Genomic DNA, 71,474 nt, shown 5'->3' with positions numbered 1-71,474 from the left:
GACATACATGACGACACAAGAAAATATACCAAACACACAATACAAGGAAATATACCAAACCTTGGAAGACACAGCCTGCCAGACAAAAGACAAAACATATAATATAAACAGACAATAAGATGAAAAGCACTATTAAGTATGCAAAACATAAATTACGATAGAACGGGAAGAGCTCTTCTGGCACTGCAGGATGAACAGCTCCTCCAGGCCAGCACACTGAAGGCCTGCTCAGAGCAGCACAGTGTGGGGCTACTCGGGAGCAGCCCAATAAATAGCCCCTCCGGCACGATGCAGTAAAGGTCTCCTTGTTGCTGTGGTACAAGGGGCTCCTCCTGGGAAGGGCCAAATAAAGCCTTATGCCATGCAGTACAGAGAAACAGAGCTCAGGACAGGGGCAAAGAATCACTCCTTAGAGGCAGTTGTAGGAGGTTCACCTCCAGAGCACCACAAAAAAGAGCTCCTCTGGTCAGGTGAAGAGGAGCAACGGCGCGCTGTGACGAAGGCCTTCTTCAGGACACAATACAAAAAAGGGATTAGGATCAATATGAGACCAGAATGTATGATCCAAACAATACAATCAATACCATCCAATATAACACATACATTGAAAACTACAATGTCAAGAACAATACATCACACAGGTGCACAAATAAAGCACAATGAAGCAGAAGACAATACAACACAGGGTACACAAGACATACATGACTACGCAAGAAAATATACCAAATCTTGGAAGACACAGCCTGCCAGACAAAAGGAAACACATATAATATAAACAGACAATAAGATGAAAAGCACTATTAAGTATGCAAAACATAAATTACGATACACTATGAAGAGCGCTTCTGGCACTGCAGGATGAACGGTTCCTCCAGGCTAGCACACTAAAGGCCTGCTCAGAGAAGCACAGTGTGGGGCTACTCGGGAGCAGCCCAATAAATAGCCCCTCCAGCACGATGCAATATAGGTCTCGTCAAGCGTGATGCAATAAAGGTCTCCCCTGTTGCTGTGGTACGAGGGGCTCCTCTCAGGAAGGGCCAAATAAAGCCTTTTGCCATGCAGTACAGAGAAACAGAGCTCAGGACAGGGGCAAAGAATCACTCCTTAGAGGCTGTTCCCCAGACAGAGTTCCATACTTTCCAGCCTATCCCTAACATAAATAGCAACTGCCAGTCCCCGTCTGCCAGGCCTATCTTTTCTAAAGAGCCTGTAACCTTCCATTCCAACACTCCAGTCATAGGAGCCATCCCACCATGTTTCTCTGTTGCCTATTATATCATACCCCATAGATGTGCATACGTCTCTAATTCCTGTTGTTTGTTCCCCATGCTACGGGCATTTGCAGATGTCATCTGAGCCAAACTCCAAATGAAGCCAGCTCATCGGCTGGAGCAGCTGGAATATCTCTACATTTCTCCGAGCATTTATTATAGGTGCTGGCAACTGACTAGGAGTGTTGGGATGGAATGATGCTCCCCTCCCTCAGCACATCTGGTTTAAAGCCTCCTTGGCCAGTCTGCCAGGCCTCCTGCCAAAACCGCTCTTCCCATTGAGCAGCTCCACCAGCCCCCAGTAGACCTGGCCTACTAAATTGAGTCCCATGTCCTAGATACCCAAACCCCTGACTATGGCACCACCCTTCTAACCATTTATTAACCTGGCCAAACCTCCTAGCCTCTTTAAGGTCCTCCCCTGTATCCTGGAGAATTGACGAAAAGACTATCTGAGCTCCAGAGCCCCTAACCACCTCTCCCAGGGCTCTGTAGTCCTTCTTTATGTTCTCCGGGCTACTGCTATCTATATCACTAGCACCCCCATGGATCATTAAAAGTGTGTAATAGTCAGTGGTACTCCCTAGAGCAGGCAGCCTCTCTGCAACATCCCTGATCCATGCCCCTGGTAGGCAACACACCCCCCTTGAGAGTGGGTCAGGCCAACAGATGGGTGCCTCTTCCTTTCAGAGTCCCCTACTACTATGACCCACTGCTTTTTCCTGGCAGCACCAGTAGAGATCTTCTTTACCAGTGCATCAGCCGGTTGTTCCTAGTGCGAGTGTGTTTCCTCATTAGCCCCCGGCAGGACAGCAGAGCAGTTCCAGTTGGAGACAACAGATTCAGGAGGAAGCCCCTTGCTTTTAAGTGCCCTCTTCCTCCTTTTTTTTGGTTTTTTTTTTTTTTTTTGGGGGGGGTGATTTTTTTTTGTTATTATTTCCCAGCTTCCTCGGTTACCAGCCTCCTTCTTTCCTCCATGAGCTACAGTGGACACTTGAGGCTCCTGCAGAGTTTGGGCCTGGAGCAAGCAGTCCTGCTTCCTCACTGCTTTCCTGACATCTTTTATCCTGTTGACAGCATCCCGCAGCTCAGCCCCTGCTGCAGGAGGGCCTCCACCACAGAGCACCTGTTGCAGGATGGCTCCAAGAGCAAGGCCATGGATCCTTAGAGGCCTTGCGCGAACAAAGCAAGGTGTAGGCCTCAGAGGTAACTGGATACTGGATGTGGGAGGAGAATGTGAAGGAAGCTGTGTAGAACTGCCCCATACTGTTGTGCCTAGGAGGCGTGGGTAACACCACGCAGATACAAGCAAGTGCGCCACAAATAAAGAAGCAGCTTGCTTGTCACCCATATTGGGTTGGCGTGTCTTGCTTCTCCTCGCCACTAACAAGCACCGAGTGCAGCCCTGCCCGTCGTGCACCCTCCCCTCACCAGACCAGTGCAGGCACTCTCTGCACTCCGAGCTCTGCACTGCAGCCTCCCCTCTCACCGGCTCTGTCTGGGTGCCTCCGCTGGCCACCACCGGGGCAGCCAGGGCAGAGCTCCCAGGCTGGGCCCTGCTCATAAGGCAAGTGGTCACCATCCCGCTTGCCTGCCTGTGCGAACTGCCGCACAAACTGCCTCAACCTGCCCTGTTTGCCCGCCCTGTTCGCTGAACTCCTGGTCACTCGCGCTCCCTGGGGCAGGATTTTGAGCAGTCAGGGCTGGTGCCACTCCTGTGAGCCCCTGCTCGCATCAGCTGAGCTGCCGGCTCCTGGGCAAGTGCTGTTGAGGACTTGAGGCTCCCTCAGTGGCTCTTGACGCTCTGAGTTGAGGCTCCTGGATGCTGAGCTTTCTCCCGCTCAGGTGTTGAAGGCATCTTCTCTTCAGCCACTCACCTCAGCAATTCCAGAACAATACATCATACAAGGGCACAACTAAAGCACAGTAAAGCAGAAGACAAGAAAACACAGGGTGTAAAAGACATACAACACAATGCAGGAAAAAATACCAGATGTACAATACAAGGAAGACCTCTAATGCTGCTGGATGAAGGGCTCCTCCCATGCGGTGCAATGAACAGTTAAGTACCACACCATCCAATTCCCTATGGTACCACACCATCCATACAGTACAATACAAAAGAACACAGGGCATACAAAATGAACCACGATACAAAATGTAGACAGATGATACATGATACCTACCATAATACACAGCAAGATATGTACCATACATATGTTATGTACCATACAACCTAATACTGTAAAATCCAAAACCAGACCTCAGAATACATAGCATACAATACAATAAAAGGAAACACAGTCAGAAATATACAGGACAGTAAAAGACAAAACACAAGTAATCACAAACTGCCATGGAGCTGTGTACAGGTCCTGCACAATGGAACAAGGAAGGGTTCCTTCAGCTTGTCATGATGATGGGCTCCTTCAGAACAGTGCAATGAAGGGCTCTTCTGGTGTGGTGCAGTGAACAATATGCAATGAAACCACACCACAGAAGATCATACTGTAACATACAAGACATACAATAAAATAGAATACATACCATACAAAATATAATACTAGACTAGACAATATCATACTAGACTACACCATACAAAAACATACCATAAAATACAGTAGAAAATATTGTACAAAATCAAATGCACTCAAGTATAAGACATACAAAAGGCACTACATACAAAGTGCAATACAACAGAGAAGATATATAAATGATAATGCAAAATGCAAGAAACTGTACAATACAAATAATAGTAGACGTGATCACTGTCATACAATAAAGAGGGTACGCAATATGGACCAAACATTACAATATAAACCACACAATACATACAGTACATAATACGAAATGCCAAATAAAACCCAAAATCTTTTATAATGTCATCAATACAATAAATAACATCTTCAACACTACAAACAGTATACACTACAGTATACATAATAAACCACGCAACACCGACTGAATTACAATGCACACCATACATACAGTAAAAAAACATATACAAGAAAATGCAAGACAAAATACAATACCTACAATACAATGCATACAGTATATACAATAAAAACTAGAACACAGAACATACCACACAACATGCAATACAAACCATACCATATGTTACAACTACAGTATGATACAAAACATCACAATCTAAGAACAAGACAATACAATATGCATTCTCATACAAATACAGCTAAATACATGAAATACAAAACAGGACCATACAAGCAATACTATAAGTACCACGCTGCAAATACAACACATACAACCCATAACAAACAGCACCAGAGAAAATACCAGACCTGCCACAGAATACAAAGTACAAGACTAAACATTCCATATGCACAGTATGCACAAGGCAAAAAATACAAGACAAAATACAGTACAAACACAATAAATACCAAACCATAAAATACAAAAGAAGCACAATCCAATACAAAATGCAAGACACACCAGACGATAAAAGACATCACAGAATACAATCCATAGCCTACAATCCATGCAACACAATGCAACACACAACAGAACAATACAGAAAAGACTGAAGAACACCTACAGTGCACAATACAATAAACAATGCCTAAGAAACTATGGTACAACACAGTACAGACCCTACAAGATACATACCATACAGACCAGGTAACGTGATACACAGAATACATAATACAATAAAACATGCAATTAAAAAAAAACAAAACAAACCCACAATACATAATACCAAACGCAAGAGACAATGCAAAACAAAACACAGTGGAACACACAACAGAATACAATACGTAAAATAACAAAACTATAACACAACACAGTAGAATGCATACAAGAAATAATATGCAGTACAACACCTATAGCACAATAAATCCCATATCATACAAGACAAACTGCAATACAAAGTAGAAACAACACAACAGAATACATACAATAAATACCATACCACACAATAAGAGACAATATATGAATACATATACATATAGTACATAACTATTTGTACACACAAAATTCAAAACTTACAATGCAATACAAGATACAAGACAAGATATACCACAGCACAACCCAAGACTAAAGAAGAAATACCATACAGCCGGTAGCACTCCATCCCACAACTCCTCTTGTGGGACTTATTTCACCACCTCTCCCTAATACCAAGGAATACACAAGAGAACACAGCACACATTGGAGATGCCCTGATACAAAACACTATAACACTACAGTACAGGACAAGATAAATTCAAGCATAACACAAGCCAGACACGACAAGCCCTGAACAATGTCAAAAGTTTACAATACAATTCAGAAATTAATACAAAATACATCACAATGGAAAAATAAGTTTCCATACAAAATACACAGCTAAATAGAATACATACAATGCAAAGCAAAATGAAACACAGTACAAAGAACACAAAATACTCCAAACCATATGATACTATCCAATACAGGACCTGAAATACCATACCATGCAGACAAGAAAACATACCAGCAAGGCAGTCCAATGCAGGCAATACTAGCAATGCAAAAACTCCCAGACATTACATACATCAGATACAAGAAAACAAACAGCATAACATCCACTATAGGAGCTACATACAGTACAATACTTTGAACTAACACAAGATGCAAACTCCAATAAATACCATACCAGGCAATACAGATAACACCATACCACAGACACAGTACAAACTAGACAATAAAGCCCAGACCACGTGTACAGCGCACAGTACAGCACAAAACAGAATACAATACATAAAATAGAATACAGGAAAGACAAAACTTAGAAGACAAAATGAAAGTACAGTACAAACTGGAATACCAAATACAACATGCAATGCAATACAAAACACAACACAAAATACTATACATACAACATACATAGAAAAAATTATCCATACAGTAAAAACATACAGTAAGACACATATGATATACATGAAAATAGAACACATAACTTAGCATACAATACATAAATACAAAACCTTTGCATACAAGCCATAAAAGACAACACATACAATATATACTATAAAAACCACAAACAGAAATATACACAATACAAAAATACAATACATACCATACTACAGGTACATACCAGACCACATAACATACAATAACGAAGTGTTCCTCTGGCAAGGCACAAGGAAGGGCTCCTAATATATGGCATGTTGAACAGCTCCTCCAGGGCAGCACGATGAGGGGCTCCTCTGGTGTGACATGATGAATGCCTTCTCCAGGATGACATGCCAACAGGCTCCTCTGAGTAAAGCAACGAAGGCACCCTCCAAGATGGCCCAGTGAAGGGCTCCTTATCATGTAACACAGGGCTTATCCAGCACAACATGACGAAGGGCTCCCATTATTGCAGTGCAGTAAAAGTCTCCAAGAAGAGGTGGGCAGCATGATGAAGAGCTCATCTGGGGCAGCAGTAATGGACAACTTCAGCGCTGAGCAATGAAGGGCTCCAAGAAGACCTGGGGAGCACAATGAACAGCTTTTTAGGTGCAGCATAGCGACAACTCCTTTGGTGCAGCAAAAGGAAGTGATATTCCAGCGCAGCGCGATGAAGGGCTCCCCTATGCCAATGGGATGATAGGTTCCTGCAGGCAGTATGGTGAACAGCTCCTCGGAGGTGATGCAGTGAAGAGCTCCAAATAAAGCCAGGCAGTGAAGCACTCCAGAAAAAGGGAACACTGAAACACTTGAGTAAGGCTAACCAGGGAATCACCCCAGAAAAACTGGGCAGGGAAGGACTCCTGGGGTGCTAGGCAGTGAAGCTCTCCACCAGGGTCATGTGGTGACACATTCTAACAAAAGCTTGAGGAGGAAGCACTGCTAAAGGCATAAACAGTCAAGTTCTGTAAAAAATCCTGGTGGTGAATGCAGTGCTCCTCCAGTGCCATGTAGTGATACAGCCCTTACAATGGTTCAAAACTCTTGTAGGTAGTCCTAGAAAGCAGCAGTGAAATAGTTACTTTTATTCTCAACTGGGAATTCCCAGGAAACAACTGTACAACATTCCTGTCAATCTTCTAGAGATAATAATTCTTAACAAGTTGTGTAGAAGTTCCTGAATGCATCCACATTCATCACCTCCTGGGGTTCCTGGGAAATTCCTTATTTCTCAATGGTTTTGCTGTACTAAAGAACCTGCTCACTCCCAGAATGGAAACACAACATGCTGGCCTTTAGCCTAGCTACACCTGATAGGGACACCTCTTCCCAGATTTCTGGCTATTGCCCCAGGGATTGATCAACTCAGCTGGCAACCTCTTGTAATGCTTCCTAGAGAGCTTTCAGCCTTCACAGGTGGCACCTGTGCAGGTGCACAACCCACTTCCCTGACTTTGAAGAAATACCCAGCCAACAGAAGGCCCCTTCTGGCCAAGATACAAGGAGGCTCCCAAAACATTCCCCTTAGCCACTTCAAATGACCACCTGGAGAACTCCTATTTTGCCCAGGAACTCTGCTCCTGTGGTCACTCTTATCTTGCCCTTGCTGTTTGCCCATGTCCTGGGTTCAGCAGTAGCAGTCATGTTTTTTTCCTTTGTGTTAACTGGTGCAGTGCTGTGTTTTGACTTCTAGTTTGAGAGCAGCGTTGGTGAAGCCGATGTTTTCGGTTGTTGCTAAGTGATGTTTACCCTGACCAAGGACTCTGTGAGGCTCATGCTCTGCCAGGGAGGAGGGGAAGCTGTGAGGAGGCAGAGACGGGGCGCCTGACCCGGGCTAGCCGGGGAGGTATTCCATACCACAGCACGTCATGCCCGGGGTGGGGGGTAACTGGGAGTGACCCGGAAGGACAGGAGCTTCCGGGTGGAACTCGTTTTCTTGGCCGGTGGTATCGTATTCTCTTCCCTTGTTATTTTCCCTTATCATTGTTTTAGCTGATAGTAGCGGTGGTGATTTGTTGCTGGACTGTTCTTGTCTCAACCCGTAGGAGTTGCACTCTCTCAAGCCTCCTCCCCGTTCCTCCGGGAGCGGGGAAGGGGAGAGCCCCGGTGCGGGGGGGGGGGGGAGACGGACACGGACCTTGATTGTTGTCAGCTCGGCACCACTCACTGGGAGTGAGTGAACAAGTTACCTGACTGGGTTTAAACCACGACAGCCCACTACGCAAGAGATGCACAAGCAGCGCAAATTCCACACCTGTGCCAACTCAGAAGTCTAAACAGAGCTCTCCAGGATGAAGCTAGAAGATGTCAGACAGCACTCCCTGTACACAGGTGGCACCCTCCTTGTAGAGCACAGGCACAACAGTGAGGCAAGATGAGATGAGATTTCTCTCTTGGTGTCTAGAATGCATCCTGATCAGCTATGGGAAGCAGGGCAGGCTTTCTCCATTGGCTGTACCCACGTGCAGGGAGCTTCTACTCCTGCCACCTCCTGCATCCCTTTCCTCCTATTCCCCCACCTATCTTCCAGGCATCCACATGGACACCAATGACACCAAGCACTATTCAGAGGTAAGAGCCCCAGGCCCTGGTAGTATTCTCCTCAGGAAGAGGAAAACAGGAATACATCCTGCTGCTTCACACCATCAGGCTGGTGACACAGGCAAGGCTTTAGATCCTGTGACCACAGGATCCTTCCTTGAGAAACATGGGCTGCTGACCCAGAAACAGGGTGCCCTTGACTCAGCATGCAAGGGAGAACTCTGCTTGCACTGCAGACCAGACTATGCCTGAAGTAGAGAGTGCCACATACACCAACAGAAAAGCAGGAAAGTTTACTGAGCTGAAAAGACTTGAGCCAGCTGTGATCACTAAACAATAGATTCTCTAGTGTTGCCACAGTTTTGGAATTATTTTTATTCTAAGTTCCCCATTTCAAATGATAAATCATAGATACAAAACCAAGTTTTTCCACATTTTAAAAGCTTGATGATCAAACCCTCCCCTTCATTTTAAAAACATCTCTCTCTGCAATTTCATCTTCTGTATTTGCATGAATTACCACATGGAACAAGAGCCAAACCCCCCTCCTTCGGGGTACAGTACCGAGGTAACAGGCTGGAAGAAAAATGGGGTGGCTTCTCTGTTAGTGGTACAAATTCTATGGAAAATAAGTTCAGAACTACTCATGTCCTCCTAAGTAGGCTTTAGAATTTTGTATGTAAGGGACTGTGCTAGAAAACCGGATTCTTTGAAGTTGAAAGAATAGCAAAGGTGAGCCAGCATGATCAATGCATGTTCTACTAGTTGAACAAGATACACTTTATAGATCTATATAAGAATGAGAATGAAGAACCACCCACTATAGGAGATCAGGTTCAAGACCATCAAGGGAACCACAAGTCATGGAACCTGATAAGATGCATCCGTCGGTCCTGAGGGGACTGGCAGATGAAGTGGACAAGACATTATTTTCCAATTACAAATCAGATGCAGGTAACTAGAGAATGAAACACCATGAAGTCTTAACATCCTTGGAAGTGTGCAAGTCCAGGCTGGACGGGGCTTTGAACAACCTGGTCTAGTGGAAGGTTTCCCTGCCCATGGCAGGGGCGTTAGAACTACATGAGCTTTAAGGTCCCTTTCAACCCAAATCATTCTATGATTCTATGTTTCCCCAGGGCAGCACTCTCAGCACCAATCAGGTGCAATATTGCTCTGTGAAGATACACAACAACTGCAAACCTTGCTACTGGACTCCCCAGTGGTAACAAATTATTCTTGCTTGCTTTTTCCCCTTCAAGAGATGCTACCACAAGCACCAGATCTAACACTGTACTTACCAAGGAGGAAGGGGAATCCCTTCACCCTACCAAGTGCATTAACTTTGGGAAGGCAGAGGAAGGAAAAGATTACCCTTCAAGAATGCAATAAACTTTGAGCCACAGGTTGATCTAGTAATATAGATGAAATTTCATGAAATGTGTCAAGTGGAAGGTATTATTGTGTTGAACGTTGCTCACTTTTGAGCAAACAGGAGTGTTTTTCAAATCAAAGGGCATTCTATGATAACCTGCAGCTCTGCTAAATTTCCTTTTTTGTGGCTTGGTGCAAACAGACCTGTCAGACAGATGGGAAGTGTCAGGGACTGGCACTACACACATCTAGGAAAAGGTAGGTGCAACCATCATTTCTGCTGAATCTTGCTAAAATCAAGGCAGTTGCACCTGAGAGAGCTGCATGTGGCTGGTTAAAACCTCCAGAGAAAGAGGCAGAGAGAGGTGCATAGAGAGGCAGGTTTGGGTCCCTGGCCAAGGGGTTTAGGGCATCAGCATCCCAGTGGGAAGACACTGGTGAGAAAAGACACAACAAAAGCTGCAAGAACCACGAAAACAAACACTCCTGCATAAGGCCATCACACTGCTTTCTGAAAAGGAAAGTATGTCTATGGTCCATGAATGTGCACCAGCCCCAGAAGCTTTGTGTGCTTCAACTGTGTCCCCAGTGCATCGTGGATCCTTACAGCAGGATAGTAAGAATAAACTATTAAGAGGGAAGAGGGGTACAGAAAAATTAAATGCCATTGAAAATTTATTCATTTTAAACTCAATTCACATTAACTAATCAGTTAAGTTCCAATTGCCACAAAAATACTAAAAAAAAAAAACAAGTAATCTGAGATTTCATGTGTGTTCAAGCAATCACAACAAAAATGACGACAGAGAGAATGGTGAGAAAGTAGCTATGTCCCCATTTCACATAGCTGGGTACAAACAGACCTATCAGATACAGAGACTCCTGACACAGGGAGGTGTCAGGAACTGGTACTTGGGAGGCACCTAGGAAAAGCGAGGAGGGAGAAAGGCTACGCTTGGCTTTCAGTCAGCTAAAGGAACTGAACATCTGGCTTGGACAAGCAAGGCAGCAGCAGCCACATCACAGCGTGAACACATGGTATCACTGCACTAGTTTGTGAAATCTGGACTAGGTGTCACCTACCAAATTTCAGTTCAGTTCAGCTTTTCACCTTCAGAATACTCCTTCGCAACTTGAGTTTCTTACCCACAGCTGGAAAGTTAGCAAAGAGCTGGTCCCAGGTGTATACATCAGAGAAGCTGACTTGGTAACCAGCCTGCCCCAGTCCCCTCATCTTCATTCCAAGCTCAGCAGAAGGTTCTGCAAGAGACAAGCTGCGTTACTACAGCCCATTCCAGAGATTCACGTCTGGGCTGCCAAACGTCACGCACCAGCAAACTCGGCAAATGGGTACTTGGAGGGAAAATAGTGAGCAACCCAGTGCATTTCAGCCTAGACCCTCAGGACTTTGACACATACAAGGGGGGGAGACCTCTCTGGAAGTGAGCCACCTCCTCCCCCTGCAAGCAGCAGGGAGGGAAAAATGACAGAAACCAGACCGCAAGCAGAAGCACACTTGCGACATGGCTCCGAAACGAAGACTCCACACCAGCTTTTCAGTCAAGCACCACAAAGCTGGGTGGCAACACATTTAAGCCCACTCAGGCAGCTCCTGCTTGGCTTGGGGTAGGGGATGTACATGGCCATGGGTATTTCCCAGGCCAGGACCCTTCTCCTCATGCCCAGCACAGGACAACCGCAGCTCCCCAAGCACGAAGCCTTGCCCTGGTTCTGCCCCACAAACCCCACCCGTGGGTGGAACTCAGTGAATGGGCCAGGCCTTACTTATTCCGCACAAATAATTCACTCTGAAGAAGAGGATTTGAATGTGCTTGCACCTATAAACCTTGCCATCTGCCTCTTATGTCAACGCTAAAACCATACTAACTCTGCCAGTTTCCCACTGCCAAGGTGGGGCTGCAATGATCTCTGTTCAGGTGGAAACAGGCAGCACTCATGGTCCCAGCTTCTGACTCCAGGGCTTAGCCTCTGAACTCAGGAACCTCACACCTCAAACACCCAGTGGTACACCCATCCTCCGCAGGTACGGCCTGACCCAGTTGCAGGACCCTGCACTTGGCTCTGTGGAGCCTCATGAGGTTCTCATGGGCCCATTTCCCAAGCTTGTCTGGGTCCCTCTGGATCATCCAGTTCTAACCCCATGCCACAGGCAGGGACACCTTCCACTAGAGCAGGTTGCTCCAAGCCCTGTCCAACCTGGCCTTGAACACTGCCAGGGATGGGGCAGCCACAGCTTCTCTGGGCATCCTGTGCCAGCGGCTCAGCACCCTCGTAGTAAAGAATTTCTTCTTATTTCCTAATTTCAATCTCCCCTCTGTCAGTTTAAAGCCATTCCCCCTTGTCCTGTCACCACATGCCCTTGTAAAAAGTCCCTCCACAGATTTCTTGCAGCTCCCCTTTAGGTAGTGGAAGGCTAGTGTAAGGTCTCCCCAGAGGCTTCTCTTCTCCCAGCTGAAGAAGCCCAGCTCTCTCAGCCTGTCTTTGCAGGAGAGGTGATTCAACCCTCTGACCATGCTCCTGATTCACTGAAAAAATATTCAGTAACTTGACATACGAGTGTCTGGGTAGTCTCATCTGCACCTCAAACAGAGTAGGGTCCATCAATACACCAGTATCCTGGAGACACAAGGTCAGCCCTTCAGAAGAATAAAAATATATCCTGCTATTAAGGAAATAATACAACAGCTGGAAAATATGCTTTAACAGAGATAGCTTCAACCTACCAGTATAGAGCAGCTACATTCCAGCTTTGACTTTCCCAGTGTATCAATAGTAAGACTTGATCTAATATGCAAAACCAAGAATTACTTTTAAATTTGCTTTTTTTTTTGTGATATGTTATCTGTGAGCCTTCAGTGATAAAAGAGGCTATTTCAACTTTTAAAAGTAAAGGATAGTAGCTCCTGAGAGCAGTTTAAATAGCCGTTCACAAAATAATGCTATGTTAGAGAATGCTCCAGCTTGAGGAAGGTTATGGTCACAGAAACCATCAGACATTGTGAAAAACACCTATTAGATTCTCTCTGTATGCAAAAGCTTTAGTAAGCAGTATGCTGATGGCCAAACAGAAGCAGATGTTCTTCAAATCTGAAACAGTTGCCCATCATGAATGTTTATATTTTTGATACCTGAAACGTTTGAGTGACAGTTCTCACACACAACTGGCAAAGACAATGCAGTATCCTAAAGCAACCCTGCACCAGCTAGCAGCAACGGACATCTAATGTCAACAGAGAACGTTTTGCCACCCAACTGAAAAGCTTGAGTGTATTTGGACGTCTGTCTCCAACCACGATTGAGCAGATGTTCACAGGGGAACAAAGCCACACAAGAATGCTTACCCTGCTGAATTTCAGGACTGTGTCCAAAAACAAGCGCCAAATTCACATGGCTCCAGACATCTGTCCTGAAACATTCTAGAACTTTTTAAACTTACTTTTCTGAAAGCTCAGGAAAGTTGTAAATACACTGAAGGCAGCTTCCAACAAAGTCTTTAGAAATCAGAGTCATAGTTATAGGTATTTCCCACACTGTGGTACAAGTTTAATTGTGCAAAAATACAGTCACCAAGACTTTGGATTTGTTGTGAATTGAACATAATTCCAGTGATGTACAGGCACGGCAAATGATACTGCTGTAACGAGAACAAATACATCAGTTGTTGTGGAGACAACCGAGTGGTTCAATACACTGAGATACTGTTCTCAAGTGCCCCTTTAAACAACCTGTATTTAACTACTGTACATTAAGAGAATCAAAGAAATGACACCTGAGAGGAAAGCTAGGAGCAGAATAATGAAGTTTAAGACTGCACCAACTTAAAAGAACATTAAAAAACTGGTTTACAGATTCCCTAGCAATGGCCAAGTAGGTCTGCAATACTGCAGGCGTGAAGCATAACTCCTCTTCATTCAACACAGTGTGCATATATATATATATATATATTGCATTTCAACAAAATAAAAGGCTTTCCTAATGCAAATGTTTAAGTATAGGTGAAGCATTAACAACCTTTCAAACTAAAAGACACCAATGGTGTTGCAAAAGAAATAGATGAAGGGGAATAAAAAACAAAAACTTCAGAGCTCAGTCCTCTGGCTCTACCACTTAATGAAACAAGAAACCCCAACAAAATAATACATATGGAAATGAAAGGCTTTGCTGAATCCCCTCACCCTCATTAAAATCTTTCTGTAGTGCCTACATCACTGAGGAAAAACCAGTTTTCAAAGCAGTTCCTGTCCTTGCGCATCCATGTTTTAACACAACCAGATCAGACACATAATGTTGTTCTGTGCAGCTATATTTTGGTCTTAACAAATCTACGTGCTTCTTGCAAAAGTGTTTCAACATCTTCATTATCCTTGTCTTCTGAACTTGGCTCCCAGTCAGAGTCTTCATCAGTAGGGTCACACTCCTCTTCCTCATCATCTATAAAGCTGTCATCAAGGTCATATTCATTTGGTTCATCATCACTGGCGCTATCTTTCTCTACAGCTCTTTTTCCTGTAAGGACAAAAATGTCATATATTCATGTACCATAAATACAGAACTAGAGACCTTCCAGAGACCATATAGTTGGTCTCTCTCCTCAAGAGGAGAAAGAATCAACTAAAGAACTCCACCCAACACTAATAATTCTGGGTTTGATTTTCAAGACTGCCATGAAAAGCTGTACCATCTCTCTGACCTCTACTGCAGCACTTACCCATGTGATCACTTAAAGTTTTCCTTACTGACTTTTCTTCCAGCACCTGGAAAACAGTATCAGGCCTTTTGACAACATCTTCTGGTATCAGAAAAAAAACAGAATCTGATGTCTTCTGATCACTTTTCTCAAGGAGTTAGGCACACAGTTTTCCTAGTTGTCTTCCTGTCAGTTCTGTACCTAAACAATTGATCTACCTTGTCATTTATTTTGACCTGAGGCTTTCAGTCTTCATCCACACTTACTTAGGGCTATTTTATGCTTTTACCCTGGCACGGCTTTTAACTCGCCTCCATTTCTTTCCTGAGCTTCAGGTAAGAGAAGGGAATCTGCTATATCACTTGCCTCCATTTCTTTCCTGAGCTTCAGGTAAGAGAAGGGAATCTGCTATATCACTCACCTCCTATGTTCTCAACTTGGATCTCTGCTGGATAGTCTATGCTTCCTTTCTGAACATGGGTTAAGGAAACAACAAAAGCAGAATGCTTTTTCCTGAGCTGGGTGGAACCTGTTTTGCAGTCCAGTCTATTCTATCACACTGTTTTCTAAGCTGCTGTCCATCCAGCTTCTTCACAACTTACATTTTGCACTCAGATTGGCTTCTCTCTTTACAGTATTTCACAATACTCTGTATTGACACAAAAACTCAGAAACCTCTGTTTACAAGAAATGGATACTGTTCACAGCATGTTCCTAACTCTTTAGACACCTTGTCTTGAAACATTCTTTTAACTGCTCAAATACACTGGCACATTTAAACCCATTCCCCAAGGCAGGGTAATTCTCCTATTTGAGAAGTCTTACTTATCTAACTTGGCAGTGTCTATAAAAAGCTGCTGCCATAGCAGCACTGCCTTCTCCTCCTATTTATCAGTAGCTGTGAACCTTTAACAAGTTTATTTCTACTGCTTCCTGATTTTGGTAGAAGTGCATAACCCTTGTTCTACAAGCCTACTCTATCTCCCTTTTTCTTACATGACCACAATTCATAACTGGCCAAAGTCTATTAATATCCCAATAGTGTTATTCTGCACGTAAGCCATACCTCTGAGTAAACCCATTGTCATTCCTCTACTTCCCAGCCCCTAATTTTTGCATTCTTATCTCATCTAGAAATAGATTATCTGTATGAGATCACTGGCAGGTTTTCTGTTGAGCAGTTCTTATCATTCAGATGAAACTATAAACATGTTTGGTTTTTTTTTAACTCAGCTGCAGACCCCAGTCCAAATCATCAATGTTTGTATGAACCATAGGCATTTCTTAGCAACTTCTTGAAACGTCAGGTCAGAGCTCTGGGCACTCAAGCTTTGTGTATCACAGACAAACAAGAACACCAGCATCTTAGATAGTCAGATCACATCCTCTATCAGTTACATTTTTCTATTTCACTATTCCAGAATTACCTTACAGTCTAAGACTTTATAGCAACTCTCACCCAAGGTTATCAAAAGCATTAGTCAATGTTCTCAAAAATACACAACTTTACGGTTGAATTGTCTATAGAGGCACTGAAAGACCCCCTAGAACAATGTCAGCCATGTGACAGAGCCAATAATGTAACTGAGAAATATCCCATGGCTGGCCAATATTCTTGGAAGGACGGACTCTGCACCACCTAGCACAAGATCCTGAAAATGTCAACTGCCAATTTCAGCTGTAATCCACTATTGTTTACCTGACTTCAGGGGAAATCAATCACACTTATGCTTACTCATACCAGCAGTTTCTTACAAGAACCAGCAGACCATGGTTCTGTAGAATGAACTATGTCTTGGAGGGAAGAGACCAAAAAAAATATGCTAAATACAGTAGGAGCAAAATCCCTCTTCTCAAACTAATAGGCACAAATAATAAGCCCAAGACATGCTTAGCAAAGAAAAGCTCTTCACTTTCACAGCACTGTGGATGGCATTTTATAACAGAAGTAGGAATTCTGGCAAAATACTACTTCCATGTTTTTCCTACAAATGTACAAGGCAGCATATTGTGTTTTTCATCCCTGTACATCAACAGATTGCATCAGTGAATGATGCACTTCTTTCAATGTCTTTCCACTCCACTTCTTTCCACAACAATTTAATTCAGCCCCACTGCCCCTAAAGCTGCTCACTGGGTACAACTCTGCCTTTTCCCTAGTACTGTATTTCTAAAGATGACCTTGAAGCTTTCTCTGAAAGCACCTCCTTCATATGGGGAGAAAAAGCCTGCCAACTACCCCTTTCAGAGAGTTACTTTAGCAAGTGCTTAGCAACTTGCTAGAAAACCTACAATTAAATGTGTAGAAGAACCCTGCATAGCTCCAGCAAATCATTCAGCTAATTAGCAGCAGTGCAGTGAGGTCACTCAGTAGTAACAGTTTAATACAGCATAACTGACCTCCTTCTTTTCTTCCTCCAACTATTCCGTCCCAGTAATTAGCCTTCTATGATTTCTAAAACCATAGACCACATTCTCTACAGGCAATGTGTAATCTGTCTGGTAACAATTAGACTAAGAATGTTAAAACCCAACCATGTCAAATGCCAAGTAGACAGTACCTTTCTTTTCTTGGCTGGTGGAGTTTAAATACACTTGCACAGAAATTAACAGTGTACTTAACAGTGCAGTTGTGCCAAACGGCACAGAATAAAGGTTAATGGAGCCCTGACTGTCTGTGACCTTACGTGGCTCAGTGTGACTGCCTCAGACGTGATGCTGCTGAGCACAACCTTTTTGTCCCCAAGAGAGCTCAGAAACCGGTCAACAAGGCATTGGGAGAAAAAAAAATAAAAAAAAAAATCCAACCAGTAAATGTGATCAGCACTTTAATAAATTGATTTCTTTCTTTCCCATGTGTAGAATATCAGTTCTTCCCTGGTTGCCCCTCACTGTGCTTACGATGCTATTAACAATTCTTACTGTGCTGGAATACACATCTCTACAAGGGAAGAGTGATGAGGTTGATGCTGGCACTTTGCATAATGGGATGTGGCAAAGCATACAGGTAACAAACAAGCCTCAGAATGTGCTAGTTCACAGATACAATCATACCAAGCATTCAGTGATGGCAAAAGTGCACACATACATGATAAGGAAATGAGATGGGAAAGAAATTTCTCAGTGGAAAGTGTAAAAGCAACCTCTTGCATCCATCCACAACAGAACTGGAGGCAAAACCACTTTGCCTGGAGAACTAACTACAGCTATTTGCACTTTTATTTAATTTCTCTAGAAAGCAGGCATCTCTAACTTGAGGGTTTCTTTAGGAAACGCCCAGCCACACTTTTGTGACCTCAAGGAAGACAAGTCAGTTCCCACTTCCATTTGAGACGCAGCAGTTCCACTTCCTCATGCATTGTTCAGGCTAGTGAACGTGAAGATGGCATTATCATCAGGCTTTCAGATTGCTATAAAAGCTCACTTCTAAGTTGCTTTAGAAAGATAGGAAGCTGAGATACAAAAGAAGCCTGGAAACAGACCTTAAAGGGTGTTTAAAACTGGAGTTTATGCACCTGCAACATGTAAGTGACACTGTTGGCAGCAGCAAAGCAACCTTAGGTGCACCACTGGTAAATGGGGAGATATCCACAGTATTATAATGTACATTATCGAGACAGACTACAGCTTGCCTGTGCTACTAATAATCCTCACTGACAACAAGAAACTAAGAAGGACATATCTGTAGTCCAGCATGAAAGCTGCCCTCAACTCAAAGCCATTAACCTTCTACACTCTAGTCCTAACAAGCCAGTATATTACTTCACAGTAAGTATAAGAAAAGCACATGCACAGGTATCACCCAAAAGTTATTTAAAATTTAGTGCAATGCAGAAGGAATCTCTCAATGTTTAAAGAGCAATCAATCTTTACAGGGCAAGGAAATACTGGATTCCTTTCATCCTATTACGACACCTGTGTAAGGAAGGAACAATCGATTCAGTCACATGTGTCTCCTTAAAACATTTGTTTTCTTGTTTGCTTCTAGGGAAATACAGGTATGATCATCCAGGAAGCCTGGTACAAATACAATTTCAACACTATTACTTTTAAAAAAGCAAGCTGGGTTTTACTGAAATAACAACTAATTCAGGTAAATATTACCAAGCATCTCCAGCACTATTAAATGCCAGAAAACCACTGCAGATCTGTGGTCTCATGCTGATGTGCCCATTTATAACATTAGAACATACTCACCATTTTTTGAAGTTCTTTGTCGGGTTGCTCTTTCAGTTACTAAAGAAAAGAAAGGTATAAGTCAGGACAGACTACAGCCTAGCACAAGAGCTATTCATAGAGTTTGCTACAACAGAACACTGACCTATTAAAATTAATGCTGCAATGGTTCTGCTCTATCTACAGTATGAAAACTACTCTGCTGCCCAAAAAAAATCCAGATGAACTGTTCTTACAATTATGAACCACGCCATCTGGAGACAAATGTCATTAACATCGGTTCAGGGATTTTTTTAAGCAGAAAATTGACATATCAAAACATTTAAGTATTTTACAGCATTGTTTCCGTAAATGCAATTTTTCCATCATAATACCACAATCCAGATTCTTTAAAGCAAATACCTTGGCATTACATTTCCTTAACTGTTCTGCTCTGAACTACTGTTTACTGCATTGGGATTTCGAGTGGAAAAGATCTCAAAGTCCAAACAATCAAGAAAAAGCCCAAGAAAATGCAAAGTATCCCTTTGAATTTTTTAAGAACAGACAAAATGTAAACAGTACATTCCCGTGTTTTTTCAAAAAGCCTCATTACTGGAACATAAAACAGGAGTAGAATATTTCTTAATAGAAATTCAGATTCATTTTTAATTATATTCCCTCCAAGCCTCAAGAGAACATATCTGCAAAACTTTGTTCTCTCAGTAAGAAAAACACTGGTTAAAAATAAATAAAACTAAAAAATAGATGACAGATATGCTTGTAATGTTTGCTTTAGAGCATCACAAGACTTGAAAAATTGTATGCTACCTGAGGATTTCCTATCAAAAGAAAAGAATAAAAGGTATAAAATCATAAATCTTTATAAAGCATAAAATATTTCTCTGTATATAATTTGCTACAGGGATGGGAGAAAAGTTATAATTTACAGCAGTATCCACCCAAAACGTAGAGAAATACTTCAGTAGCACCTAAATATATTCCCTCTTTTCATTGCAATACTTCAGCTCTGAATGAAGGAAGTCGAATACAGAGATCCAGGAATGTCACACTATACCGTGTTTAATTTTCAATAAAACCTATAACTCATGAAAACAGCCACTTGTCACATGGCACTTTTGTCAATTCCTAAGATACAAATCATCCAAACCATGTCAGCTGTGTCTGAGCCAGCCTAACTCTCTTCACTTGAAAAACATGAGTAACAGAGAGTGCAAGTCTGCAGTGGCCAAGAATCCTCCTTACCACAGGTAACGCAGAGGTATCCCAGCCGCTCCAGCCAATGAGCCGGCTTCAGTTGGAGCTCGGCTCGGATGACTCTATACAAATGCCCATAGCATGGGGAACAAACAAGAGGAATTAGAGATGTGTGCACGTCTATGGGGGTATGATATAACAGGCATCACAGAAACATGGTGGGATGGCTCCTATGACTGGAGTGTTGGAATGGAAGGTTACAGGCTCTTCAGAAAAGATAGGACTGGCAGGTGGGGAGGGGGAGTTGCCCTTTATGTTAGGGATAGGCTGGAGAGTATGGAACTCTGTCTGGGGACAGGTGAACAGTCCACAGAGAGTTTGTGGGTCAGGGTTAAAGGGAATATAGCTATGGGAGACATAACTGTGGGGATCTGTTACAGACCGCCTGAAGGAGAACCTGCGGATGAAGCACTCCATAGAGATAGGAACAGCCTCATGCTCACAGGCCCTTGTTCTCATGGGTGACTTCAACCACCCTGACATCTGTTGGAAGGACTGTACGGCCCGGCACAAGCAATCCAGGAGGTTCCTCGATTGTGTAGAAGACGACTTCCTTCTGCAAGTAACAGAGGAGCCGACAAGGAGAGGTGCCAGGCTTGACCTCATGCTCACCAACACAGAGGGGCTTGTTGGAAATGTGACACTCCAGGGCAGCCTTGGATACAGCGATCACGAGATGGTCAAATTTGAGATCCTCAGGACAGTGAGAAGAGCATGCAGCAAGCTCACTGCCCTGGACTTCAAAAGAGCAGACTTTGGCCTCTTCAGGAACCTGCTTAGGAAGGTTCCATGGGATACAGCCCTAGAGGGCAGGGGGGCCCAAGACTGCTGGTTGATATTCGAGGATCACCTGCTGCAAGCTCAGGAGTGTTGCATCCCAACCAGAAGGAAGTGCAGCAGGAGGGCCAGGAGACCTCCTTGGATGGATAAGGAGCTCCTGAGGAAAATTCAAATGAAAAAAGAGGCTTATAATAAGCAAAGACAGGCGGCATGGGAAGAGTGCAGGGATGTTGTCCAAGAAGCTAGGGACCAGGTTAGGAAAGCTAAGGCCCAGTTAGAATTAAACATAGCTAGAGGTATTGAAGATAACAGGAAGGGATTCTACAGGTACATAGCAAACAAAAAACAGACTAGGGAGAATGTAGGCCCCCTCAGGAAGCTCTCGGAAGAACTGGCTACACAGGATTTGGAGAAGGCTGAGGTTCTGAATGACTTCTTTGCCTCGGTCTTCACTGGCAAAGGCTCTCACCTCACCACCCAAGTCCTGGAAGGCAGACGCAGGGACTGTGAGAATGAAGACCTTGGACCCACTGTAGGAGAGGAACTGGTTCGAGACCATCTTTAAAATCTGAACGTGCACAAGTCCATGGGTTCTGATGAAATTCATCTGCAGGTACTGAGGGAGCTGGCGAATGAAGTTGTGAAGCCGCTGGCCATCATACCTGAAAAATCCTGGCAGTCAGGTGAAGTTCCTGACAACTGGAAAAAGGGAAATATAACCCCCATTTTCAAGAAGGGGAAAATGGATGACCCAGGGAATTACAGACCAGTCAGTCTCACCTCTGTGCCTGGCAAAATCTTGGAGCAGATTCTCCTGGAAGGCATGCTAAGGCACATGAAAATCAACAAGGTGCTTGGTGACAGCCAGCATGGCTTCACTGAGGGGAAATCCTGCCTGACCAATTTGGTGGCCTTCTATGATGGGGCTACAGAACTGATGGACAGGGGTAGAGCAGTTGAGGTCATCTACCTGGACTTGTGTAAAGCGTTCGACACTGTCCCACATGACATCCTTGTCTCTAAATTGGAGACACATCAGTTTGATGGATGGACCACTCAGGGGATAAAGAACTGGCTGGATGGCAGCACACAAAGAGTTGTGGTCAATGGCTCAATGTCCAGCTGGAGACCAGTAACGAGTGGTGTCCCTCAGGGATCGGTGTTGGGACCGGTCTTGTTTAACATCTTTGTCGCTGACATGGACAGTGGGATTGAGTGCGCCCTCAGCAAGTTTGTCAATGTCACCAAGCCGTGTGGTTTGGTTGGTACGCTGGAGGGAAGGAATGCCATCCAGAGGGACCTTGACACACTTGTGAGGTGGGCTGATGCCAACCCCATGAAGTTTAACCATGCCAAGTGCAAGGTCCTACACCTGGGTTGGAGCAATCCCAGGCACAGCTACAGGTTGGGCAGAGAAGAGATTCAGAGCAGCCCTGCAGAGAAGGACTTGGGGGTGTTGGTTGATGAGAAAATGAACATGAGCTGGCTTCAGTGTGAGCTTGCAGCCCAGAAAGCCAACTGTATCCTGGGCTGCATCCAAAGGAGCGTGACCAGCAGGTCGAAGGAGGTGATCCTGCCCCTCTACTCTGCTCGTGAGACCTCACTTGGAGTATTGTGTGCAGTTCTGGTGTCCTCAACAGAAAAAGGACATGTTGGAACAAGTCCAGAGAAGGGCCACGAGGATGATCGGGGGCTAAAGCACCTCCCATAGGAAGACAGGCTGAGGAAGTTGGGGCTGTTCAGGCTGGAGAAGAGAAGGCTGCGTGGAGACCTCATAGCAGCCTTCCAGTATCTGAAGGGGGCCTATAGGGATGCTGGAGAGGTACTCTTCATTAGAGACTGTAGTGACAGGACAAGGGGTAACAGGTTAAGACTTAAACAGGGGAAGTTTAGATTGGATATAAGGAGGAAATTCTTTCCTGTTAGGGCGGTGAGGCACTGGATTGGGGTGCCCAGGGATGTTGTGAATGCTCCATCCCTGGCAGTATTCAAGACCACGTTGGACGAGGCCTTGGGTGATATGATTTAGCGTAAGGTGTCCCTGCCAACGGCAGGGGGGTTGGAACTTGATGATCTTAAGGTCCTTTCCAACCCTAACTATTCTATGATTCTAAGGGCAAGACCTCATACTTGAGAAAAGCAAGGGTGCAGGGTAATACAGAGTAAGCTACAAATGCAGTGTTATTCATCTATTCACAGTAGCTGAAAGCATTTTATTACGAGTATTTTTTGTATTTGTTGCTGGGTTTGGGGGGTTTTCCCCTTGACTTTGAGCTGCATTGAACAAATGTTCTTACCTGGAGGTGCAGTGTGCTTGTATTCTAGCTTGTGCTGAGGATTCTTCCTGCAAAGAAGAAAACCATATAAGCTTGATTCACTACCTTGTTCCACACTTACCAAGACCAAAATTCCTTAGTTTTTTTGGTCCAAAACTCCTTGGTACTTCATGAATCATTTTCATTACTTTTAAAAATAAAATTCTGTGACCAGTGCCTTACTGCAGCATCTCAGCTTACAGACTATAGAGTGAGAAAATACGAATCAGGTTAAAGTCTTCCTCTTGTTACAGCATTAAAAAAAAATAGATGTCTAATCAAAAGCAAGATATGAGATAGTTTCCAAAGTTGTAAAACTAGATGCATTTGTTCAGTGAGATAAAAACTGATAGATGTGACATGCTTGAAACTTGAAATCCATTTCTATAGCTCCAGAAATTTTTGCTCTATTTTACAAAATACCCTTGCTGTGAAGACTGCCTCTAGAACTAGTTGCTTATTTATGTTCTCTTATTTTCCAAAAACAGAGCACAGTCAGTCCTCAGTAGAAAAACCTGGTTTTATCTCAAATAACCTGGGACAAATTCACATGCTTCAACTTGATTTACAATTCTATAGCTACTGCTGTCCCAAAGTACATTATGTGTGCATTACAAGTGATGGCTATCTGAATAAAAAAAAAATGGAAGTACAGCTTTACAGCTTCCCACTAAATACACTGTACTGAAACATGAAGAATTGCCTATTTCAGTGGTTTACTACTGTCACCAAGCATCAGACCATTCAATCCCTACCCAAGGCACAGAGTCTTGATCATTCAGTTATGCTCCCTTCAAATAGTAACCAACAGATAAACATAACAAATGTAACACAAAACCCCTTCAAATTACATGTTGTTTTGTTGATAGAATTATCATTGCTTCATGGGTGCCTCCTTGCTTCTACCCACGAAAGAATGAAACACAGATTAAGAAATGATCAATTAATACAGCACAGAGGTGTTCTTATCTGGAAGGAAGAGTTTGGTTTTGGATAAAGCATCTCTTGTACTCCTGAAAAGGATGTTGGTGATTTCACTACTGTTATAAAGCCAGATTTCTCATCCCAGGATGAGAAATTCATCTCATAGACGCTTTGCAGAAGAGAAACACTTTCTGTGCATTAGCTCAATATAACATGGCTGTTTCTTAAAAGTTACAGTCTTTTTTGTTCCATTTCAGCGAGAACACACTCTTTAGGATCACCACACTTTCCTGGAGACAGGAGAAACTGTTTCTGCTCAGGCACAATCTTTATTCACAGCAACTGTTATTTTCAATATACCCCCACAGAAGTGTCATTGCCTCAAAATATCTCTCTTTGTCCATTTTATCAATTATACAGCAGCCATTAAACTCTGCTAAATAAAAGTGTAAACCCTAGATATTTGGAAACAAATGGAATAAAACAATCTTTTGAGGAAAATCTGTAGTGTTTAACAAAAACAGCAGTCAGCCATAAACTGGATTTTATTGCTGTGACTAAATTATGTTTTCTAACAAATCAAATATGGATTAAGGGGTCCTGTACAAAATCTCAACAAATACTTTACCAAAATTTAAGCTAAAAGTTATGTATCAAGAGCATATAACAATATATTATTGCTTATATAAAAGAAGAACAGTTTAATAGATGTTGGCAACTGAAAAGTGTTGATCTTTAGGCCACTGAATAGTTTCCAGGAGACAAGTTTCCATGTTCACCAGCTCACACAGGCTCTGGTGCTTTAAAGGCCACAGTCTGTCTGCAGTAAATTTCAGAAGGCTACAGTCAAGATTTAACATCAAGAATTACTCTTTATTCTATTGTCATTTTGCAACTCCAGGGGAGAACATTCTTAACCTGTAAAACAAGATAACCCATTTTGTACAGCATTTCTTACCTGTAACAAGCTGTTCCATACGGACATTCAGGCCGGTTATCGTTGTTATCCTGAGCTATGATCTCTGTTTCATAATAGTCATCATCATTAGGGTGACTGAACTGCTGAAAGTGAATGGGATTCTTCCTGCAAAAAAATAAATATTGAGAACTGACTGTTCCATTTAAACACAAGAAGTAAAGATAAGAAAGGTGTTACTGAATCAGCGTCAACTCATTTTTCTGTGGTTACACAAAGACAAGCTCTTAATATCCAACTTTATGCAGAATGTAAGACCTCCTTTCAGGACAACAGGAAAAAAGTTTTTTCTCAGCATATGCTGCAAAAGAGGGTAAATCACAGATTCTCCTATTTGCTATCAGCTTTAAGTTTCAGACCCCCAACACATACACAATCTACTGATGTAGTCTTATAGCATGAATCTTACGCAGTGGCCAACTTGCTGAGTCACGATTCCCTCTGGAGCTATTGAAACGCCGTGGAAAACATTGCTGAAGTCTTAGCTCAAACTGGAAGAGCCAACGCACCGCAGCAGAAAAACTGCTGAATTTGAAGACTCCCCACACCCTTGAGGGATTGCCTGTTAGCTCAGGCTCTATTATTTCTGTTCTGTATGCGAGTTCCTACCTACTTGAATATTTTCAATGACAGAATATTATTCTAGATGGAGCAGTCTGCTGGACATTGCATTGATTATGCTGTCAAGTTTGCCTTGGCTACCATGACATTTCATTTGAAGTATCAAATTACAACGATGTATCATACAACATAACTACTCTGCATGTAGTTGAATCACACCAGTGCTAGCGATGATAGCACATTATCAGCATCCACAACTTCTTGCTCTACCACACTTATGCAGCTGAATCCAAGGTGAGCAAGTATTGAATACCAATATACACACCACTGAAAGAACAATTCTGCTTCTGGGAAACAGCTTTGACTGCAACCCTACCACACAAAGCAGCCATAAACATCACTTAGAGAAACATTTGCTTTATAAAACTTCTGCAAGTGATGTTGAAAAGAACAGAGAATAACACATTAGGACTTCAGGAGAAACCCATGTGACTGATCAAAACATACTACAAAACATTATGTCAAAGTGAACATACTGGTACCAACAGCAAATCTACTTTTCCCCTACGATTTATTTTAAGGATGCTTTTTTTTTTTTCAAGCATAATATTTAAAAGCAAGAAATATGAGCTAATTTAATAAATGATTTTCCAAAAGGCATCCACAAAATACTTCAGTAATTCACCACACTAATTCCCAGCGTATATAACCTTCAGTGTGTGCAAATTATAAAAGTGAACTGCTTGCCTCAAGCAGGAAGAACAACAACTTTGAACTGCAAAGTTCTTACTGCTTTAATTTACACTTGTTACAGATGCATTTAGAAACACAAAGCCAGAAACATTTATGTAGCTAGCTACATACACAACAGCTCCCTCATCCACCACAGGCATTCTTTCCTTTAAATTTAAAATGACCCGTTAGGAACTTTATAGGCAACAGTAAATACTAATTTCAGCATTTCAACTACTGCCATTTTCAACAAAAGCTTTTGTTACAACGTTTGCAAAATGATTACTTAAGCATTGTGAGCAATACTGGTCATTCAGACCTCCTTTTAGGCATCTGAAAAAAATAGGTATTTAGTATTAATACTTTAAAATCTCCATTTGCCTGGCATCTTCCACTCAGGAAACTCAACAAGAAAGCTACAGATGAACTCCTTCATGCGCTACTTAGGAAAGAACCAATCTCTTGGCTCTCTTTACACAGGCGACAGACTTATAGTCCCAGTCTTTTCTGTTAATTCTGCAGACTACTGGGTAAGTAAATACAGTTTCACTAAAAATCAGAGAATCACAGAATGGTTTGGGTTGGAAAGGGCTTTAAGATCATCTAGATCCAACCCCTGTACCATGGGCAGGGACACCTCATGCAAGAGCATGTCGCCCAAAGCTCTGTCCAATCTGGCCTTGAACACTGTCAGGGGATGGAGCATTTACCACTTCTTTGGAGGACCCATTCCAGTGCCTCACCACCCTCACAGTAAAGAACTTTACAGTAAAGTACATAATTGTAAGGTTGCATTTACCAGTCTTCAACAATAATTTCTCAGGAAACATCACTTCTTACACCAAGCACAGATTGGCTGCCTACTTTTTTTCCCCATTTAAAAAATAAATGAGATGAGAACAAGTCATTTTAGAGGCTACTTGCTTTGTTTTCTGAATGCATAGAGCTTACTTAGTATTAGCAATACCAGCAAGAATTTTCAGTAATTTGAAACAAAATTCACCACCTCAAAGGGATACAGAAGCAACTAATGTTCTGTGAAATTGTGGATGCCTCATCTCTGGCAGTGCTCAAGGCCAGGCTGGATTGGCCTTTGAGTAATCTGGCCTAGTGGAAGGTGTTCCTGCCGGTGGCAGGGTGCTTGAACCTAGACAACCCTTAAGAACCCTTCCAACCCAAACCATTCTATGATTGTATTTAATTCATTCCTATAGTAAAATACATGTAGCATCATAGTCACCAAGGAAACCTAATAGCTGTTGATTATCCAACCTATTGTATTTCAGGAGATATCCATTTCTTTTCAAAAAAGAAAAAAAAAAGAAACAAAAGCATCTTGATGTATGCTCCCTATCACAGGGCTTCAGGTTTCTTTGGACCAGTTGATGATGATCCTCAAATTATATGTTACCTATGAAGTACCTTACACATGTCCTGCTTCAGACACTCAGGACTATTAGAAACATCTTATTTTATCTTACCTTTACCTGGATAATTCGTACTCATTCCACTTCTATGTGTTGTGCAACAACATCCAGCAAAATAAACAGCAGCACAGAAGTGCATAGCTTATATTAAAGCAAACATTTTCCCTCCATGCAAAAATCTAAAGCCTCTTCCTCTTATTAAGGGTTTGGCTTGTTTGAGTTTTTTTTATTTTTTCTTTTTTGGGCACAAGGGATTGGAGTGGTAAGAACACATCTATCACTCTGTGTAAGTTGCACTCTGAAGCTAATTAGTTTTACCACAAAACCTCACTGCACAGGAATATGTTATTCATTTAATCAAAACAAAATTATATTCGCACAAAAATCAACCAATTAAAAAACTCTTTCAAGAATAAAGTCTTACAACAGTTGCCTTCTCAAACACACTTACTGCAACTTTGCTTTTACAGCAGCTCTGGATTTGTGCACTTACCCTTGATGATGCAAAAAATTATGCAAATAAAAGTTATGCAAATAAAACTTATCAAGTTCTTCAGAATCAATGTGGCCATCTCAAGCAGAAGTTGCATATTGCCTAGTGAAACATTTAAGACAGTTTTTCATCTGTGCAGCTACCAAAAGATACTTAGAAGCTTTTCCTAAAGCAAGTTTAATTGATTAGTTAAGAATCCCTGGCTCTTCATAATCACATGCAGAGAGCCCTGACATCTTAAGGGCTATTTTCTAGCTAATAAGGAAACTGGTAGTGAAAACGTAATGAATTAGCAGCATTAGTTATAAAGCCACAGAATTCAAACCTGAGGTTATGCCACAACTGCATGTAACATGTTTCCAAGTTCTATATTGTCTATTACACCACAAGACTCAAAAAAAAAGACAGATACAGGTTTTCAGCTGACAGATTTACAAGCTTAAGGTGAAAGGAAAAATACTTATCTTCATAAACAAGGAGCAAAGCATTTAGAAGAATGCGCATACAAACCCAAAGGCTGGTTGAGCACGCCCTGCTTTGACAGCTGTGAGAAAGCTTTCTACACACCCAATCAGCAGACGGGTCTACCACACCCCTTCTATGCAGCCCTTGAAGGGTGGGTTTGGATCTATTTTTAGTTCTAATTTCCTATTCTTCTAACTTTGAAAAACAAGCAGCAGACAAGAAAATGTACAGAAGAGAGTGCTGAAAGAGTAAGTTCCTTGACAACAAACATAGCCAGATACAACACACACAAAACACTTGCCTCCTAACAGCAGTTTCTTTCAATGTGGTAAAGCTTCAGGCTATCTCAGAATCTGACCCTGAAGGTCAATGAAAAGAAGCATCCCTGGAGTGAGAGGTGTGCATGAAGCTTGAGTCTTTCAAAAGCAGCATTTTCAAATTAATAAATTCAGAAACTGAACTATGAGTTACAAAGTTATCTCCTAGATGTTTAAGATGTTAGAGAAATCTAATAAAATTAATAGAACATTTAATCTTTTCAATTTATGCTACTTTACTAAGCATGTACCAAACACGCTGGAGTTCTATCCAAAACACAAGTATATCTTAATATGAGAGTACAAAATAAAAACTACAACACTGAAGAGCATGTAGTTATTGGATCAATAACATTTTATGAATAAGGAACCTCACCTAGAAAAACAAAACTTCAGGGAAATGCTATGGTTACTAACGCAGTACTCATTTAAGATGTTGACTTATTAGATGTTCTTGTTTGAAGACACCTTTCACAAAGTTAAAAGTCATGAAGGAGAAAGAAACCAACTACCTGTTGTACTCAAAAGCAACTCCTCTTCCTTCACAACTCTAAAACTAGTTTTTGCACAAGAAAAACACTATGGAACGGAAAATCGTGCATATGCTATCAGTGTGCTCCTTCAAAGTATCCACTCATGTCACACTTTGGTACGTGCTTTCAAAAATATGGACAACTGAGTGATTTGCTTTACTCTAACACAGCTATCCTATCAACGCAGAAAGACTACTTGGTGGTCTTGCATCCAAAAACAAATATTAAAACAGACTACAAAACACATTTCTTTTGCTGCAAACAAAAAGGTTTAGTCCCCTGACATTTCCTGAAGATCAAAGCTGATGGTTTTGATATTTCCTACTTAGAAATATTCTCTGGCAAAGTAAGATTTTGTTATGTGTTATTTCAGAGCATTCTTTTTTCTTATAAGGCAACACTTTCCAAAGTATTGCTGTCAATGTTTTAGAATAAAAACCCAAGAAGAAATGTGCACATGCCAACTCCTATTCCATATTACCTGTAACTAAAACCTGCTTTCCTAAACATTAGGAATACTTCACCATATCAGAGCGTTAAACCAGCTTAACCCACACAATACAAGGAAAAACTTGTCTGAGCAAAATTAGAGGTAGCTAGAGCAAACTAGAGGCTGCATTTGTACTACTGGATCAGCTTAACTGCCTAATAAAAAACATGTTTGCAACATAATCCTTAAGGGCAAAAATTGAGATATGTGAAAGAAAGGTACATGAAAAGTGGAAGTCTGATGTGTTCATTAACACAACAGCTTTATGCTACTGATATATAGTTACCCACAGCAGTAGGCACACCTCACACACACAGTAAGCCATCTATCTACTTGTGCTTCTTTGTTTTCTAAACCTTATTGTTTTTTTCCTATTGCTCAAGCCCACTGGGGGAAAAGAAAAAAAAAGAAGAAAATAACAGTTAATAATAAGAAGAAATCACAGGACACACACACCACTCCTTCCATCCCCCCTGTTTTCTGGATTACCCTTATCTTTTGTGCTTATAATAAACATGAATTATCTAGAGCTCAAAACCTTCTCCTAAATGCACTTCTCAGGTCACTGGTCATTTGCTAGCACTCAGCACTAGTGGTTTTGAGCTTCTCTGGACTATTTGTATCACACAAAACATTTCTATATTTCACCATAAATTGAGAGGTAATGAGTAGTAGAAGAGAGAGTTAAAAAAAAAAATACTGCTCTTCACTTGAAATATTACCAAAGACACTAAGCAGATAAGGGTTAATATGGAGTTCGTAAGCATTCCTTCTTCTGGTTTTAGGAGGAGGACTGAAAGCTTAAAAAAAAAATACAGATGATGAATAGGTATTTAAAGTATTCAGATCACAAAGCATGCAATAACTTCAATAAATACAAGCATCTTTCAAAAAAGTTTCATCTAATAAAACCAGCCTGTTGCTCATTTCAACCATCTACATCTCTTCTCCCCCTCGTACCTGTACCATACACACATGGGTTTTATTTGTTTTCTTTTTAAAATGGACCTTTTCTTATTATTGTTTCTTATTTCCTACACCACTTCATCTTTTCATTTGCTGAAGTACTTCATCCCTTGTTTGGGTTATATTAACAGTTACCTGCTAATGCAAGACATCCTGGCTCCTCCTTTCATATTTCAAAAATTCTTGTTACACCATTTGCTTCTCATCAGTCCTCTTTTTACCAAAAGTTTTATTTTCAAATCAAAGCTTTTAACAACTTTACTGTTTCCTCTTCCTTAGCTAATACATTACTTCTTAATAACAAGCCAGCTTAAGCTAGTTTAATTTTGCTTTACCTGTAACAGCCTGATCCATACATGCAAGGTGTCCTCTTACGCTTGATTTGTCTGGAGCTTTCTGAAGCATCTGCACTTCTGGTTGAATCAGAAATTTCAGTCTCATAATCCAGATTTGCATCAGGCTCAAGAATCCCTTCCTGGGCATCAAAATTTTGGGAAGTCCTGCCCCAGTGAGCTTGTTGGCTTGGAGAACCAGTAATCGGCTCTTTGTTTTCTGTTTCCTCAATTCTATTGTCTTTACTGGAGATCTGACCTACTTTTTTGGACCGTTTACTATTCAGCTGCCTATCATTTTTTTCCAAAGAACTTCCATGGTTTTTTGATCCAGTCTTGCCATTGCCTTCCATGTTTCTCATGGTATTCTCAAGAGGAAATCCAGATGTATTCTGTGGAACAAGGTTACATTTTGAAGAACCTGAAAATTTACACTCTTCAGAATTAAAAGCTTTAAGGTCAAACTCTGCCTTATCATTTTCAAAATCAGAGAATCACAGAACAGCCCAGGTTGGAAAGGACCTTGAAAGAAAAGTCTGGTCCAGCCTTTAAAATGTTCTGCTCCACTTCCCAAACTCCAGTTACCTGCTAAATAGAGCTGCTGAATGAAAGGCTCGAGTGAAGTACACACACACACTTTAAAGAAAAACTTATCCAAGAGCAACCATCCTCTGCTCCATTTTCCTCACACTGGAGTCAGGCTCCTCTCTCACTTCCTCAGTTTGTGAATAATCCAAGGACTTTAGTTTAAAATATTTATTAGAAATACTGATCCTGAAAAATGAATCAGGATTATATGTGTGAAGATACAGTAGAATCTAGAAAAACACATATTTCAATAAAAGATTCAATTTTAATCCCTTAAGTATCAAGATATATGGAATATATATTTCTCTACATAAAATATCATATGAGAGATATATGGGAACTCATGATTTATCATTGAACTTAATCCTACCACAATACATCTTAAATGCCTCAGCTTGTGACTCTAAATCATAAAAATTTGTCAGTAAATAGCATCAGGCAAAGATTTCAGTTTTGACAAGTGGTGCATTTTAAATTTTGGTGCAATATACATTTATAATAAGAGATGTGTGCTTTAAAAAAAAGTATGAGATGCATAATGAAGAAAGGAACATTGTCCTAACAACTGACGTATTACCTGAAAGCATACGTATACTGAAGGCTGAACTGCTTTAAAACATTACAGAACTATTTTAGGTCTCTGTTTTCTACAGTTTATTATCTTAAGTTCCCCTCCAGTAAATTTATACTTAGTTTACACATGTGTTTGGCAGAGCTTGAAAATCAGTTGGTGGTTTCCTATTTTATTTTGTTCCTTTTATTGCAAGCCGCATAAAATGGTTAACCAGAAGCAGAGACGACTAGATTTGAGATGGAATGTGATTAAGAAAGGGCAAAGTCCACATTAGTATCAACTGACCCTGACAGCAGCATATTAAGTAATTCAACTGGAGACAAAGATGACTCTTACCGAGACTCACAAAATCAGGCTCAAATAACAACTGCAGCTTCATTAACAAAAGGAGGACTAAATTAATTTGACACTCCCATTTGCAACTCGTCTACTACACATTTCAATCCGCTGCCTCTGTTGCATATAATGAGACCAAACACTTCCACATTTATTAGGTACTAATTAAAAGCAGGTTGCAATCAAGGAAAACTGAAGCCATCAGCACTGCTGGCCCTGGTTCTAGCTCGTACGTGACCTCATTGCCACCTGGCGGCTGCTGGCCCTGGGAAGAATTAACACCCTTTTGACTTCCTACCCTTCATCAGATTTTCTCAATCACCTTAAATATAACAGCAGGAGCATGATTTTGATACCAAAACTCCAGTCTTATAGAGCTGTCTCTGATTATTACTTTTGCTTGCACTAACCCGTTGTTTTTTCCTGCAAAGTTCTGAAGGCAATTTCTTAACACTGTGCTTGGGATAAAAATGACTCATTAAATTATTAGGAGAAAATAAGTAAAGCTTTACACTTAAAAATTGCAAAATGATGTAATTCATTATGTAGTCACTGCAGCTGGTATTAATGTAGCTAGTCAACAACAAAGCTCACTGCTCTTTTCAGATAGACACCACTACATTACAGCAAAACCACCCTGGCAGGGTATGCTCTCCATGAGTAGATCATTTCAACTATCCTTAAGCTTAATTAAAAAAAAAAAAACCAAAACCAAAACCCCAATAGTTTTCAGTGTCAAAAACAATGATGCATACTAAATAATAGTATTTTATCAGATCCTAGAACAGATCCAGGCAATTCTAATGCTAGACATTAGGAAAACCTCCCCAGGTTGTTCACGTAAAGGAAACGTCAGTGAAAGCCTCTGTCTGCTCTCACCAGAATATAGTTTGTTTGTCTTCGATAATGATCCTTCTCTTTTCATTACTAGCAGGGTGCTATCACCAAGTCTTTAACTGCCTGTAAACACAGCTGTACTTTGAGAAAACACAGGGGTTGACCAGCTGGGCTGAAGTATCTGTTCGCTCATTGCCACAGCTTATTTTGGATTTCAGGGTTTTTTTTTCCTCCCTTTTTTGGCTCAGATTTTAAGATAGTGGCATAAGCACACTCCGTGCTACCTTTCTTCAAAACATAGCAGTTGCTGAGCCACATACCCTGATTTTCTGATCATAAAACTTCACCAACTACAATGGCTCTACTATGGACAAAGTCCAATGTTGCATTACAACAGTGTCATACCATCACCTGTCCCTGAAGAGTTTTCAGAAAGAAGAAACCACACACCAAGCCACTCCTAGAAACAGTACATTGGCCCATGTCTTCCAGCCTCTTGCTATAAAGCTGAAAGTCTGGTATTTCTATTGGAACATTTGGGGCCTAAGTCCCAGATCCTGAGAAGGAAGTGTTAGAAACCCAAGACTCTGAAGGCTTCCATAATCCTTGCCATAGACCTGGCCAATGGACTGGCATTTCAAAACAACCACTAAAGAACAAATCACAAGCAGAACAGATACTTCTGTTTGTAGACCCAACCTTCAACATGACGCTGCCAACTACACTCTCAATAATTACCTGAGATGAAGGAACAGGGATGGAAAGACAGCTTCTTTTCTTTTGATCTTCCTCTTCACCTTCAAAATCCTCCATAGTTTCTTCAGAAGCTGATCTTTTTTTCTGCTGCACATTTACTTCTGATTCTAATGACTTCATATTACTTTCTCCCCATCCTTGCCCTTTTTTCATTCTATTACCTTAAAAGAAAAATAAAAGGGTAATTTTAGAATGCAATTTTACAAGAAAATCCTTATCATGTTAGAAATCTAAAGCTACAGCAAAGAAGAACACTGAACAAAAGCATGAGAAATAGCAGCAGCTGTGCATATGCTGTTTCAACAATATATATTTCACTTCCCACTTGTAGGAGTAAAAAAAAAAAAATATATATTTTAGAATAAAACAGATGCTTGAGGGGAAAATTTGGAAGAAAACAAACACGTGGCAAAGGACGTTCTGGACTGAATTTGGAGGAAAATAATAAATACATGGCAAAGATTGGTCTGGACTGACTGTATCAGTAACACTGACAATTTCATTTACACATGGGACATTCATCAAGTAAACCACATGTCCAAGAATAACTTTTACCACAGATATATCATGCAAGTATCACTTCAGACTATCAGTTTATACAAGGAAACATCAATTAGGACATGGCAAAATCAGTGTATGCCCACTTGCCTAGTCAACCACATCATAGCTAATTATTTCATCAGCCAGTAACCAACAGAAAGGCAGCAAATGTTGTGCCTCTCTTTGGACAGCTTCACACCTCAGAAAACTGTAAGATCTCTGTACTGAAGTACTATTTTCTGGATACACAGCTGGGAGACAGCTAAGGCCATTGTCCTGCTTGTCTTACAGCTCCACCTGCTGCAAAATGCATTCAGAAGGAAGATATTTGATGCCATTTTGCAAGACTTCAAAAACTCTTCCCCTTAAAAAATACTGACATACCAAAGTCATGTGTATGAAAGAAGGAATTTTTCCAAATTTTAACACCCAATTTTAAAACCATAGATTAGCGTTACCTTTCCAGTAGAAGACAGACAAAAAAAACCCAAATAAATGAAAGAGCAGCCTTTTAGTTTTGTTCTCAACTTTTCTACCTTCCCATCCAATACAACCCTAAAAACATGCAAACCTTTTCACAATTTTAAGGGAGTACTTTAGATATACAGAAGAGATTAGTTGTTTTATTACAGCAGCCCACTCTAAGCTAGAATCATGATTTCACATAATGATTTTTTTAAACAGCTCTGACAGCGGTTGTGTCTCTAGCTTCTTCAAGACCAGGCCTTTGACAGCACACAGCTGTTGCCCTTTCCCTCTGTCATGGTTTAAGCCCAGCCAGTAATTCAGTACCACACAGCAGTTTGTTCACTCCCTCCCCTTCCTCCCTCCGCTCCCAGAGGGATGGGGAGGAGAATCAAAAGAATATAACTCCCACAGGCTGAGATAAGAACAGTCCAGTAACTAAGGTACAACACAAAACTACTGCTGCTACCACCAATAATAATAATGATAAGGGAAATAAGAAAGGAAGAGAATACAACCGCTCACCACCTGCCAACCAATACCCAGCCCAACCCCAGCAGCGATCTAGCCCTTGAGGGCAACTACCCCCAATTTATACAGTGGGCATGACGTGCTGTGGTATGGAATACCTCTTTGGCTAGTTTGGGTCAGGTGTCCTGTCTCTGCTTCCTCCCAGCTTCCCCTCCTCCCCAGCAGACCACGAGGCTCAGAAAGTCCTTGGTCAGAGTAAACATGACTTAGCAATAACTAAAAACATTGGTGTTATCAGCACTGTTCCCAGGCTGAAAGTCAAAAACACAGCACTGCACTAGCTACTAAGGAGAAAAATGACTGCTACTGCTGAACCCAGGACACCCTCACAGCTCCAAATCTCCTACATGACCAAAACCTTCAGTCTTTAATACAAACCTTAAATGCACGTATATAACAAACATGATAGTACTTGCTAAAAACAAACAAACAAAAAAAACACAAACAAACCTCAAAAAAACCAACCCAAACATAAAGAAAACAATCAGATTAGTGAAGGACTCAGCCAGTGGAAGTCCTCTTGTGCACGCAGTTTTTACATCTGAGGCAGTAAGTCAGCATGGAGCAGTATAGGTTTGAAAAGGGAAAGAAAGGTGAAAGAAAAAATAAAAGATAGTTTCTCAGAATTAGCTTCTGAAGAAAGGAACAGGCAGGGCGTGCACTGTCATATGACAGACGTTTTTAAAGCCACCATTGTCCGGGTCAATCCACCCAGACACCTGCATTTACTGTAGGAGATAAGAAGCAATTGGTCAGACACTGTATGAAATATTTCTGCAGGCCTGCTTGGGCATCAAGAGCCAAATTTCTCCATTACGCCAGCTTAGCAGAAATAGAAGATGGGGAGAGAGGCATTAAGGAATAGCCGTGGGACATGGAGGAGCAGACAGGTGCAAACCAACCACAGTTCATACACTTACACTGGCTACGAGAGGAAAGTCAGCATCTAAACCACCTCGCACCTCACCACAGGACTGCAAGCAGGGTGGGGCACAGAGAATGACAGAAACACTGGGGTAGAATTGTTAATGTACATATTCATTTTCCTTCTCTCATTTCTTTAGTCCTCCAGTTCCATCAGTAAAAGTCATCAGAGCAATAAATGCCTTGTGGCAAGTTTGTGACAGGATGTCTAATGGCAGCCTTAGAAGTTTTAACAAGCTCCCAGGACCAAAGCCAGACACGCTAGAAAATTTTCTTGGGACTGTGCCAGCGTGGCATCCCTGTGTCTCCCACTGATAGTGACTGAACACAGTATTTTGCTGCTGTTACTGCTGATACACAGCAGCAGGATGTTATCATATGTTCAGCAATTCCCTTTTGTGGAAAGGACAAGAGGGAATGCAATTCTATTTTGGCCTCATATTGGTATGAAACAATATAGAATATAGTTACTATATAGAAACCGTGATGAACTGCTCCTCCTAGAAGGAACTTTGGACTAAATGATCAAGTTTGACACAGTCATAGTTAAAAAACTAACACAGACAATCATCAAAAAAAAAACAACCAACCAAACAGAACTACCTTTAAGACCTGTGAAACTGGAAGAAACTAAATTTAGAAGGGCACACATCAGTGACCTAGATGTGGAAATGTGGAGAAGGCTTGGAATTAAAGGTACAGAAACTACGTAGAATTTGTATAGCTTATAGGAAAGGGTGTCCAAAGACAGTGTATTCCTGGCATTAAAAAGAAAATAAAAAAGGAACATCAACTGATCACAAAAAACTCTGTCATGTCTGTAGGACTGATGACAAAGGAGGTAACAGAAGTCAGGCTCTGTCAGCTGCCAGGCATGGAGCATGGAAAGAGAAGTAACACATTACTTTCTACCACCACCATTATAATTGAAGAAAATTATATCAAAGCACACAAGTGTATACTGGCATGCAAATGTACCACACTGCAAACCTACCTCCTTTCGGTACAGGCTCAGAAATTCTCTCAACCAGGAGATCTTCTTCCAGCATCCAAGATGGAAGCACTCTCTTTCTCCGGGTAGATTTTGACTGTTCACTTGAATTATCATCAAAAAGAGGAACCTGAAACAACATTTACAGTTCAGTACCTTTTTCCAGTTACAGAAGAGGGGGAAAAAACTAAATCACAAGTTTGTACACAATTATGTCCTTCAAACACATCCTGGCTAACTACCTGCTTTTTGGATGGTGCCCATTGCCTGATTTTTTACATTTTTTTTTTCTGCTCCTCTCAGAAAAATGAGATCTGTAGGAACATTAATGCAGGAAAAAAAAAAACCTCCTCAGACCTTTGGAATAAATATCTACAAGGCTATGAACTGAAAATTTCAAAGAAGAGCTTTACCAGCATCTATTTTGGTCTAGAGCTTCCATATGTAAAGATAAGAGAAAGAGCAGGTTTAACAAACAAATGCCTGTTTGTCAAAACAGGCAACCCACCCCCCAAGACCCAAACAACCAAAACCCCAATCAACCAACCAGGAAAAAAAACCAGAAAAGTCTTGCTAGCATTCTTTCAATTCCTTTCTCCAGAAAAGAACCACACTCCAACTCATCTGTATAAACAATGTAAATACACCAAAATCACGTTCAGGACATACTTATTTACTCTAAGTGATTCCATCTGTTTGAATCTCTACTTACTACTAAAAGGTGCCCATCTCAAAAATCTCAGCTACAGTAACTGCTGACATTTCATTTCTTGTATGTAGATACTGTTACTATCTACTATACAATAATGCTGATCAGTGTATTCCTTTTAGCACTATGTTGGTAAACACACAAGAGAAGAACCAAGGAGAATCCTACTGCCTCCATATACTATTTATCAGACTGTCTGAAAGCCATTTGACTTGGCAGTGTTTAAAAGAGGAAGAAGATTCGTGCTTTGAAAACTGTTTTGCTGGACAGCAAGCTGGCTGCCAGGGAAAAGCTGGAGGGCTCTTTATCTGTGGGTTTGGATGGATCTTGACAACACAACTCCATCACAACTGCACAATTCAAGTGAAATAGGCCGCTAGTCCACTACAAACAGGTATTATTTGTCACCAGCACAAACTATCACCACAGCCCAACTACAGCCACTCCAGATGCACATTTCAGAGGCTTTTAGGCCGATTGGAAGAACAGGCATTCATTCCTCTAGGCCTCTGCAGGTACCCACACAGACCACAGCCCAGAACTGGACTTTGTTCTGTAGTACTGAACTCAGCTACAGTATTGTTAGGACAAAATATTGCTGTAGCAATAGCAATTTTTGCATATTTGAGAGAACAAATTATTGCAGCATAATTACCATAAACATAAATACACAATACAAACATATTCATATACTTGTGTGGCACACAATCCTAATTAATAAAACAACAGATGTTTTCAATATACAACTTTGTCGTGATTTACTTCTCAGAGAAAAAAAAGAAATGGGTTTAGAAAACACAACACTTTTCAACACATGCCTACAAATGTTAAAACTTAATTTAAAAAATTAAGCACTCACCGAATGTCCGGAAGTAACAGCATTTTTTGTCATTTTTGCAGCTCCCTGTACCTCGGAGTTGGAAAAAGCTGGTTCTATTAACAATGGACTACAAGATGTCTCAACTGGGGGAACACTCGGTGTTTCTTATGCATCAGCCTCCTGTTTTTTTTCTGAGAAAGCAAAATGATTCTCAGTTATTCAAACAAATGTAAACGTGTACTTTTTACTCAAAAACAGAAGTTGGTCTGAACAGTGACCATTAATACACTTCTTAACTGAATGTAACATACTCTTACATCAATCTGCAGAGGAAACAAACATTCCTTTCTACCTTCCACTAGAAATATTCTGAACAAAAAATGTTCCAATCCCTGCTGACCACCTCTGTAGTGGTTTGGGGTTTAAGTATATAATTTATACTAGTTACTGCCATGACAAAACTTTGAGAAAGCTGAAATCACAGCTTAGAATTTGTTTTTTCTGTAGATCTTTGAAAGTTCCCAGAATTGGATTCTACAATAAAAGTGAGATAACAACATTGAGACCCAGTTTTCAGGATCAGCCGCACAATAAATCCAGAACTTCTTGTCTAGCCCTCACTAAGGGTTACAATTCTGCAGCTGTGAGGTGCCATCACACACTCAAGTGCTGGTTTTAAAAGCCTCAGTTCAGAGCCACCTCACCTGAAAGCGCACCAAAACTGCAACTGTTTTCCCTTCAACCCTTTACCCTTCCACTCGACAATTCACATTACAGTCACCTACTATGGGCAGGGACACGTTCCACTAGACCAGGCTGCCCCAAGCCCCATCCAACCTGGCCTTGAACATTTCCAGGGCAGCCACAGCTTCTCTGGGCACCCTGTGCCCGTGTCTCACCACCCTCACAGCGCAGAATTCTTTCTTAATATCTCGTCTGTATGTTTAATTACTGCTGTACGCACCGCACAGCGCCACTCGGGAGCCCCTTCCACAGCTTCCTGCGTTACAGGCAAGGCACACACTGATCGGCCGCGCTGTTCGCTGCCTCCTGAAGAGGAACACAAGCGACCAAGCAGCGCCCCCACACAACAGGCCCCTCCGGTTGTGTGGTGACGGAAGAGGTGACGGTGCTGCACGGGCTCCAGCCCTGCCGTGTGCCCCTCCGAATACGGTGGATCGAGACACAAAACCACCCTGACCTCGGCCGGGAGCAGCCCGCGGCAGGGCCAGGAGACGCGCCCTACGCCACACGGCAGGCCGAGGCGGGGGGAAGGCCGCAGCCCGGCCGCTGGGAGCGGAGGCCGCGAAGCGATGCACCGGTAGCGCGGTGCGTTCAGCGGCGGGACCGGCCTCACCTCGGGGGTACCGGGACGGGACGGGACGCGGCACGGCCGAGGCCGCCACCGCCACACTCCTGAGGGTCCCGGCGCGCCGGCGGGTGACGCAGGGACGCTCCGTCACATGACCTGCGGCGGCGGAGGCGGGAAGCGGAAGGACTCGCCTCAGAACACGAACAGCGGCACCCCGAGACACGCGGGCACCCCGCGGCGGCGGGCAGGCTCAGCGCCATGCCGGCGGAACCGGGCCCGGGCCCCGCGGGTCACCGCGGCAACCCGCCGTGACGGGGGGGGTGCCCTCCGCGCCCCGGAGATGGACGGGGAACGCGCTGCCGCCGACGGACCCGCGCTCCTCCCCTCCGGCCGAGGAGGGGGAGGCCCGGCTGACTTCGTGGCTCTCCTCCCAGCGGAGGTCAGCTCCCGGATTTTCAGCGACCTCGACATTGAGAGCTTGTGTCACGCGTCCGCGACATGCAAGGGCTGGCACCGCGTCATCGAGAGCAACGACCGCCTATGGAGACACCATTGCCTGAGCGTGCGGGCTGTGTGCCAGCGGGAGATCGACTGCGACCGAGGAAACGGATATTCCTGGAAGGTAACGCCAGCGACGTCGTGTCGGCAGCGTCGAGGCTTCTGGGATTGGCAATAAAAGCGTGTCACGTTACTTCAGCAGAGCTCGTCTGTCGCAGGGTAATGGGAGAACCGCTGTCATCACAGCGTGGCTCGGTAGTGCATCCCAACAGCTGGACATCTGGTAAAATGCACACAGGGATGAGTCCAGGCTGACCTGCTTCCTGCCCACGACCACATCTGGCCAGCTGAGATTGCTCCGTTTAGTCCTCGCCACCCCACACAGCCTCAGCATGCTGTGGATGCCCCATCCCTGGCAGTGGTCAGAGCCAGGTTGGACAGGGCTTTGAGCGACCTGGTCTAGTGGAAGGAGTCCCTGCCCGTGGCAGGGGGGTTGGAACTGGATGAGCTTTAAGGTGCCTTCCAACCCAAACCATTCTATGGTTCTGTGACTCATTACATCAAAGTCTGCACAGCCCTAGCATGGAAGAAAGCCCGCATTTCTGTAGGCAGGGCTGGGGGATAGAAGACAACATACCCCCACTTGGCAGTATGTGCTCTCTGGTTGCATTTGATGGGAATAGTTCTGGTGAGGAATGACTTCCCAGAGTTGTATCTTGGGTAGCTCTGCTTCAGTACACCTTAAGCAACATGCATCCAGGAGGAAAAAAAAAAAAAAAAAAATTAGGGTAGAGACAAGGAAACAAGGAGAAGCTGCTAGAAGCTGTTTTGAAACTCCCCACACACACTCCCAGTTACAGCTGCTCTGAGAAGTTCAGAGCTGATCACACTGGAAGATCTATCGCAGCCTGCAAGCTGAAGTAGATCAGGAAGGGAAAGGTTTCACAGTTACTACTCTGGACCAGCTAGACTGCGATTCCCCACCTTGTTTTAGCTGGTGTGTTTGAGAGCAGGGGGACCATGGGGGGGTGAAAAGAGAGATGCAGCAGCAAAAAAAGGAAAACCCAAACCCAAAACAACCTAGTTCTGTACTCTCACATGTAGAGGTGTTTCAGTATGAGGCAAAGCCATGAACAGGTAGTGGTTGCCTTTTGAATGCACAGATCTTGCTACTCTTGCACAGGAATTTCCAGAACTACCTGTACTGATTCTGTGTCTTACCTGGTGGGGATTTGAAGTAGAAGGAACAAACACACAAGATCAGCATCTTCTTGTACTAAAAGGTTGAAGACAGTTTTCTTGCAACAAAAGGCTGCAGTAAAGGCTGAAGAGAAGAAACCAGCCAGCCTGCATTAAGAGCCCAAATGAGTTAGAGGTCACAAGTAACCTCAATAGGAAGAGAAAGTGAAAGGCATCTCTTTTAAGGAGTAAGGAAGAAGACGAATTCCTGGTTTAGGGTTTTCATCTTGACCTTCAAAGAATTAAGGCAAGAAGTGGTTCTCCACCCAACTTAGAACAGAAAAGTTGGAAATAGATGAAGGTCTGCTTCTTGGAAGCAGCATACCTTCCTGGGCTTAGTCTAGATATCCAAAGACATGTTTCAAATCCTTTTTCTAGCATTACTCTTCCAATGCAAAAACTTACTTGCATTGAAATGCAGCTGAAATCAGTTCATTTCCAAGACTTGCGCTGTGTGTTTTTCCATCAGATCACGTTACTGAGAAACTACTGGAAAAGCAAAGTGAAGCAAGAATGGCTGAGTGGGAAATACAGCAACATTCCTTCACGGAACAGCTTGCCAGAGAAAAGCATGTATCCCATGGACGTTGACACATGGGGAGAAATCCTGGAAGCAGAACTTGAGAGATGAAAAACCAGTGCTTGTTCTAGCAACTTAAGAACCTTCTATCAACAACTCACAGACTGCCAAACTGTAAATATTTTGCTGCTCAAAATCAGTTGTTTGCAAACATATGATGAAGGCTTCTAAAAAAAAAAAAGTTATGCATATTTTTTATTTGCACTTTATCTGATTATTTTTCTGTAGAATTCTAAGTAAGACTAAATATTCAGTTGTTATTTTATATATGTAAATGCAATGTTCTGCTGTATTGTCAAAAAGATGTTGATTGCACTTTTTATTTCAGTTTGCACTTTTTATGTTGGAAGAGATGACTTTTACCAAAAAGATGTGTGTTTGACTTGAAGCATATTGTACCAGCAGCACAACATGAGAGCCCACGAAGGCAGGCTGGGGAAGGGGCAAATCCAGACATTGGAAAGAAAAGGACAAGGCAGCCACCTCAGGATCAGCTGAACATCCCCGCTGTACAGAGCCCTTCTCTGAACCTGTATCCACTGAAGTGCGGAAGTGTCAGTGTTCAGCAGTGCTGCATTTCCACTGTGAGATTTCTGGATTAGAACTGATAGGTCCAGGCACCAGGCAGGACTGAAGCAGCCACGTAATTTACAGCCTCTCTGCACTTCAGTCATTTGCATGAGGAGGAGTAGAGCAGAATTTACTACTTTAAATAAAACAAGTCAGATAACCATGAGAGAGAACACAACATCATATATTTTTGTAGTTAGGCTAAAAGACATTCAGAAACTTAGTTTTTCCTGCATCTCCCATCACATGAGCCCTGCTTTACCAGCACTGATTTTTAGTACAGACTTTAAAAAATGCTGCTAGTAAAAGAGGAGATGCCTGTCACATTGCACAACATGGAAGTCACCACAAAACCAACTTACTACAATTCCATTTAAATATCACCTTTCCCTACTTACTTTGCACTAAAGAGTAAATTAAGAAGGAAAACGCTTTGAAGGTCCCTATTGCTGGAGTTATTCCTACAAAATTCAGTCACCAATCTGGGACTAATTCTCTGTAGGAAGATAGAATCATAGAATAGTTAGGGTTGGAAAGGACCTTAAGATCACCAAGTTCCAACACCCTGCCGTGGGCAGGGACACCTCACACTAAACCATCTCACCCAAGGCCTCATCCAACCTGGCCTTGAGCACTGCCAGGGATGGAGCATTCACAACTTCCCTGGGCAACCCATTCCAGTGCCTCACCACCCTCACAGTTAAGAACTTCTTCCTTATATCCAATCTAAACTTCCCATGTTTAAGTTTGAACCTGTTACCCCTTGTCCTGTCACTACAGTCCCTAATGAAGAGTCCCTCCCCAGCATCCTTACAGGCCCTCTTCAGATACTGGAAGGCTGCTATGAGGTCTCCACGCAGCCTTCTCTTCTCCAGGTTGAACAGCCCCAACTTTCTCAGCCTATCTTCGTATGGGAGGTGCTCCAGTCCCCTGATCATCCTCGTGGCCTCCTCTGGACTTGTTCCAACAATTCCATGTCCTTTTTATGTTGAGGACACAAGATTTCTACCATAGTTATGAAACTTAGTTAATGTGAAGTGATTTCAAATCAACTATTGTGGACTTTGGCAGAGGACTGTCTGGCAATGTAAGGAGAGAAATGTCTTGTCATGAGTATGAAATTCAATGGCACTAGATCAGGCCCCTGTCGGATACCGAGTTTATTCAAAATTAGGTCCAGCCCTGACTTTTAACAGGGCCAAAAAACGCTAGATGGAGCAGTAGAGCAGTTCTGGTCTGAAAAACAAACCGTGGTCATCTGGGCTACCATCCAATATCGGGTGTTTTTGTTCAATGATGCTGGTGGTTAAACAAAACCATTAGTTTAAACTTGCTTACAACTTATCCATTTTTATTTGCTCACCATTATTTAACTGTTGCAGAATATCGGTGAAAATATTTAGTATTTTTTACTCCCCTTTATTGCAAGTGTGTGGGCTCACAGGCTGTTTGTTGTAGGCACCCATCTCTCCAGGCTAAGGAAGAAACAGAACAGCCAGATGAAACTGGCAGTTCTAAAATGCTTCCAAGAAGAGTACGTTATCTGTGTTCCCTTTTCTAGTTTGTAACATTCAACAGATTTCATCAAAACTGATCCACTTCTCTTAGCCTCCTACATTTTCCCCATTAGAACAGACTTTCAGTTCATAAGCACCAGGACCTTTTCTAAATCATGAGTAACATATCTAATTAAGAGAGCTTTCTCAGCCACAATATTATGTGACAATAATATGATGCAACGACTGCATAATGTTTCTTACACATCTTCTGCAATTCATTCTTTATAGGTGTTAGTCCCAGTACCAGGATCCCATTGCTTTAGGTTGTATAAAGATGCATGGTATCTCCCTTTACTGCCAAAAGAGTTGACGCTGTTCTTGTGGGACAACTACTACATTAGCCAAAATGGAAACAGCATCCAAAATTCACTGAAGCTTCTGATACCACCCTGCTGCCAAACATGGCTGAAGGGTAACACAGAATAAAGAACATAGCCAAATATAGTGGGTGCAGCACAGCTCTCAATGAATTGCAAACACTGCTTCCTTTATTATTAGTAATTCTGCTCGTAGGTTATATCTAGTTAGCTCAAATAAAACACCCAACACCACACATAAGCACAAGTTTTTCCACTAAAGGTGCTGCCTTACCACCTGCTTACAGTATCTTTTTATCCTGACTTTAAGAGAGATAGAAGTGAAAACAACAGTGCATATAAATTAATAAAGAAGAAAATAATTGAAGCAGTGCATTCTCATCACCTCAGGAGTGCCCAATGTCTTATTTATAAGACAAGAAAAGAGCACAATCATGGATCTAGTTCTTCACCCTTCTCACCCAGCTTCCTGTTACCTCCAGTCTCTAGCTTCCAGACATCTATCCCCTCTTCCTGCTCCTTTCCTGCCCCTCAGCTGTCAGTTCTCATGTATATGTCAGTATATTATCATGTATATACCAGTTCTCATGTATCATGTCCCATGATACAATTTTTAAATAGAATAATTATTCTGGTATAAATCCTAACACAGCTACACTTCGCTGTAGCTTTTCCCCCTTCTCATACGAGCACAGTAATTATCAGTATCTGTCATGCCTCTACCTCTGTCCAGATCAGGTGGCTGTACCTCTTTAAACACACAAGGAATTAAACACTCAGCTATGCAATTAGACAAGGCCTGGATCTCTAAACAAGGAGTAGCAGTGGTGTAAGTTTCTCATTAAAAAAACCTATTACTGAAAGAAAAAGACCCAAGTATTTAAGGACAAGTTATCACTAAAACAAAGTTTGTTTCCCTTCTCCCCATGCTGATCCCCTCCTTTAGGGGATTTCATTCCCCTTGGAAATTTCATTACCTCAGTTCTGGTCTTTTGTTCTAGCCCTCTCTGTCTCTGCACCACCTACTCAGCCTCTCAGCTCTCCTGCAGGCTGGATGTGCTCTGTTCCCCTCAAAGACACCCCAACAGCATCCATCACTCCAAACAGTGGCACTTCCTACACCATGTAGTTTAGGTTCATCTTTTTCCTCTCCTACCTCTGAATCAAAACCGCAGAAATTACAGCAACAGGAAGATTGTATTGGTCCTAGATTATCACTAATGCATAGGTATCCTTCCCCAGAGAGCAGCCAAGGCCACACAAACCCTCAAAGCTCACCTGCTACTCCAGGACATGCCACAGCTACCCTCACACCTAGGTGGCTGGTGAAACCCTTTTTGTGCTTCAGTTCCCAGCTCTCTTACCCACAAGTTTTTGAGGAAGTGGCGAGTTCCGCTTTAACAAACCCCACTGACCTTCCCACTGCACTCATACACCACTTCTACTCTCCTACTCAGAAGGTGGCAGCTGCAGAAAGGTGCCCAAGACATCCATCACCCAGGCATCCCATTAGTCACACAGCCTTCCTGCCGTTCACCTTCTGCCATCCAGCTTTCCAAAGACAGAGAGGCATCTCGAGAGAGCACATGAAGCTTATGTGGTGCAGAGCAATTAGGATGTCCTCCACTCACACACCGCACATGGCTTAAACATGAGCTTAAAACAGCCTGGCTTCTGGTATGAAAAAAAAGCTCCCCTGCTGTATAAAATGTCCCAAGCTGCTGCACACAGCTGGACATCAAAATGCCCAGCATTGAAGCTCAACCCGAGTATGTTACTTCTGTATTTCCAAACCCGAATGTGGTGTTAGAGCCTTCCTTGCAACTACTCAGTTTTGCAGTGCTCCATTTCTGAAGGGAGGAGCTGACAGTGTGGCTTTATTGCACCTTGGTGCAGGATGTAGCTTTGGGCCATTGCCATTAACAGTCACACTAAATGAAAAAGAAAGCATGAAGTGTTTAATCACCACAGGCTTTTCTCCATTAGACCACTCAAAGCTAATCTTGTCAAAAGAAGTGTTTCTGCTGATAGGCTGGTACTAGTGTCCGTGGTCTTTATCCTTGTCATCTCTAAAAGGTACCAAGTGGCAGAGTTATCCCAACTGAAGACACAATAGTTGGGCTCAGAACTAGGATTGGCTCCTTCAGCCCACCAAAACTGACAGAAGGGCCATAAAAGCATACAGATGGAAGGATTTTGGTAGTCGTGGTGTTATTATTTTCTCTCCAAATGAACTTGGGTAGAAGCCTATCAGATTCGCAGGAGTTGCTGAAGCAACTTCATGGTTGTTTTTCAGCATATTGCTTGTTTGGAAATGCCTGTCCCTAAAACCCTGTAAGAAATCACCTGCTGCATTTAACACCACATCAGCAGCTGGTTCTGATCAGCACAGCAATGCTAGAAACTGGGGGTTAGTGGTGTTTTGGTTTGGGTGTTTTTTTTTCAGGGCTCTGCTAAGGGCTAGACCCATTGCAGCTATTCTGGTAAACCAAAAAAACCCGAGCTACAACTGTGGCTAGAAGGGGGAGAAGGAAAGAGGTGATGGACAGCAAACTCGGAGGTCCTGGGAGACCCACCAAGATAAAACCCTAGAGGACAATTCTATGTAGCAGCAGTTACCTGCAGCCCCTCAGAACTGTCCTGTACAACACTGCCACCCCTGTCCAGCAGCCCTGGATTTACAAAGCTGTGGGGGTTGGAATAAAACCAGCCTACTACAGTGTGCAAATTAGGTACAACATGAGCTTATTTTGTTCCATATTTAAACATATTGTTAGAATGGCACGTGCTGGTTTTAATACGTGGCCCTTAAAAATCTTAACAGGCAAAGGAGCCACTGCTTGCAGATGTGGAAGCATCAACTGCAGAGGTTGCTTTGTGGCTGAGATGCCAGACACTTGAAGCTCTACACAAAGACTTCTCCAGATGCCACAGGACACCATCAGCCATCAGATGAAGTATTAGCCCTAGCACTAAATATTGCTTTTAAATGTCTGAGTGATCTCAGAACACCAAGCAGAAAACACCACAAGATGCTACCAGCCACCTATTGGAGGATTCAGCTTGAAGGCTGAATTGCAGGTATAGCTGGGAACAGGGGGAAAAACCTCAAACAAATCGGCCACCTCAGGCCTTTAATCCTAACAGAGGAAAAAAATATGTTGAGAAAAGCAAAATATTTTTCTGTATCAGCAGTATCTTACAGCTAATAAATGAAATATGACAGTATCCTGGGAGAACTTTATTCATCTGTTCAACTGAGAGACTGTTTTCAATAGCTATTTTTCTGTCACAATGCTAAAGAACAAGAGTGCTGTACAAATTTAGCTAGGCGTTCCTAACACCTAGGTTTCACAAGATATAGTATATACAGCCATTTGACAGTACAGCCAACAACAGAAGCTTGCCTCAAGCTTCATCACACGTGGCTGACCAAACCAACTTTTCTAATGACACCTTTATTTTTGAACTAGTCTTTAGACAATTTTGTCTTAATTATACTGCTCTTTAAAGCCATTCTAACATGCAACTTTTATCAACACACATACTTAGAGACAATAATGTTGGGGGCTCCTCTAATACTTAAATAAGGATACTGTAACAGCACTTAATATCCATAATGTAACCAAACATCTATACAAAGCACGTAGGTATGAGATGAGAGGAAGTTTTTGCTGTTCTAAAGGGGTGACCAGAGACCACTTGGCATGCTGTAGCACATCTAAAATGCCACTAGGCATTTATGTTTATGTACGTGAGTTCCACTCTATGATGCCTAAGAAGCAGAGCTACATGCTTGCTTTTTATGTTAGAAAGCTTAGGTTAAAATAGCTTTAAGGAAAAAGAGATGTTGTGGAGGGAAGATGTAACATGGAACGGGGGCAGCGGTGGAAGCCTTCAAGTAAAAATATTAAGTTAAAAAAGGAAAAAAAAAGAAAAAACAAACCACAAAAGAAACCAACCTTATTTTACAACTTATGTACTAGAATGATGAAATAATTCCTTTTATTAATCAGAAAACTTCATAGGAGGGTTAAAAACTGATCCAAACAAACCTTCCTATTATTAAAAAATATTGCATGCATGCATATTGACTCTGTTACTGTACTTTCACCATCACATACGAGCGAGACACAGCAATTTAAGCCTTCAAAAGCAGGACACTTGCATACACACGTAGCAGAAGCAATGAAGGATAAAAAGGAAAGTTTCTTGGGTTTTTTTTTTATATACTTTGTGTTCAAGAAAGGATTCTCAGTCTTTTCCTTATGATGTGGAAGCAGGTAGATGAGGAGAGTGATTATACACCGATTTTTATAACTGATACTCTTATCAGACTGCAATAGGTTCTAGTATGTTTCATAAGGAGAAAGGGGCTAATGGCAATACATTAAGAACTTTCTCAGTGTCCTTTTAATCTCTGGGTTTGAGGATTTGGGAAAATTGGGGTATCTAGTTTTAGATTTCTTAATTTAGGGTTGTTTTTTTCTCATTAAACTAGTCAACCCCCAGTCCCTCCTCCTCTCCCTTGATCACTCTGGTTTATGAATATCCAAGATGTTGGTGAAAGACATACTGAAGGCAAATTTTCAAACTTACTAACATATTTTCCCCTCCCTTTCAACTGTATGAAACAGAAATCCATCAGTTTCATGACCATTTGCCTTCAATTCCTTTTCTCCCTCCTTCTCAGGCCTTTCTCAGGGATGGAAAAAGAGGGAAATGTGTTACCATCATAAGAAAAAGAAAAAGCAGCTTATGCAGGGAAGACAAAAAGTTTTACTACACCCCAGTACACTTACACTGGAAGTCCAATGAAGTACGAAAAGCAGCATTTTCCTCAGCTCTCACACATGGTTTTACTCTCCCTTCAACCAAACTGAAGGGGGGGAAAAATTAAGCAATCTACAAGAACCAGATACAAAGTGTGGAAAGCCACAGTTTTGGTTTAAATGTGAAGCAGGAAGTTCTTTGTGCTCATCCGGGGGGGGGGGGGGGGAAGCTTATTTTGAGGCCAAATGAGAAACTCTGTTTCAAGAAATCTCATGAGCAACAGCAAAAGAAAAACCTTGTTTTCAGTGGGAGATTTCTGAAGGGTGTATTTTGCTTGCTTGGCTTGTAGATCCCCACCCCACCATCTCAAGAGGAAAAGCAGTTCCTAAAATACCTTCAGAAAGTGATGAAATAACCACATTCAAATTGTTCTTCATGCATCAGATTCAGACTTCAGTTGTATCATCATCCCACGCAATAAAAACAACTCATAGCACACATGGCAGCCCCCTGCCCCATTCATCTTTCAGATGGGCCTGGACTGTCTCATTCTCTTACTGAAGCTGCTTCCACTCCCCTCTTTCAGGCTACAATCCAGCACTGTAGGAGCCTGGTGGGAGCATTATAAAGGCTCCCTCGGGCAGCTGAGCCACGTGTGGTAGGCAGGCAAAGTCAGCTGGAAAGGCACCATCGCTTCACCGGTCAGAACGCTGACCCAGCCTCAACCATTTTTAAGTCATCTCTGAGTTCCTTAGTGCCACACAAGTAACACGGAAAGATATGAGAGATGTACTCAGGAGCCCCACTCCTGGGTAGCAGAGAAAGGGTTAGAAAGCAGTAGAAAGACCCTTTGCTGTCAAGCTTGGTCACAAGAAGCAGTACTGAGATATCCATCCTGTGTTCTGATGTTAAAGGGCAAACATCTGGCACTTCCTACACTGAAAACTGCTCATTTTACAGGCTAAATAATCTAACTATGCAATTACTTAATGGTATTATCTGAAAACAATCATTCAAACCAGAGGCTGTACATACAGCCTTGCATTTTATTTTATCCTAGCTTCTGAAAAGAACCTCTGGCATGTCGTGGTGCATCATTAACACCTATATTCCACTTTATTTATTTTAGGACAAACTTAACACTACTTAGAAAAATGTTCAAGTAGGTAGGCTATGGAACTTGGCACTATTTATTGCATAGCACATGCAGTTTTCTCAGGATGCCAAAGCTATCAAACCCCAAAACTCCTCCAAGAAAGGTGGCTGGCAAGAAGAAAAGAGATGAAAAGACTAGAGCACACATTCCCCTGCTAGCAGGCAGAAAACTCAAAGAGGAGACAGAAACTTGAAGCCTGCCTTCTACTGCACACAGAAGTTCACACTGAGCATGGTAAGGTCTCGATACATCAATGAGAAGACCACAGTTCACAGGCACTTTCAAATCGCAGACTAAAGGCACCCACAGAAATACTGACTGCCAGCAAATGGCAGAGAACTGTGGACTACTCATTTTGCTTTTTAAAGTTCCTCCTATAGTCGCCTACAGTTTTAAAATGTACAAACTGAAAAACAACAAAAAAACCAACAGCTCACCCCCAATCTACTAAAACGTTTCTGTGTCTCACCAAAAAGGTTATTTAAGGGAAGCTTTCAGGCTTCTTAGTTTTGGTGTTATCCAAGCCTGAACAAACAGAAGCACTTTATAAACAGTAAAAATACATTTAACCAGAGCCCTGTGGAGCAAGTTGTTAAAACGTGAAATAACTTCTGAAGTATTTGAGAACAAATTAGAAGCAAACACACAAACAAGGAAATTATTGGTGTTTAACATTTGGAGCAAGGTGAACTCAAAGACAGAAGCAGTATTACTGCACTGAAGAATGATCTGCAATACTACAAGAACAAATACAAATGAAAACTTCATCTAAAAGGGAAACTTGACAGTACACACTCGGTCATACCTCAGAGGCCTTGACAGTTTTTCTTCTCTTTCTGAAGACACTTTGATTAAAGATTCCTCAATAAACTGCTCTATTACGAAAACCACATTTTCAGTAGATCTTCAGCACTGTTAACTACTCCCAAATAAAAAGCAAAACCAGTACATTACAAAGAACAGCACCAAGATAATTACATTTAGCAACAAAATAATACTAACATTACCATTCAGAAGAAAGCTACAGAGTAGGGAAAGCAAGCAGCTCCTGGAAACCACTGCTAAAGATGCATTAAGACAGAACTACTTCCATATGCAGTGCTTGTTTAATTATAAGAAGTAACACCTGTGGCTGAAAGCTTGTTGGGTGGTTGCAGTCCTCATGGATGTTATCTTTTTCAGTGTATGGAGTTGGCTTTTCCCTTGGTTTTGTCCATGTTTTCTTTTAAACCATGGAAGAAGGAGCTATGTGTCCGCATGAGTGTTTTCACGGGTGCAATGGTTAACATACATTCCTAAAAACCTGACTGTAGTAAGTACACAGTCAGAGTTCTAGTAGAGGGAAAACTGCTCAGTGTGAGATGTGGCAAGTCAAACACAAGCCCAAGAGGACCTTGATAGAAGATTATATCATACAGGTCTTCCAGTAATTGAAGATTATAAATACAGTCCTTATCCACAATGGTTTATTTTCTTGCCCTTTAGTCTACAAAAAAGAACTAATCCCTGTTATGAGTAAAAAAGGACCTGATGTTGATATATCAATTGCCGAGCGCACAGAAGTGTGATTTAAATAGTTAGAGGGTGAAAACAGATGGAGGAAGCATGAAGGTCTGCTCTTCTGTTTTTTCTCTTTCAATTAGTAATGCCTTGTGGTAGGCCTGCTCCCTCTTCTCTTGTGCTAGTACTCAGGATAGATGTCTCTTCACTTCTATGCCTTCTGAGTAAGTAGGTTGGCCTCATGATCTATGCTAGACTTGTAGCTGCTTTTAAATACTGAACTGGACAGCATCTATTTAGTATCTCTAGAAATTGTAGTGATGTACTTTTCTTTTCATATACAGACATCTATTACAATAGTCGGTCATCACCTTAGCTCCAGTAGCTCTCTCCTTAGCAACTTTCTTGACTCAGTTCAAGGACTGTGACAACTGTCATCATCTCACTTAGAACTCCTAAGGTCAGACTGCTGGTGGTATTCAGGTACCTACTTTGCTTTTTAAAAGCACTGCCATGAGTTAGGAAACCAAATCTCTTTGAAAACTAGCCCCATAATAACTCTGTCCCATGATTCATCCCTTGTGCAGAGCTTATCAGAGAGAAAAGATCTGTGAAGTGTATTGATTTTCTTGTCAGGCCCTGTCTGAAAATGGACTAGGGCACATTCTCCCTAGAATACAAAGCTAATTCTTGATGTCAAGAAATGCATAAGAACCTGGCTAAAAGGAAGAACAGTTTGGAGCCACTCCCAGTATGAGTCTTGGGCAAATGAAAGCATTTATAGCAGGAAATGTAGGTAGAGTGGCATCAGACATACACTTCCAATTCTTCTGTTTCCACCAAGAAGCAGGGACTCCCACAAACCCTTGTGTGTGATCTGTCTTCAAAAGAACTACCTATCAGGTTAGAGACCCTATTGCTATAGTCTGGTACACACATCAGAGCTCTTCCACAAAGACACTGACTAGGATCACCTACCAGAGAAAATATAGTTCATATGTGGGCAGACGGACCCTTGACTGGGCACAGGGAAAAATGACAAGGTCGGAGACTGGTAAAACTTTTTAGTTTTATTAAAAATTAGGAGTTGCAGTCCTTCTTTGCTAACCTGGGCAAGTTGTCATTGTTTGGTTGTGTGACGTTTTATCTGTTTTCCTGTGCCATACAGTATTGGGGTTAGTGAGCTCAGAAAGCAAAAATAAGCAGCAACCACAAAGCAATTATCAAGAAAGCAGGCTGAGCTAACAGTGTAGTTGTTTTCCTTAGAATGACAGACCAGGCTTCAGTAGCCCTGTCAGCTTGTGTGAGATATAGGAAGTGCCTGCCAGAAGCTGATTTCCCCTGGATGTCTTAAATAGACATGACGATGTGGTGGCCTTGTCAGCCTGCTGCCCCTCAAAGGCTGTGTGTCCTTTGTGACAAGCACTACTAAGGCAAAAGACCTTCATGCTCATTAGCTCAGATACAAGTATAATTAAGCAGACTTGAAGAGAAGCTTTAGATCTAGATTTATTTTTAAGACTAAAGAGATCTGAATAAGAATTCTTAAGGACAAAATACCTGCTTAGATCAAGGAGCAGAGTTTTAAAACTTTTGAAGTTTACTTGCACTCAGAAGCACCAGGCTGCATCAGGAACAGCCTACGTGCAGAATATGACATTAACTTTAATTTCAACTCCTGCATAAAATTAGACTTAGAAGCTTCATACAGCCAGAAGGATTGATCAGGTAAACTGATCTTGTCAAATAACATTTATTTTAGTTACAGCAAGCATAAGGTTTCTCTTATACTACTAAGGCACAGAAACAAGGACTGAGTATGTTGCTGGAGGTTAAAAAAGAAAAACCTGAACAAACCCACTTCAATCAGTAGTTCGAGTAGGTAACTCATGGATCCTTTCTTTTCTCCTTTCTATTTAATTCAAATACAGGTCAAATCAGCAGTACCTGACATCCTACTAAATGCTTTGGGGATCTAAATGAAGGGAAACAATGGTCCTAGAGCAGATTCTTGTGGAGAAATTTAGCAAAGGTCAAAATCAGGTGAGATAAAGAACTCAAACTGAGATTGCTTCATATTTGAAATACTGTGGAAAGAAACTTTTCCTCATGCAGCCATCATCATATCAAGTTGTACTTGCTTTCTACAAGGTGTTTCTATAATTGTCTTCATTCTTCCTTTCCTTAATACTGATGGATTATAAAGGAGTGGAGCAGGTTTCCAAGTGAGTTGATTTCCTTCTCTAAATCTATGGCATCATTTGCATAGGTGAACAAGCAGTAAAAAGATCTAGCAAAGAAGGAAGTGTAAAGTTTGTCTTGGGAAGACTTTGAAATATCTCAAGATACTGAAATGCAACAAAGGCTGGGTGGTGACAAGTTCAGCTTCTCACAGTGACGTGACTCTGTCCCCTGTTAATCGTGAAATCCTCACTACCAGCTGTGGCAGCACAAAAAGGTATAAGGTACCACCTTCCCAAGGAGGACTGATTACTCTAAGCAGCACACACTACTATGGCATGTTCTATGCTACAATTCAGTAAAATATTACCTTAACACAAGTGGAAAAATGACACTTTGTTAGTGCCCACTATAGCATTGTAGTATCTTACCCTACTGCCCACCCTCACCCCAGCCCACAAGCCGTAGGATGCCTTTTGGGATGATATTGCTTTCTTTCAGTGAAATTTCTGTTTTAAGTTATTAATTTCAGTTGTCTGTCTTCTTGGCAGCTCATCTTCATTTTCCAGTCCTAGAAACTGTCTGAATTGCTTTGATCCACTCTGTACGCTCTGTGGATGAGGCTGCTTGCAAGTAATAGTGGATATCATTTGCTGTGATAATTTCAAAGAGGATATTGTCAACATCATGCTTCTTGGCTACGGGAAAGAGAAATAGGGAAGTCAGAAGATACGAAAGAGTACCTTGTGTTTACAAAGTTTCCTCCTTTACACACCGTAAGGGGATTTCCTTTCTTTCTAAGCTGAGCCTGATCAGGCCTTCACAAACCGATTGCAAGATTGGGTCCATGAGATAGGTCTCTCTTGGAAAATAACCCATGAATTCTGCATGTTTCACCTTCAAGAGTCTCTGGTTAATTGCTCTCCAACCATGGAAAGGTCTGCAGTCCTGCAGGCAGGTCATATTCCCCATTTTCTCCATATTCCCCCTGTTCTTTAAGGTCCCTTCCAACTCTAACGAGTCTATGATTTATGAAACCCTTCCATGCCTTGCCAGCTACAAATCAAGACATTCAAGTTCACATCACATCCAGAATCTCTGGTTCTTTTCATGTCTGCTACCACAGGCCACATGGGTGCTGAGATGCCAACGAACTTCCTTGCTGGGTATGAGTTTGCCACTCCTGAGGGGAGCAGAATGCATGGAAGGAATGTTTCTTGTTCCTTGCAGCGATGCTTAGCCATTGCTGTTCCCACAGCTTCTAGTTTTGGGAGGGAACAGAATGCAAACAATAACAATTTGTGGCATAACCATTTCTAACTTAAATGTTCCATCCCAAATTCATCAGCTAAAAAAAGCAAACTCAGCTTACTCTGTCTAAGGCCAGTTATCCCAGTGTAGGGATGGTGTCATCCTTTTGACAGGTCTTCTCTGAACAACTTACAAAACACAAGATTGCCTCTTGCTACCTTTACCATAATACCATTCTCCAGTAATTAAGACAGCAATAGAGAGACTAGTTACTAGAAGAATTACTGGACCATGGCACACAGATTGGTTTTGAGTAAAAACCACTTGTGATTTCAGGCAGATTGAAAGAATGTGCCAAAAATGTATTATACAGCTAATTCAATATGGTTCCTTACAGTCAGGCATATCTTCCACTGCTGTCACCACACAGCCTCTCAAGTGAATGGCTCCCAGTGGTTCTTCTCCCTGGTGAGGACATGAAATCAGAATGAAATTCAACACTTCTGAGACTGTTCATATGTTAATATGTGGCTACAACACCAGAATGGAAACAAAAATATTTGGTGACATGGTATGTCATGTGGGAAACCAGGGGATCTTCAGTCTATGCATGACATGGAGCATGGGGGGGTGTTGTAGAGGGAAATAGGAAATCTCTTCAGGGATTTGGAATTCAGGATCTGCAGAGTATTTAGCATGTCCTGAACAAACGTATGAGAAGAATATGAGCCTTGTGCCAACTGCATTTCTTTTTTTTTCAATGTCACAGTACACAGAAAAAGACCTAGTTCATTTTAATCAAATGAGAGCACACATTAATTCTAATTAATCACAGAGAAGAGCTGAGAGCACAGTTCAGTGTTACCTGTTTCCAGATCTGGGTGGCACTTGCCTCCCTGATGTGGCAGCCCCAGAAACCATCCTCCACCCTGCTTTTCCAGAGGATGGTTAGGCCATGTGAGCACAAACAGCTCCACAGTACTGCTTGGTCTTTCCTATCACACATTCCCATGCAAATACTCCATTCAGATATTTCTATAAGGTACTGGCTTTAAAACAAACAAAGAAATAAACCAAATGTCTCTTACTCCAGCTGGGTCATAGTAGTGAAGATATGCAGGGTCCTCTCTTAAAACAAACTTTCTCACTTTCCAGTTCTTCCTCCGATGTCCCTAGGAAAGTTCAAAACCAGAAATATCGTGAACTACTTTATCTGCAAGCACTTACAGTCAGCTTACCCATCCAAGAGAGAACAGGCAAATACAAAAGGAAAAAAGCTGAATATTTTGGACAGGAAGTATTCACTGCATCCCACTTTTTTGCACGACTGGCCTCTCACACCAGTTTCACTTTTTATGTGTCATATGAAGCAGAACAGCTTTAACACAGGAGATGCCCCTAAACACGTTTCATAGCCTGGTAGTCATGCCATTCACATGAAGTGTCTGAAAACTGGGTCTGAATGCATGCCAGAAAGCATGGCTGCAAAATGTCTTGCAGGAAGGTACTATGAACTATTGGCAAGGAAGGTCCTTCTTTCCCTGCAAGACAAAACCAACCAACAGCAAAAAAGGCTTATCTGGCTTAAGAACCCTGGGGAGGTTTCCTGGCTGAGAAGCTCAAGCAGAAATAACTCCACCTTCCAACATGGGTGCAGATGCCTCACTGCAGTTTCCAAGATTGAAATGATGGGTGGGGCAAATCAGGATCTGCTGAAAGCATTCTCTTCTCAGCAGAAGTGTTAATGCTTCTGAGCAATGACCCACGGGTCACTGAGGGTGACCAATTCCAGACCAACACTAGTGGAAGACTGTCATGAATCACTTCCTCTGAGCATTTCAAAACAAGTTTCTCAACTAGCTACACTGCACGGAAGTTCTTACTAACTAGGCAGTTGTGAATGTGACAGGGTAAAAGCAGAAAGATGTGTATCTAATTGCTTCTATTTCTTTCGAGTAATCTGATTCAGCAATAGAAATACAAATGAGGACCACCAAAAACTTCTTAGGCTTCCAATGAATGTTTGAACAGTGAAGGTTCAGACTTGATACTAGGAAACATTTCTTTACAGAGAACATGGTCAAACACTGGAACAGATTTCCTAAAGAGGTTGTCAATGCCCCGAGCCTGTCAGTGTTTGGGCAATGCCCTTAATAACATGCTTTAACCTTCAGTTCATTAGGGACTGTAGTGACGGTACAAGGGGTAATGGGTTCAAACTTACACAGGGGAAGTTTAGATTGGATATAAGGAAGAAGTTCTTTACTGTGAGGGTGGTGAGGCACTGGAATGGGCTGCCCAGGGAGGTTGTGAATGCCCCATCCCTGATGGTGTTCAAGGCCAGGTTGGACAGAGCCTTGGGTGACATGGTTTAGTGTGAGGTGTCCCTGCCCATGGCAGGGGGGTTGGAACTGGATGATCTTAAGGTCCTATCCAACTATTCTATGATTCTATGGTCAATCCTGAGGTGGTCAGCCAGTTGGGCTAGATGATCATTGTAGGTCCTTTTCAACTAACTACTCTCTTCATTTAAGAATCCTGGTCTTGCCTTCTATTCCCCAATATCTGCTTGCAATGGCCCTGGAAAGTACGTGTCTTATCATCACAGTCACCATATTGCTTAAAGTTCTGCTGGAAAGGAAAGGTATAGAGTTACCTGTCACCTTACAGATGGGACAGAATTAAACACTAGTAACGGAAAGGACTTTTTTGCTCAGGTACACTAAAAAAGCCTGTGAAAACTAGCAACTGAATCCAGTTGTGTATCCAGAGGGACACTGGATTGGCAGCCTTTCTACCCAAGCTCCCCAGTGACTTGTCACATCTCCTGCTTTAGCACCCTTTCCTAATTAAAGCTATAACCTGCCTTATTTTGTAGTAAGAGCAATAAACCTTGCAAAGTTGGGCAGAAGCCCTGCTGCCATGCTACAGCAAGCATTCTTTGTGCTAAGGCAAGACGGACAGAGATGAAACCTAACCTATCAAATATGGAGATGGCATAGGCTAGTTTCTCCCTTCTCTAAAGCTTTTCGTTGTAAAAGTGTAATCCTGTATCCAATGAACATCATCCCAGTGACAAAATGGAACACATTCAATACTGACCTGTTTCAGCAAACATCCTTGTTTGACTACTATGCCTCTGAATTCTTCTTTCAGGACCACATCATCATCACTAGAATTTCCATCACAGAAAAACCCGCTGTCTGGCTGCACGACCACAAGAGAAAATTCAGAAGTTACACAGCTGCCACATGTCTATGTACATGTACAAAGATGGCTTCTCTTTGGCTTCCCTCCTCCTTAATGCAGGATGGTAATGATGTAAATGTAGGTAATCATTCATATGGCTTAGAGTAAACATCTGTGCTGCCAACTTGTATGATAACAAGTCAGACGTTGACCTGCTGTGGTCTCCTCACACCATATTGGGAGCACACATGGGCTACTAAAAGTGTCCCAGGTAGCCAGGAACTGTGATGGCCACAAGGCTGCTTTCATCAACTGTGTCTCTGCTTCCATTGCTGCCCAGGTAAAGTGTCCCTGCCACAGACACATTCTAGGAAGACAAATTAAGTAATGGAAGAGTCATTTTACTCAAGTCAAGTGATTCTATGTGGTGAATATAAAGAAAATTGTCATATTCAAGCATTTTCATGTGACAGAAGGCATACTTTTTGTTAGTGTAAGTTCATAAGCCAAACATCTTTAAAACAGTATTTGACTGTGATATTGTGGGTTCTTCAAATCAATCCACAGAACTCGAAGCAATACATCAAAAAGGCTGGGTAAACTACCCAGGACAGGTGTTACTGGGGGATATTAAAATCTTCTTTGCTCACAGGCAAGCTGTGTATGCGTGTGTGACATGCACTGAGTCAGATTTGATGGCTCTGAACAAAAGAAAGAAAAGGATTTGTAGCTTGTGTCATTCCAAGAAGCCCCATGATAATGAATTACTTGCTTGCCTCCCGCTGAATCATCAGAGGAACTGATGGTTAAATCCTGGTCACTGGTGAAATTACCAGGAACAAAGCCTAAGTTATAAAGAACCCAGCTTAAACTCAGCACTCAGTTCACACTTAGAAGGGTACGAGAAAAAAAATGTCCTGCTTACAAATATTAAAGTGAGCCAGTTCATTCTGAATATCATATAGAGAAAGGCAATTAACATAGATCTCTCTGTTTCTGTCCAATCTTTCCTCTAGGACTTAAGAAACCCAACAAGAGGCCTGAGAAAAGCAGAGCATTAGTAATTCTGAGACAATTAAAAAACAGAATGCATCACTCACAAAGTAATAGTAGGCATCGCTGAGATCTAAGAAAGGGGTGTCTGACAGTCCCTCAGCAGCAGCCTTGGATGTATCCTCTGCAGGCTGTAGGTAGCCTTCACTCAAGAGGGAAGAGGCAAGCATGAGACCTTCTTTGCGATTTCGGATGGAGTTACTAGACACCAGCCAGTCAATCACAGTAGTGCCTGGTTACAGAGGAGCAAACACCATCAGCCACAAACCATTTGATGGAAAGCAAGACAGAAATGACAATGTGGCACTGCTTGTTGATGAATATTTCAGGAAGGAATAATTCTTCTGGAGTTAAGCGTTTCATGCAACTTTCTGCAAAGATCTATATCAATCTTTCTGGCACTGGTTAAATTTCTTTCTCTTCTCTTGCTTACCATGGCCACAACTGAACCCTTTTTCAAGCTTCATCCTTAGAACACCTCCAGTGTTGGTCAGAAAAACATCTGCCAGGCTTTCTTCTTAAACTTCTCTGTGCTCTACAGAGCTTAGAGCTGTTTCATCTATCTATAGCCTCTCAACCTGTGCTCCCTTTGTTGTATGAAAAAGCAGGACAAGAGTTCCTTACCGGTAAAGCAGTGATTGTACACTTTTTTGTCTTTTTCCAGCTTCAACTCTTTTATTCCCTTTTCAGGATCTTTCATTGAGAGGTACAAAGCACTGTGCATAAAAAGAACCACAGAAACTTAGCAAATAAAAAGCTTTAGCCAGTTTGTGCAAGAATATCATTGTCATTCACAGGATCTTCATGTTTTGCTGGCATATTACTCTCCGCAGGGTTACAGCACAGCTTAGTTTAATCTCCTGAAAAATTCATGTTGCAAAGCCTGGAGGCTTCTGTCACAGCTAGAGGAGCAGAGGGGCAAGTGCTCAAGTGGTTCTCCACACCCCCTTGATTCCAGAATGGAACAAATTATGTAGCGTGAACAGCAGTGAATACCCACTCCTGAGGCATCTTCACAGGCCCCACAGCCTTGGTGCCAATAAGGAGCTCACTGCTCTGCACTATGTTCCCCCAAAGGTCCTTGGCTGAGCAGAAAACCTGACACTGTGACATCTCCAAAGACTGCATGCTCTCAGAGGCACCAAGTAACCTCAGTGAGCCCTGGCATGACTTCCTTCCTCACATCCGCTTTTCACTTGCTCAGAACTCTTGGAGCTCTGGAATGACAAGAAAGATGACTATTAAATGTCACATGCTAAGTCCTTTAGCCTGTGAGTCAGGGTGATCCCCTGCTGAAGCAGAGAAGTGAAATTTAGCTGGATGTTGGCCCTGTGCAGTTTTACTGTCTTATAATGAGCACTGCAGGTTCATCTGTACCTTGATATTTACTGCTCAGAGGCAAGTTGTCCTTAACATTTTAAAGTACTGACAAACAAATGGCTTCCTGTGTGTGACCTTTATCTCCTCTCCATTTGCCAGTTCCAAGTTCTCTGGCAAGCGCCACTCTACCCTCAGCATCCAAAACCTAGGCTAACATCAGCGTTCCTCTGGAAAGCAAACAAAAGCTCTAAAATATTTTTACAATAGATTATATATTGTATAAAAATGCCTCTCCTGGCAGAATCACACTTTGGCTGGGGTCTCCTCTTCCATTGCAGTGTGCTCAGAAATCTCCTTATCAGCAAAATCCCTTGATAAATAAGCATGTTTTGGTAAATGATGATGCACTGAAAATTATTTTCCCAGTTCTGATCACTAGCTCATTTCTGCCACATTCTGAGTCATGCAGAAAGGACTGAGTGAAGCCAGAGAGGTAGCACGGACAGACATGCTCATAGCTTGTCCAGACAGAGGTTACGGTATCTGGCACACTGCCTGCAGATGTAAGTAAAAGGGGGAGCAGAGCTATGAGAACAAACCTCAAATTGATTGTCTCAGGCAGTCTGATAGATTTTCTTGTGGATTTTCTGGCAAACCGCTGGCCTCCATCTATGCAATGAATTGCTCTCTTGATATCTCGTACCCAGGCATCTCTCTCCTCCAGGTAGGCAGCTTGAAAAAAGTGGTCCTGCTGCTTGGCTGCGGTGAGCTTGAAGACAAACTGGAATGATAAATGATGTTTCTTTTAGAAGTCACTTTGGTGTAGCCAGTTGGGCACAGTTACCCCAGTACCACCACAACACACAGCCTACCTGTGCCTGAGGGACTACTGAAAGTGCCTTACAGCCACAGTTACATTTAAAAACCTCTGAAGAAAAGCATGAACAGGCAGTGCAGGAAACTGACTCTTGTTATTTCCTGCTGGGCGACCCTGACCTTGTCATTATAGCCAAGGAGAGTGGCACCAGTGTAGTGGCCTATTTTAACTTTTGCTGGGAAGTTCAACCGAGAGGCTCAAGTGCCCAGCCCTGCGGGCTTACAGTGGGTGTGCATTTCTGTTACTGTTTATAAAGATGTGGTCAGTCTGAGGGAGGGAAAAATACCCACTTCATGTAGCTCAGCTACTGATTCACAAGGAGAGAAAAGGTCACAGTCACACTGGAGAGCAGCTGAACACATCAGCTTAGCAAACCTTTAAGGGCTTGGTACATCCCACCCATGGCTACATCTTATGATCGCTACCTATCTAAGCACACTAGCAACAACGGAAAAACTATTTCCCAAAATGAGAAAAGATCTTTTAAAGGTAATTCTGATCAGAAAAAAATTAACACCAACCTGGGGAAGGAGGGGGAAGTGGGGGAAAGAAATAAGGAAAAATAAAATCCAACACAACAACCAAGAAAACCCAAGCCCAAAGTTCACACTGTTTGAGCTCATATTCATCCAGTGATCTTTTCAATGGAAAATCAGAATCTAATTCCTCAGGCAAGAGGTTTCCACCTCCTCTAAAATACAGTTCTCCATAAGCAGAATTGTAATTGGTTCCATAGCTGTATTACAGTAAGTACAAGAAGTTCTGTCTCAGCAGGCATCTAAAAGTGACAGGCTAATCAGCAAGCCAACAGCATGGCTTTATGAGGGCAAGTAAAGAAGAGGCTATCATCATCATCGAGCAGAGCGTGGTGAGTCTACAGCAGTGAACTGAAAGCACTGAGTCTGCTGAAGCCTGCATTTGTAAATGGCACATTTCTGAACATCCCCAGTATGCATCTTCCAGGTTGTTGTCAATGTGAAAAATTCTGACACCCTGACATGGTGTGGAAGTCCCACTGACTTTCATGGAAGACAGATATCAAAGTTACAAACAGTGGGTCCTGAAAAATCCATTTCAGAAAGAAAAGCAATCATTTCTGATGAGACACCATTCATCTTTCCAGCAACACCTGCCTTTTCTATTATGCAGTAAAGAGCTATATCCTGAAAAGCAATGTATGGTACATTTGTGAAAAGCAAACAGATTAGTGCAAGGTGTCCCTGCCCATGGCAGGGGGTTGGCACTAGATGATCTTAAGGTCCTTTCCAACCCTAACTATTCTATGATCCTATGAAATCCCAATATCCAAGAATCATGCTTATACACCAGGTTAACAGAATGAAATACCAAATCATTAATACAAGCTTTTACCAAAGGGAAAATCAACAATCTCAAAATCAAAGAGCTCAGAAGCAATGTACAGTGAAATGCTAAAGAAGAGTTTATTCCCAGTACGCAGAGGAGGTTGGGAAAGCTCTTTCTCTTAACTTCAGCTCTTGGAAAGCTAGGCCACTGAGCTAGACATCCAGGCTCCCCCTGAAATCAGCAAAAAGGTCGAGCCTCCAATCTTAGAAGTGACCGAGTCTCCCTCTGATGATGTGCTTCTGTTTGTGCTTTAGTGAAAATTAGACAATTAGACTGCACTAAATACTAACATTTCGGTTTAAATTAGGACAAATGTATCTGACTCTAAGCAACTATACATGATTATGTTATCCACGTGAAAGCCATGGAGAAAACAGAGAAAGCTCAAGCATAGCAGAATTAATATCACATTAAGCAGTGATCAAACTTCAGATCAAGAATGGTGGTGAATGCATTTTGAAACAAAATCTCAATGCAGTCTCTTCTGAACCGGTTATATTTATTTCTGTTTAACAAATCCAAGATTGCTTCCTTTCCCCACAGCACCTGCTTCTGGCAACTGATTCAGTAAAAGTGTGTCGGTGATATCTCCTGAGTTTTCAAGCTAGGCCCTGATACAGATACACAAGCTGATTCAAAAAGCTTAAGTCTAACCAAATGAATATAAAAGTTTGCTCATGGCTCAATAGTCCCTGTCCCAAACTGGGTCCAAGTGAGTGAGACTGGCTAGTAAGAATTATCCCACTTTTCACCTTCAGAACTCCTGTCCTAAAAATATACATTAATTTCTAGCTACGTGAAGCAAATGTATGCAAACCACTAAGAATCAGAATAATTCCCATAAGAGGAAGAACTATATGTTTTGGCATGCAAGCAGTGAGAAAGCAGGATGGAATGCAGAGGCATTGCTTGTATACAATCCCAGTGACAGTGTCATTCATATGAATGAGCATGTTGAAGTTTCGACTGTTTGAACAGTGCAAATTGTAATTCAATATGTTTCCAAGGCTATTAGTCTATGTAATTGCAGAATTGTCTCACCAACTCAGTAAGGAGGATCTGACCCAGCACCCCCTGAAGTTGTTTGGATTGCTTCCACTGACTCTGAATCTGGATCAGATCTCACTTACGAGAAGGTGGTTTAGGTGCCTCAACCCCCAGGTCTGAAATACTTCCTTTTTTCAATATCCTCCCTCAGAAATAGCCCCAGCAACTAAAGTGAAGCCTAAAGTAAATCTCAATATTTAAACTCATAATGTAAAATGAAGCATAATGTCCACTGCAGTCAAAGGAAGGCTCCTCAAAGACTTCATCACCCTTTGATGCAGATGCAATGCATCTTCTGCTAACTGCTACATCTTCAAGCAACCCTTTGGGCAGGTGAGGCTGTCTCTCATTCTGCCTTCAGCAGACAACAGACACTTCAGACCTCTCTGCCTAACTTGTAGAATGTACCTATGCTGGTCAATTATCTTTTCACTATTGTTAAATGTGTTACTGTTGATGACGTTTCCAAGCAACTATTATAGACCAATAGTGATGTCAGGGCCTCAGTAAGAGTTAAAAAAAAACCCAAACCAAACCAAACCAACCAATCTGGGAAAAAAAAAAAAACAACAAAAACCACCAAAAAAAACACAAACAACAAAAACACCCCCACAAAACTGTTTGGAAAAGAATGCTTCATGAGAAAAACTTAACTTCCACCATTATAATGTAGGATGCGTGATACTCTTGGATACAGTACCCTTCTCCTCATGCATTATACCTCATAAGTAGAGTGCTGTGCTGAGGCTTGTTAATTAGATAATGTAGGAACATGGTTTCAAAACAGCAGAATTAGAACCAAGTGTATGCAGATATACTTAGTTTCTGTTCCTTTATTTGGTAATTTCATGTTCCTGTCCTGCACTCTAGTCCCTAGATGTAATTCTGCTTCGCCTTTATTATCCATGGTTTACAAAAGATGTAAAGCCAAGTGCTGTAACTGAGGGCTCTCAGCAGTGCCCAGGCAATGCACTGACACACAGCCACACTGGCTGAAGCAGAAGGTTAGGTCTGAAGCTACAGGGGTCAACCAGTAAGGTTTGCCCAGCTATGCCAAGGGTGGCTCAGACAGGAGCTGTTAGCAATAAGGAAGAGTAAATGGGCTTGACTAGCAGTCAGTCTCAAACCCTTCTGAATCAGTTGGACAATCTCCCTTGCCAGCTCAGGGATCAAAAAGCCTATGATGAGCATGGGGTGGGAATACATGATTGCACAATTCTTTTCCAGGCATATCAATACAATCTCCTTCTGTGGACAACTCTCAGCACCTACGGACAGCTAGGAAAAGCAGGCGGCTCTTGATGATCCTGCTTTGGATGGGATTACCAAGGTAACAGCTCTCTAAAACCTTTGGTTCCCAGGAGAAGCAGCCGTCTACAACTGCTTTGACTCAGCACAGAATTAACAGCAAACTTTATTTGTACTGCCTCAAAAAAGTAGAAGACCCTTTTTCTTAAAGCATATAAGTCAAAAAGACTTCGTAAGAATCAGCTTTTTTAATATATAAATATGGGGGCTGCACAAAGAAGAAAAAAATGAAAGAAAGAAGAAAACAGAAGGAAGGAAAGAAAAAGGAAACCCAGCAGGTCCAAACCTGACACCAGGGACCCTGACTCCACTTACCACAAAACCTAAGGACAGGTATAATTCTCTCCACTCATATGAGAAAATGCAGCTTTCTCTCTCATGCACTCTCACACTTTCTTTCTATTTTTCTAATGCTCTCAGACTTCTATCTTCAGTCAGGTATCCTTGTGGTAAACTTCTTTAAACTGCAATTGTACAATCTTCCAGACTCTGGGGAACCCCTTTGTCAAAGGAATTCTTGAGGGTATGATGCCTATTTGATGAAATCGAGTTGCTGAAATAACGAATGCCTGACTGTAGATAGGATTCTTTGCTCATACTGGAAATCCTGTTTTACCAACAACTGTTTTGCATGAACCCTGTAACAAAATATGTATGTTTGTACACTTATCTTCATCTATCTTTTTTCTGTCACATAAGACTCTGAATTTGCGAATACAGTCATCTGTGTGTTTTACTGGGAAGCGGGACCCGTGTGTGCACTTGCCACCTTCGACTTTAAGACATCCCAGATATGTAGGCAACATTTGGACTACTTTCTCTAGGTCAGTTTTGGGGTTTACTCTCTGAGTGTAGATGTGACTCTTAGTCACTTGCAAAAGCCCTACCAGTAACAATGCAGTGGTGATTACTACAGATTTCATTAATGTGAAATGTGTGGGGTCACCAAATGGTAATAAAACGGCTTGGAATTAAAGCTTTGCTTAGGCATTTGGGTCACAGCATTTATCTCTTTTCTGTATCACAATTTTTTCATTGTTATTGAAAAAGTACTTACCATTCTTTTGCCAAAATCTTGGCATGGGCTGTTAATAGAGCTTCCCTTTAGTGGGACCATCCCTTTGGGGCTATTGTCAGCCTTCCGCTTGTAGAATTCAATTCCATCTTCTAACAGCACGACCCACATCGGCTTCCAGGTGTTAAACATGCTGCCCTGCTGCAATAAATCACTGTGTATATTATGTTCAATAAATCACTCTCTTCGCATGATACCCACTGAAGATATGACCTTCCAGGGAGTGTCTGACATGCTAAAATAACTATAGCTAGTGTCTCAAGGAGAACACGGCACAACTGCACCCATCTTACTACACAGTTACGGAGCACTGTTGTTATTCTTCTGACCACCATTTTTGGACCCTTGTAGTCACCTCAGCCATGAGTGTGTCCAAAAATCACACTGCCTGCCCCAGGAAGTGTTTCTTTTCAGTATCAGTCCCAGCTACTGTCTTCAAGATGACATAGTGGCAATATTATGAAGAATCCTCAAAATTTCTGGATGTGAACTGGCACATTAGAGCTGCCTCATTAACTTGGGCATCCTTTGCAATATTTAGGACTTGCTGCTACAATACAGTTAGCTGCTGAGGCCTGGCTGTCTAGTAAGAAAGCACACATCTCAGAGGATTTCTAGACATACAGATACAAACTGTAAGAGTAATGAACAGTATAAGGGCCTGCAGCTGCAGATCTCCAATGATGAGGAATTGAAGTGCTCCATTTCATCTTTTAAAGTTTTTACTTCCCATTCCTGAAACAAAGCTGTCAGATGCAAGAAATACAGAGATAAAGATAGGGCCAGATCCTACATATAGTGAAACACAGCAAAATTCTAAGGGTCTCAGAGAGGAACAACCCATTTCTCTGTGTTGAGCATGATTAACTGCTAAAATTACTAAGACTGGTGCATTCTAGCTAGGTGTCCTCTATGGTCCCACCACTTTTGAAGCTGGTTGGGGTCACAATCCCAAGATACCCAAGTGACTTACTACTCAGCCGAATTAACATTTACATATGCTGAATACCAGCAGTTCCTCTGAAGAGTTACCAAGGCGCAACCAACATTTTTAGGCCCCAAATCAGAGGCCATCCTTCAAAAACATTAGCTTCCCTTGCTCTTTCTGTTACAAAGAGACACCTAAATTTATCCCCCCCTGCCACAACTCCATCCACTGCATCCCTGTCCACCTCAGATGCTGGTGGCTGAGCAGATAGAAGCAAGGCAGCCACAGTTACGCTGTGAAAATGGCCTGGTTTGATTTGGTAAACCTGAAAGCTGGGCAGATATGGTTACATGTGCACTTTGTATTTCTGCAGAAGTGAATGGGACAGAAACACACCGAGCCTTTATTTTATTTTTATTTTAATTATTCTCCAGATGAACCGTTTGTCACATCCTTTTTGCTTCCCTACCTTCCAAGAACGGCCTTTGAGTAAGACCTTATGTTCAGTTACAGAGTGAGGAGGGAAAACCGTCAGCTGAGATCTTATTAAGAGCAAGACTTGCTTCTAGCCTCTGCAGCCCACACTAGGGGCAGAAGGTGCTCAACAAATGCTAATTATGTACTTTCCTCCTCTTCATTATGCCCGCAAAGTGAAAACAAGGATTTGACCTCCTAAAGGAGTCATCATGCAGCCACAGGGCCCTTTGCAGAGGGTGAAGACCATTTGTCACTGACCTTCTCCTCTTGATATTTACGTTAGGGTGGGGAACAGTGCTGTGCTTAGGAGTCAGTGCTTTAGCGTGGACTATGTGACTTCCAAAAAGGGAACTGCAAGAGCCTCATCTGCATACGGGCTGACTGCCGTTTGCTTTTGATTCTGTATATTTAATAAGCAATAAGAATTTACCATTATTTGAGAGTCTAAATTAACTCACTGGTCAATTTTCTGCTAAGAAATAAATTAAGACAATGGGCCAGGGCAAGAACTGTTGCAATCTCCTTTTGTTTGTGGGTTTACCATAAGCAGTATTTCTGCTCATAAACAGACAAGTCCAGCACTTCCTAAAGCCCAGACTCTGACATGCTCTACCAATGGAAGCCGCTGCAGAGCAGTGTGAAGACTGGCAGTCTCAGACGCACATCATCAGCAAACCCAAACATGATCACATTGTTCTCATCTAGAAAGATAAGCAAGCTTTTCCTGGACTAAAAATCAAGCTGTCACACCTACTCCAAAGACTGCAGACACAGACAGGTTTTCCTTGAATTGCTCTATGAAATCATTAGCTACTTTAAGAACACACAAAACTTCCCCTTGGTAGAACAATTTTTTATAACATCTGCTGCACTACAATAGCAGAAAATTAGCTGTTTCTTAGGCTCAGATGACACAAAGTCCCCAAAAATATAGAAGTTTAAGCTGACCTAAAACCCCTTCAGGGGTGAACTCATACTTCTTGGAGGTCACATAGTCCAAACTAAACCACTGACCCCCAAGCACAGCACTGTTCCCCACCCTAATGTAAATATCAAGAGGAGAAAGTCAGTGACAAATGGCCTTCCCTCTCTGCAAAGGAACCTGTGGCCCCACAGAGTGCCTCGAGGCCAAAGTGATACGACCTCTGTGATCTCATTATGCTTCCTTGCTATTTAACTCAGCAATTAAGTGCAGTTGAGTAGCCTATGTCCATTTCAAGCTGCTACCTGTCTTGCCAGGCTTCCACTCTGGGCATTAGATTACTTAATAAAAATACAAATCTTTTGATCCAAAGGTACATCCAAGATATGCACAAAATGCCTTATGTACTATTCTGACAAGATAAAACTGCTAGCAAGTATCTGTATGATCACTAACACCACACTGGTCAAGGAATTCTGTTCATTTGCCTTTTCTTTTTGGTAAAAAAAAATATCCTTTTTTTAATAACTGAAACCAAAGTATGTTTTCCTACACCTCCCCAACCTGTTCAGAGTTAGCTTCCTCCTCCACTCAGTCCAAAGCTCCCCCCCTTACCTTCTTAACCAAGTACCCCTCCCTTATACGCATCGGTTCTCGCTCCATGTCTCAGGCAATCCCGTTCTCCGGTCTATCAGCGCTGGCAGTCAAGTTCTTCTGGCAGCAAAGTCTGTGGGCTGGCATTTTTACAGTACAGCTGTGTCACTTTCACAAGTTCCTCTGCCTGCTAATCACATGAAAACAAGCCCATTTCCTCTTACAGAGTGAGAGATAGGGAAACGCAGAAGCATGCGTGTATTTATAGTTCACCTCTGACAGAACAAGCAACAGCCTGACAAAACGCTCAACTGTATCAAATACAGCCAGCCTTGATGACAGAGTCCTGGGTAATAAAGTAAGCATCTTAGTGCCCAATCCCAAGAAATCAGGCTCGCTCTGCAAATACGTGAACTCTAGCAAACAAACAGCTTGGTGTACTGAGCTGCTGCTTGGTGCAAGCCAAAAGGGTCTCAGAGACAGGCTTCCAACTCACCAGTTCTGTTATTTCATCCTGCCTTGGAAGCCTGACTCACAGCGGGTGAGCACGTGGAGTCTGGCAGCAAGCTGGAGGGCCCTCGCTTGGGTTAATGACTATGCCCCCTCTGCTGATAAAGAGGGTTTGGAGTTTGATGCTGAGGCCTCCCAAAGAGGTTAGCTGTCAAGTAGGCTAAATGAATTAGACCAGCACACCACAAAGCACCACAGAATGTCACTTTCTACGAGCATCTTTTACTTGCTGCAGAGCTCATATGGCTATATTTGGTAAAAGATAAGGCAAAACCATAATTTTCTAAAA

At 42.2% G+C, this 71,474-nt stretch overlaps 3 protein-coding genes across 11 annotated transcripts; 1 reads left to right on the top strand and 2 right to left on the bottom strand.

The window, feature by feature from the left end:
• Positions 1 to 14,128: 14,128 nt before the first annotated feature.
• On the bottom strand, positions 14,129 to 53,404 carry APLF (aprataxin and PNKP like factor). 4 transcript variants are annotated; one of them, XM_057423375.1, is made up of 10 exons: positions 40,786 to 40,800; positions 39,624 to 39,775; positions 38,059 to 38,185; positions 34,587 to 34,765; positions 31,517 to 31,905; positions 25,180 to 25,305; positions 23,280 to 23,326; positions 18,967 to 19,005; positions 14,791 to 14,836; positions 14,454 to 14,588 (listed from the first exon to the last, which is right to left on the bottom strand). In XM_057423375.1, the coding sequence occupies exons 2-9, from the start codon at positions 39,654 to 39,656 to the stop codon at positions 14,799 to 14,801; spliced, it is 978 nt and encodes a 325-aa protein (XP_057279358.1). In that variant the 5' UTR covers positions 39,657 to 39,775; positions 40,786 to 40,800; the 3' UTR covers positions 14,454 to 14,588; positions 14,791 to 14,798. The 4 variants fall into 4 exon arrangements, with proteins under 4 accessions (XP_057279356.1, XP_057279355.1, XP_057279357.1 ...); XM_057423373.1 differs by lacking the exons at positions 39,624 to 39,775; positions 40,786 to 40,800 and adding an exon at positions 52,596 to 53,404 and having other exon boundaries at positions 14,129 to 14,588; positions 14,791 to 14,871; XM_057423372.1 differs by lacking the exon at positions 40,786 to 40,800 and having other exon boundaries at positions 14,129 to 14,588; positions 14,791 to 14,871.
• Positions 41,237 to 48,732, top strand: FBXO48 (F-box protein 48). 2 transcript variants are annotated; one of them, XR_008974074.1, is made up of 3 exons: positions 41,237 to 41,518; positions 43,103 to 43,327; positions 48,484 to 48,732. XR_008974074.1 is itself a non-coding variant. In XM_057423392.1 (2 exons), exons 1-2 carry the CDS (start codon positions 41,237 to 41,239, stop codon positions 43,262 to 43,264), a joined length of 444 nt encoding a protein of 147 aa, XP_057279375.1. In that variant the 3' UTR covers positions 43,265 to 43,442. The 2 variants fall into 2 exon arrangements, 1 of the variants encoding a protein (XP_057279375.1); XM_057423392.1 differs by lacking the exon at positions 48,484 to 48,732 and having other exon boundaries at positions 43,103 to 43,442.
• Positions 53,405 to 54,670: 1,266 nt separating the features above from the next.
• On the bottom strand, positions 54,671 to 71,189 carry PLEK (pleckstrin). 5 transcript variants are annotated; one of them, XM_057423382.1, is made up of 10 exons: positions 71,172 to 71,189; positions 70,697 to 70,815; positions 67,737 to 67,895; positions 62,682 to 62,863; positions 61,387 to 61,478; positions 60,810 to 60,994; positions 59,623 to 59,727; positions 57,609 to 57,692; positions 56,916 to 56,985; positions 54,671 to 55,967 (listed from the first exon to the last, which is right to left on the bottom strand). In XM_057423382.1, the coding sequence occupies exons 2-10, from the start codon at positions 70,742 to 70,744 to the stop codon at positions 55,828 to 55,830; spliced, it is 1,065 nt and encodes a 354-aa protein (XP_057279365.1). In that variant the 5' UTR covers positions 70,745 to 70,815; positions 71,172 to 71,189; the 3' UTR covers positions 54,671 to 55,827. The 5 variants fall into 5 exon arrangements, with proteins under 5 accessions (XP_057279365.1, XP_057279367.1, XP_057279364.1 ...); XM_057423384.1 differs by lacking the exon at positions 71,172 to 71,189 and having other exon boundaries at positions 67,737 to 67,908; positions 70,697 to 70,971; XM_057423381.1 differs by lacking the exon at positions 71,172 to 71,189 and having other exon boundaries at positions 70,697 to 70,970.
• Between the last annotated feature and the right edge of the window lie 285 nt (positions 71,190 to 71,474).

The sequence above is a fragment of the Pezoporus wallicus genome, unplaced genomic scaffold (genome assembly GCF_028554395.1).
Source record: "Pezoporus wallicus isolate ANWC-B61680 ecotype Strahan unplaced genomic scaffold, APGP_CSIRO_Pwel_v1 contig_4191, whole genome shotgun sequence".
NCBI lineage: Eukaryota > Metazoa > Chordata > Aves > Psittaciformes > Psittacidae > Pezoporus > Pezoporus wallicus.
The sequence above is the reverse complement of the archived record's forward strand: the minus strand, read 5'-3'. Positions and strand labels throughout refer to the sequence as shown.

Bases quoted from the DNA above. Each gene is read 5' to 3' on its own strand.
- APLF (XM_057423372.1), bottom strand. From the start codon at position 39,656: ATGACAAAAAATGCTGTTACTTCCGGACATTCG. The intron at 25,306-31,516 runs GTAAAGCAAAAT...ATTTTTTTGCAG, and splicing joins TATGGATCAGGCTGTTACAG to GAAGAATCCCATTCACTTTC. The intron at 14,872-18,966 runs GTGAGTATGTTC...TTCTGATACCAG, and splicing joins ACAAAGAACTTCAAAAAATG to AAGATGTTGTCAAAAGGCCT.
- FBXO48 (XM_057423392.1), top strand. From the start codon at position 41,237: ATGGACGGGGAACGCGCTGCCGCCGACGGACCCGCGCTCCTCCCCTCC. The intron at 41,519-43,102 runs GTAACGCCAGCG...TTTTTCCATCAG, and splicing joins GAAACGGATATTCCTGGAAG to ATCACGTTACTGAGAAACTA.
- PLEK (XM_057423382.1), bottom strand. From the start codon at position 70,744: ATGGAGCGAGAACCGATGCGTATAAGGGAGGGGTACTTGGTTAAGAAG. The intron at 60,995-61,386 runs GTAAGGAACTCT...CTCTGTAACCAG, and splicing joins GTACAATCACTGCTTTACCG to GCACTACTGTGATTGACTGG. The intron at 55,968-56,915 runs GTAAGGAACCAT...TCTTTCCCGTAG, and splicing joins AGTGGAAGATATGCCTGACT to CCAAGAAGCATGATGTTGAC.